Source organism: Hesperophylax consimilis, chromosome 22 (assembly GCF_061612785.1).
Source record: "Hesperophylax consimilis isolate HC1 chromosome 22, BYU_Hcon_1.0, whole genome shotgun sequence".
NCBI lineage: Eukaryota > Metazoa > Arthropoda > Insecta > Trichoptera > Limnephilidae > Hesperophylax > Hesperophylax consimilis.
Genome location: NC_142857.1, coordinates 4,647,874 through 4,719,962, shown reverse-complemented (window position 1 = coordinate 4,719,962; position 72,089 = coordinate 4,647,874). Strand labels below are relative to the sequence as shown.

The following is a 72,089-nucleotide window of genomic DNA, read 5'->3' as shown; positions in this document are numbered from 1 at the left end:
TTCCAGTCTATTTATGTACATAGGGCTATTTATGTGCTGAAAAATTATTTTATACCACATAATTGCTCTTACCGAGAGGATTTTCAGATTTTGATAAAGGTGTGGAACATTATGCCTTTGTTCATATAAACTTTTATGAGCTAATAATTTAACAAGAGAATTTTGAACTGCTTGAACATGATTTATCTTTGTTTTAGAGGAAAATCCCCAAGCTGTAATTCCATACCTTATGATAGATTCAGCTAGTGATAAATAAATTATTCGAAGTGTGCATATTGGAACATAAAATTTTAATTTATATAATCTACTAATAATAGATCTCAGTCGTTCACAGACTTTATTTATCTGTAAATCCCATTTGAAAAAACAATCAATAATAACACCTAAATAAACATATTTTTTAACCAGTTCAATATTTTCACATGTACACAACGCAGGGATACCAACATGTAGGCAATCTGAATTGTGTGTTTTAATTTCGGGTATAATAGTATTTACCTTGGCATTGGGTGATCTAATGTGTATCAATTTAGTTTTTTTTGCATTTATGATTAGGCCAGAGTCGTGAGACCATTTTAAAAGTTCAGTGTAATCTTTTTGTAAAATTTCAATACATAATTGCAAATCACTGCAAGAAAACACCAATGCAGTATCATCCGCGTACACAAAGTGTTTTACATGTTTAAAAATAAATTTAATAAAAGATACATAAATTATATATAAAATAGGACCTAATATGGAACCTTGAGGAACACCTGCTAAGATTTTTCTTTTTTTTACTTAATGTGTTCAAAAGCTTTATTTGCATGCACCTGTTGTTCAAATAATTTTCAAATAGTTTTAGAAGTTCCCCTCTTATTCCTATGATTTCTAGTATTTTCAACAATTTTTTATGGTTAATAGTGTCAAATGCCTTGGAATAATCTATAAATAAGACTAATACATGATGTTTATTATTTAAATTATTATTTATCAAGCTGGCAAACTTTTGAAGTAGCACTTCAGTGCCCTTTTTTTTTGGAATCCATATTGGTTAGTATCAATAATAGAAAAATCTTCCAAATATTTTATTAATTTAATTTGAATGTATTTTTCAAGAATTTTTTCGAGTGATGGCAAAATACTGATTGGTCTATAATTACCCAAAATGGTGTGATCACCTCCTTTATAAATGGGTCTGATAATACTACATTTTAAATCATCTGGAATTTTTGCTTCAAATAAGATTCTGTTTACAAAATGGGTTATAATTCAATATTTCATGATTTTAGATGTTACTTCAGATTTTTTTTACTTAAAAGTATAAAATTATCTTGCCCAATCTACTAAAATAATAATTAAAATTTAAAAAATTAAACATTGGAGAAATACGTTTTTGCGTCGACAGTCTATTTTACATAGAGTAAATTTGTGTTCCAACGTAAATCGTATTTAAAATATGTAATTTATATTTAAGCCCATCAAAATGTTTTTTATGAATAATTTTTATTCAATATGTAATCACATTCTTGGCCCCCTGCTTTATGTGGATTATGTTTTTTTCGCCGATGATCTTAAAATTTTTCGTAAAATTAAGTCTGTTACCGATCGTCTAGTGCAGAGGTTCCCAAAGTGGTCTATATGGACCCCTAGGGGTCAATATCGGCTTGCTGGGGGTCTATGTCAGTGAGAAAAAATTTGGGGGTCCATGAGATTCAAATGGGGGTACATACGAGCGGACCCCCATTTACCTCAAGTCAACATTTAGTAGTTCCGTAAATGACACAATAGACCTAACACAAATATAATAGACTGAGAAATTACTTATTTGATATTTTTATATTTCGTAAAGTTGTTAATTGAGGCATATAAATAGAGTCTACTTTCCTTTTCTCGTCAGAATTTATATATTCAAGCAAAACATTGCACATTGGAAGCCGCGAATTTCTCTAGTTCCCCAACTTGTTTTTGAAAAACGTCCAGGGTAATAATGACATTCAACATTTAAATGCACTTCACACAGACTTCAAAACCAAGATTGAGGACATTTTGACTATGGAAATGTAACGTTGAAGAATCGGATATCATGTGACAAGAAGAACTGACCGGAATAAGCACTGACAAAAGGGGCAGTTCTGTAGGGCTACCTACAGAAAGAAATTCCCGTTGCTTATCCTGCTTCATTTTCATTTGATGTAATACCTCACAAGGGTGCCCCTTTCTGCACAATGTAAAGACAGAGCAACTATACCGCAACCCGGTTGTTGGGCAGGCAAGGGAAGGGAATATTTTTACTTTAAAAATTAATGATTATCATATGGGACGTTAATAGTTTTAGGAAAATTCAACATTCGGCAGGCAGGAGGTCTACGGAAAAAAAAAATTGACAAGTGGTCTACGGGGCATAAAAGTTTGGGAACCTCTGGTCTAGTGCTTCAAAAGGATCTCGATACACTAAATAACTGGTGTACTGTCAATGATATGCACTTAAATGTTACATTTTAAACTTTACTCGAAATAAGGTTATAAAGAATTTTTGAATGTCATTAATAAGATTATTCTTAAGAAAATGTCTTCTATAAGAGATCTAGGAATTACTCTTGATTCTAAATTCATATTTGATTTACATATTAGTGACATTAAGTCCAGATCACTTAAAATGATGGGATTTATTCACAGAATAACTAAATCTTTCAAAGATTCTCAATCAATTCTAACCCTTTACTATGCCTTAATTAGAAGTAAACTTGAATACATATATTTTTTTTATTAATTGCCGGAAACTCGGGCGTTTATTGCAATAACAGATCAATATAACAAATATAAAAGTAACCCGCCTCACTAGAAGATTTCTGTTCTGAGGCGGGTACATTTATTTGCTTACACATACACATACATTTATACAAATAGAAATTATTAAAAACATTAAAGATTTTATAAACAAGATCACTTCAGTGAAGGACTCAAAAATAAAATTAACACTGGAACAGAACATTATATCACTGGAAGAAAAAATTCAACATGAACTAATAAACCTACAAAAAAAGATTATAGAATTACAAGAAACTAATATTAAAAACAATCATCACTACGCACAGAAACTAGAAGAAATTCATAATAATAACAAAAGGACATATGTAAATGTATTAGGTGACAATAAAAACTTCGTGAATACAGGTGCACACATCCCAGAACAGAAGCACGCCATCATAATTACATCTAAAAACACCTTGAAGGCTGAAGATATAAAAATAAAAATTGAAAAAAACATTAATTTAACTAAAATAAAAGTTGGAGTAAATGGAGTAAAAAAAATCGGAGGACAAAAATTACTGATTTCATGTCAAAAAAAAGAAGATGCAGAAAAGTTAACCGAAGAAATTAATAAGGTAGTGTTTAATGTTAAAAAGACTGCAATGCCAATGGACTGAAGAGGAAATAATAGATGGGATTTTACAACAAAATGAAGGATTAACCCTGGAAGACAAAAACAACATCAAGCTTATCAAGGAATTAAAATCAAATACAACGAAGGAAAAGAAAACGACACCATTAAATACATTATTGAAACAACCGGTAAATTAAGAAAAACGCTACTAGAAAAAAACAAAATAAACATCAAATTCCAAAGAATATACATAGAAGACTGTAACCCGCTTACTCAATGCTACCACTGCCTTAAGTTCGGCCACACAGCGCAAAGATGTCTCGCCAGGACGCAGCCCCCCATTTGCCCTCATTGCACAAAGGAGCACATTCTGTCTAAATGTGAAAATAAAGAACAAACTCCAACATGCAACAATTGCTGTGTTCAAAATAAAAGATTTAATATGAATTATTCTACAGAACACAGAGTAGATAGCATGAAATGTCTCTATCGGCAAAAAATGCTTCAACTAGCTAGAGAGCGCATCGACTATGAATAATACGGTAAATTTCATTTCTTTAAACTCTAATCTAAAACTTAAAAAATGAATGATTTTTTATGTAACGCATTAGATTAAAAAAAATATATTGAAGAAAATTTATGTCAATCTATGAAAGATTTTAACTTAATTTGCACTGAAAAAGGATTTACCCTATTTCATATAAATATTAGAAGTTTAGAACGAAACATGGATGAATTAGTTATAACATTAAAAGAATTGATTTTTTTTCCGGGCCTGATTGTCTTAACAGAGACACTCTGCAGGCGAAATCAATTACACTATTCCAGGTAAAGATATTAGAAGAACGAGATGTGCTATGAGCAGTTCATACTGTGTGGAATTGTTTTGCTGAGTGTCGCCGGTTTTGTTCACTAATACTACTGCACACCTTCGCTTACGCTAAGGTATCCGCACTAATACATAGAAGAGATTTCTGTGCGTACACGTCCCGATACCGTTCAAAGTACCCTAATTAGGTAGTACTCCGGCTACGGTCCGGCGGCCAACATAGCATATCTCGTTCTTCTAATATCTTTAATTCCAGGCTACACATACCATGCGACAATAAACAAAATAAACAAAAACTCAGGTATCGGATTATTTATTTCTAACCAGTATAATATTCTCAATATTAAAGAAATAATTAATGTTAGTAATGTTAACACATTAAATATAGAATTTAAAGACGTAAATAAGTATTATAACATTATTGCTATTTATCGTACGCATACATCGATAGTACCTCAATTTATAGATGAATTAAAAAATATTTTGTTAAATTTTAGAAATAAAAATACTATTATTGTTGGAGATATGAATTTAAATATCGCAAACGACTATTCTAGTAAAGATAAAGACACATATCTAAATATGTTAGAAGAACTCAATTATTTATCGTGCATAAATTCTTATACTAGAAATGTTAAAGGTCAACGCCCCTCATGCTTAGATCACATTTTTACAAATATTCCTGATATCCAAAATATAAAATCAGCTGTCATTCATACAACTATCACTGATCATTATTCATGTATTTTTAACTATAAATTAAGCAATCCAACTTTGCCATTATTTAAACAAAATAATTACTCAAAAAAAGTACTTAATATGGATACATTAAAACACCAATTAGAATCAGAAAATTGGAATAAATTATTACAATGTAATGATGTCAATATATGTTGTAAAATGTTTGAAGAATAAATATCTAAATGCATAAATGACTCGACAAATAATAATATAATAACCAAATCCAAAGTTTCGAACTTGAAACCTATAAAACCATGGATTACTCATGGTTTAGTAGTATCTGTACGACATAAGCAAGCTCTTTACAAATTAACTACTCAACAACCAAATAATAAAAAAATTACTAAATCATTTTAAAGCATTTAAAAACAAACTCTCATATATTATAAAAAACACAAAACAAAAGTATTATAAACAAAAGTTGAATCAGGCTGAAAATGATAGTAAAAGAGTGTGGACAGTTATAAATGAAATAATTGACAAGAAAAAAAACAAGAATAACGACATCGCTACTATATTTCATGACAACATGAAAACATGTTGTAAAGAAAATCCCTCAAAAGCTGCAAACATATTTAACACCTTCTTTGCGAATGTAGGTGAAAATCTTGCCAATCTCATTCATACTGACCCAAATATAACATTTCCAGACTGTAGTATTGATACTGACAATAATATAGCAACATTCCAAGTCACCACAGAGAACGAAATAATATCAATTATAAACGGTATCCAAGGAGGTTCTGCCCCGGATTTTGATGGAATAACAGTTAATATTTTAAAAAATATTAAAAATCAAATTTCTAAACCGTTAAAACACATAATAAATGTAAGTTTCCTAAGCGGAGTGTTTCCATCAATCTACAAACAAACTACCATTACTCCAATATTTAAATCTGGTAACCCAGAAGAAGTTAGCAATTACCGACCCATATCAGTAATCTCGAACATTGCAAAAATTTTTGAAAAGATAGTTAAAAAAAGGATAAACCAATTTGTAAAATGTAATAAATTAATTAATGAAAATCAGTTCGGTTTTATGGAAGGTAGAAGCACTCAGGATGCAATTGCAAAATTAACTAGTCTTATTCATAATTCATTAGATAAATCATTAAAATGCATTGGAAATTTCATAGATCTTAAAAAAGCTTTTGATAGCATATCACACGACAAACTTATAAGTAAATTAAGAAACATCGGATTAAGTGGTACAGCTATAGAATGGATAAAAAGCTACCCTTTCAAACGCCTTCAAGTCGTAAAAATCAACGATGTACTTAGTCAACAAAAAACAAGTCACTTCGGCATACCTCAAGGTACAGTCCTGGGACCGTTACTGTTTATCATTTATGTAAATGACATATTCAATCAAAGATTAAATGGAAAAATAATATCTTATGCTGATGACACTGTCATAATAATTGAAGGTACTGATTGGAATAATGTTAATAACTTAGCAAATACTGATATTAATATACTGAAAAATTGGTTCGATAAAAACCTCCTCTCATTAAATACTGAAAAAACAAAATGTATCCCATTCTCTATCAACAAATTTAAATCAATACAAGAATTAAAAATTATAATACATCAACTTAAATGTAACAGAACTAATTGCAATCAAGAATGTTCTATACTTAGTCTAACTTCTGAAATTAAATATCTTGATATATATATAGATCAACATTTTAAATGGAAAAAACAAATTTGTGAACTTGTCAAAAGAATTAGAAAATGTATTTATATATTTATAAGACTTAGAAATATTCTTAGACTAGAAAACCTAAAAAGAGTGTACTATGCAATTGTACAATCTATATTACAATATGGTATTATTGGCTGGGGAGGAACTTATAACAATATATTAAATCCACTTAAAATAGTTCAAAGATTGATAATTAAAGTAATATTGAAAAAACCATCCAAATTTTCTACTGAAATTCTCTTTTCAATATTCAATGTACCCACAATAGACAATATATATAGAAAATATTCAATTCTACAAATTTATAAAGAAATACAGTTAAATAACTTACAATTCAATTCATCAGCAAGATATCAAAAAACTATCAAAATCCCAAAACTTAATACAAAGAACACACAAAATACCCATCTCTATCTAGGTATAACATATTTTTACATCCTTCCATTATATCTAAAAAATATTGAAGATATTCAGGAATTTAAAATAAAATTAAAAAATTACCTAAAACTACTATAAAAGTCCATATCTTACTCTTATTATTATTTCCTTCAAATCTTGAAACTGTATTATTGATAAATCTTGCCTATTTCTTACTTATCCCTTTGGTTTTGCATATATATTATTTACTTACTTACATGATACCATATAATTGAGCTAGGATTCACTCACCAAACACAAGAGCCTCGTCTCTTTATGGTGAGGAAAAGCTATTATTATTTACCTTTATAACACTGTATAATATGTATAATTGTATATTTATTGTAAAAAACATACAAATATTAAATAAAAAAAATATATTTCAAATGTGGAATACATGAACATCTTAGATCATAGAATACTTAGATATGGAATTCGAACTTGGGGACACTCGAGTAATATTAATATTAAATTCATTCAAAATCTACAAACTGCTATAATTAAAAAAAATGTTAAACCTAGCATTTACAAACAAAGAAACAACTTAAAATTACTGTATGGCTCTGAGGGCCTACTCCCAATTAAAGGGCTTCTCTGGTTTATTATAATTATGTATAATGCGGGAGAAAATGCGTACAAAAAGCCATTGGTGCATAGTCACAAAACAAGATTTACTGAAAAAAAAGTCCTAAAAATTCCACTAATATCAAATAAGTATGGTAGCAGAACACTTGACTATTTGATACCTGTGATTTATAACAAATTTAACGAAAACTTTAACTTGAAAAATAATGAGGAACCCTGCCCTAAACTGACAAAAAAGTGGTTAATAAATGAACAAAACGTTTATCTATCCTAAACATTATATTTGGTATGAATATTTAAACTTAAGCTAATGTGTATTATGTTATAACATTAAATGGTAGAACCTACAGACAAGCTGATTGTCACAGCTTTGTGGGACTACCCATATCTTATATTGTATTAAATTTAATTATATTAAATTTAATAAAAATAAAAAATGAAAAAAATAAATAAATAAATAAAAAATAAAAAATACGACGCACGAATAATAAATGAATACTTTAAGATTAAAACTCTTAAAATAAGAAGGCAATTGACTGACCTAATATGATTCCATAAAATTATCCACTGCCATCTTGATACCTCATTATGTCATAGCAATATTGAAATAATGTCCCCAATTCCCATTGTTTAAGACACCAAAGCATTTTTCACCTGAATATTTTCAAAAATAATATTGCCTATTTTAGCCCTCTGACCCAAATGTGTCAACTGTATTATTATTATTATTAGATTGAGTGTGCTGAAGTAGATATTTTCGTCGATAATTTATATGGATTCAGAAAAAAAATTCTGCCATTGTTAAAAAATATGTTGCACTGATTAAATTTTGTATTATTTGCGTCTCTTACTTTTCTGTAATATTTGTGGTTCATATATATTTTTAATTTTGAATTTTTGTTTTTATTTGTTTTATATTTTAATCTTTATTTAGGTATATGAAAATTAATGTGTCCTATGGGTGAGTAGATTTTAGTAATTGTTGTACTATTTGTATATTAACTTAGTTTTTATTACCGGATTGTTCTCATGTAAGTGAGATCGTCTCTAAAAACCCTGTATAAATAAATAAGTAAATATAAATATGTAATCAAAATCTCATTCTGTCAATATAGTTCACTTGCGAGTTTGATAAATATAAAAAGTCAGTAAAAGAGTTTTTTTTTACTAGTCACGAGGAACTTTTCTGTTGTTTCTTTTTATAATTCTGGCATGAATTTAAATTGTTCTTTTAGATTTTAAATATACATCTATTTGATTTTTACATTTGTTTTCGGTAATGAATGAATGCAAATTTTGGAAGCTAAAATTAATCCATTTACCGATATCTGATCAATAATAATATTTGAAAATTTATATAGCGCCGTTTTTGTGCTTTCAAGCTGAAATTCAGCATGTAAACTCATTGTAGATGACATGATGCATTCTATCATGGTAGCAATCACGTACACATGCGGACCTATACAAATTTCTTTGAAATCGGATGACTTTACATCACATAATAAACGAAATAAATATCGGTCGAACCCAATCGATGTTTGGTTCAAATTTTAGCGCAGTTGACTCCAAACAGGGGAGGAAGGTTCAATACTTGGTCAAACTTGACTTTTTTGTTTCTTTAAATTGTCTATTAGTCAGCCAAAGAGATGACGTAACTAGATCGAAAATAGAGGATGTAGTAAAAAAAATTGTTTTCTAGAAGTTGATCATATTGAGGTTTTTATGTGATAACTCACACTAGTTCAGGAGCCAGACATGGCATCCCCAATAGGGGTTTGTTGGCTGATGGTAAGGTATCTTGCACTCTGGAACGTGCTGCAAATATACTGAAGCGAGAGAATAATCCAGATTGTCTCGCTAATTGTAAATAACACGACCTTACTATCTATTTGATAGTGAACTACCTACTCGCAACGCTTAGAGCTACCTACGACAATACGTTGCGAGTTGGTCTGGCACATTACGCCAACTCACTAGAAGGTTCTAGCCTGTTGCCTAGGAATAATAGCAGCGCCAACGAAAGTTCCAGTAGGACCCAGACTGAGCGAGTGTCTCCGGATTACTTGCGATCTCGCCTACCTACTGTTGCCGTCGGCCGTTCTGTATAAATGTTTGTAATGATTATAAGTGGTGCCAAACGAAATTATTTGACCGGCGTACTTAATTTAAATATATACAAAAATATTTTTCGTGGCAACTTTCCGGATTTTCACTATAATACCGAGGAAAATAAAAACATGTATTCTCTTTATCTTTGCTATTCATCAATAATCTTTTTCACAATACATTAATCTATCACCACTATCAATTATTTTCTTTTGTCACCTTTAAAAATAATCGAACATAATTAAATAAAAAGATAAACTAATTTTGGGAGGTGGGTACAAGACTGCCGTTGCGGCAACCATTTGCAAAATGGTTCGCTTCGTTTGGTGGGTTAGCGAGGGTGCCCGAGTTCATGGGGTGAAGTTTGTTCCTGAAATTTCCTGGCGGTTGCGTCTGCCCATCAAGTGTGGCGGGCCGGATCGGGAGTGGACGATTGAGGGAAACCTTATGACCTCTCCAGCCGGGCTCTCTCTAACCACCACCTCGCACCGCAGTGGGAGGGATGGATTCATACACCTGTGAATCCTGGACACACTGACCCCCATAACTTTTCTCCTTTATTTCCTTAAAAGACTCTCCACACAGCATCCCCAATATATAGGCCCTGAGGGAAATTAATTGCACCACATCGTCCTGTGTGGAAAAAAAATGGACACCCCAATAGATCACACAACGACAAAACAATTATAAAAGTAATCAAAAGGTAGGTACTTACCATCATAATAAACATAGAAATTCCAAAACCACTCATTATTATTGAGCTCAAATAATATATTTCTGATTTTTCCGGTCAGTAGGTATAAGCTGTCAATCAATTAGAATTATTTGCATTCATAGAAACAGGTAACGATCATTTCCGTTTAACAGATATTTTTTTAATGTACAAACGGATTTTAGTGTTATCAGTCGTAAATTGTAACTGAAGGTTTTGCAGAATTCGATTCGATTTTAAGTGAAATTTGTAATAAAAATAATAATAATTTGTGTGGCGCCATTTTTGTTAAAAAATAACTCAAGGGCGCTGTATAATTTATATATATATATATAAATTATATATAATTTTATTATTTCAAAACAGATTCAGAAAACAAATTAAATGGTGGTCACGTCAGATAAACACACTTTTATCATGATTTTTAAGCTTGGAGAAGATACGACTTCGAACGTAGAGAGCACTATATTAAACACACCTGAAATTACATGATTTTACATTATTTTTATTTTACCCTTCATTACTAGTGTTTTTCATATATTTATAATTTATGGCATAAATGCCATTTAAATACATGAAAGTTATTGCCAGTCATAGTACAATATGTCAAAAAAATATAATTGTAAGATTTTATTTTATTAACAAGAATAAGGAATACACATCAGTACAATTTTATAAAAATAAATAAAGAACAAACAACAACAAAAATCTGTTATGCAGTGATGTATGATCAGTACAGATAAGGCACATTTAAAACATCAGCTAACATTGCATACGAGTTACCAACGTTGTGTAATAATAATAATAGCTTAGCATTTATATAGCGCAGTTGAGTATCATTTCACTTCAAGTGCGCAATTTATTTACCTTTTAATCTATAACAGAATTGTAGACTGAAACCGTAGCATGATTGTCACAATAAAACATGCTAGATAACTTTCATCTGATGGTAGGAAGGTGAATAAAGATTAATATTTAAAGGCTATCCATTTAATAATTTGCAATCTTATATCAAAATATTAAGTCAACAAAATTACAACGATTTCAATGAATATAATAAAAAACAAAAATGATTGATTCTAAAGAAAAAGGATGGACTCTTCCGGTGCTTTATTGATCTCCAGAAAGTTTTTGACACAGTAGACAGTCAAATATTACTGTCCAAGCTAAAAAAACAGGAATGGCCGAAATGACAATGAACCTTTTGATAACAGAGCGAGAACAACAATTACAGATTGGCATACAAATGAGTAACCTAATGCCATTATACAATGGAGTCCCCCAATAAGTGTAATGGGACCAATTCTATTTGTTGTCTATATATTTATTTATTTATTTATTTATTTATTTATTTATTTATTTATTTATTTACGGACAAATAGTCCATTAACAACATATTAATTACACGAATAAGTTTTATAAACAGAGATGACAGTGAAAGGAGAGCATATATAAATGAGGAGCGAAGACAATAACAATGACAATAATAATATAAAAGTAAGAATGGGAGATAATAATAAGTCAAAGCATGAAGATGGTTCAAAGGGCATTAGAAATTAGACATTGCGTATTGACTGTCGAAAGTCATTTAGGCATATACCACAAAATTCAATGCTTTTACTTGACAGTGAGTTGACAAGTCTCGACATTCTGGACAAAGGAGAATGGTATCCATAATTGGTAGAATGTTGATTGACGAACAGCAATTCATTATTTCGGAGTCTACGGGAAGGGATGTTGAATTGGATAAGTTGCAACAAAGCAGGTGAGTCTGTAATACCATTGATAATCTTGAATATGCAAATCAGATCAGTGTCCCTTCTACGTTTCTCCAAAGAAGATATGTTTATTGTTTGTTCAACTTCATCATATGAGTACTCTCCTCTTTCAAGACCCAACCTCCAAGCGATTCCTCGTAGGAAGCGATGTTGTACGGATTCTATGTGACAGATGTGGACAGCATAGAAAGGAGACCAAATAACACTAGCGTATTCAAGGTGAGGGCGAACTAACGAGCAGTAAAGAGTTTTAAGGGTACTTATATGTTTAAAGTCAGAGGTTATTCTATGAACGAAGCCAAGCCAATAATAACTTGTATAAACACTATACTTACAAATATTAAATAGATAACATTTTTGATGACCTCCACATGAATGCCATAGAAATAATGGTCAATGTCACTAACCAGTTATAGAAAAAGTCACAAAGCATAAAATACCTCCGAGTAGTAAGACGATTGAAAGAGGTTGTAGTAATCACAGTGTTTATTGAGTCAGTGTAATATTGCGATGATTATTCCTCCATGTCGAAGATCGTCACCAGATGTAAGCGCAGAAGACGGTAATGGAGTGGTCGAAGCGATGAAGTCGGTGACTTGACACCGCGTTGGTGGAGACGAGACTTGTAGATGGTGTCCAGCACTGGGGATGACGTTGAGTCTTCCTGGTCCTATGGAATAAATAATATAAAATCGATAGTCTTGTCAACAGGCGGAAAGCTGCGTTGCTGATGATGGCCTATAACTTGTTGAACGGTCACATCAACAATCCAGAAATTTTGAATAAAATTTATTATACGTCCCTGATAACTTCGCAAGAGCGCGTAGACACAAACCATTCATTTTTCCGAGATGTAGGACTAACTTACCATATACTATACTTAACCACCAATACCACTATACTTAAATTCACCAAAATATTTTGTATGTACAATATAGTCGCTTAAATTAAATAAAAAGTTGTCCAAATAATACAAAATTATAACTACTGTCTTGAAAATAAAACAATGGGAAAAATGAAGTAAGCGTTTTCCTACAAATAGACCGAATAAGCCAAGACGAAAAAAATAACTTGAAAAAAAATTGAGTTGTGAAAATGCACGTCCGCAACACGGTATTGCCAAAACTGAAGGACTACCACCAAATTTCCTGGAAATCTAAAACCAAACAAATCAAAATTTTACCAACTCTATTCGACTGCATTGCTAATAATACCAGATATGGATTCATTCTATTCGCTATTGTGTGTGATGGGAGTTACGCGAGTTGTAGCTGATGTTACTGATTTGATAAGCAGATTGCCTTTAGAAATCGCATCTATTATCTTCAGAAAACTTGATGACAAATCCTTGCTATCGGCATCCAAGGTTGACCCTGTGTGGTCTTCAGTTATCAAGGGAGATAAAGTTCTAAGGACCCGACTTCGCAGATATGTGCGTTCGTCAAGGACCTGTGATCCTCTTAATCTTCAGCGTTTCAATACCGAGGAAAATTTGGCCAAGAAAACTTCCAACTCAATGTTTGTTGCTGGCGCTACCTTTGGTTTCAACGCTATGAAAATTTCTCGTACCGAGGCCAGTAGGCCTCTGAAACGAAAAATGATTGACGACTATCCCACCATAATTCAAAAGAAGAAATTGATAAGATTTTAAATTGTTTGTTGTAGCTTGTTTTATGTTAACTAGTTTAATAAAAAAAATATTTTACATAACAATACTCTTTTTTCTTCGACACCATTATAAATATATTATATCTACTTCACAAATTACTAATTTTTATTTTTTTTGAAGTGTCACATCTAAAGACGTTCGTCCCCGAGCTATTCCTTCTAACGAAGCCCTCTGCGAGCTGCTGGAGAAGGGTTGTGTAGCGAGACAATCTGGCTACACACTGGCTATTCTCTCGCTCCACACGAACGTCTTTAGATGTGACATTTTTTTTCCATTATTTCTGGCTTCCACCCTTCAAGGGTGTTCTTGGCCATTATTTAAAATTATTGAGAAATGAAAGGTGAATTTAAATATTAATTTTATTTAAATAGGCAAATTTCAAAATTATAATGAAAATTGGAGTCGAGTTCAGACTTAGAAGAGATGACATGTTGAATGGAGGGGAGACAATTTTAGATAAGGCTTGATAGAAGAGAGGATATTTATTTAGCGAGGGACAACCAAAAAATATGTGATCTAAAGTTCCCACTTCTAAATCAGAGTTGTTACAGTTTTACCAGAGCTTTGAATGGAGGCTATCATCTCTCGAATAAGGCATTCAAAGTGATCACCAGGATGAAGAAGAGGGCTGGATTTAAGTTTTTGGAGGGAACTGAGAGAGTCAGAGAGAACGAGGGAATGTTCAAAATTATTTTTGATTATATATTTGAGAGATTCTATTATTGCAATGCACTCGGCTGAAAATATTGATAATTGATTTGAAATTGAATGAAAGATTGCAACAATAACATTTGGCTGTCATCAGCTGTTTTTTTGCTGTATCTAAATTTTTTTTTTTGTTTTCTAGGAAAAAAGTGTAGTGTGTTGTGCCTTGAGGTTTTTTCTTCCTCTTGATCTTCCAGGAGTCACTTTTCGCTGCTGATTTCCAGATATTTATAAAAAAATTTACTTCTGTCATTTTCCATACTATTGTTGTAGTTGTTTACTGTTGTGAATAATGGAGGAAGATTTCCCTCCTGGACACCCTACAAAGCCCCCAGATCCATCTCCGGACCCCCCAGACGGGGAAAATGTAGAAATTTCTTACAGCGATTCTGTCATTTTGACTTCTACCAAAAAAAAGAAATTTACTCCTTCTTCCCCAATGAAACTTGACTCGCCTTTGACTTCACAGTCCCACCAGCACTTTTTCAACTTCCTCCAACAAACTTTAATTCTCCTCATTCCCGTGGCCCATTCATAGTATACGCCAAAAAAACTGAAAAAGGAAAAACCATCCACCCTCTTGAATTTGGCAAATTTCTATCAAATAGCAAGAATCTTTCAATCAAGCCTGGAGGTGTAAAAGCCGAGGGTCGCTTCCGAATCTCCGTCGAATTCCTCTCAGGGTCAGCTGCCAACAGTTTCATCAAAAATATCTTCATTTCATCTAATTCAAAGTTTAAGGCATATATCCCTACTTTCAATGTCACTCGCAGAGGACTCCTGGTCAGAGGAATCTCGACCGATCTGTCCATCAAAGAAATTCTGTCTTTGCTTTCAACCCCCCAACACATTGGCAATCCCATAAAAGCCAGGAGGCTAAATTACAAGGACTCTTCTGAGGGTATAATTTTCTGGAAGCCCTCCCAATCTGTCGTTATCACTTTTGAAGGTCAATCTCTTCCCTCCCATATATATTTATTCTTCAACTCATTACCAGTTGAAATGTATACTTATCCCACCACTCAGTGTTTCAATTGCTGCCGTTTTGGTCATACCAAAGCTGCATGCAGATCTCAACCCAGATGTTTAAAATGTGGAGAAAACCACGCAGCTGACCAATGTCCTTCTTCCTCCTTACCTTAATGTTTTAACTGCTCAGGCTCACATACAGCTATCAACAATTTTTGGCCAGAATAATCTTGCCAAAAAAATATTCAAATTTCTATAGCCTCTCAGAACTTGTCTTTTCTGCAGGCTTCTAAACTATTCCCGCCTGTCGAAAAATCATTTGCTGAGGCTTTATCCAACAACTCCTCATCCATTGGTAACTCGCATGCAATGTTAGCTGATGTTTTAAATGTGCTTAATCTGTACTGATTATACATCACTGCATAACAGTTTTGAAAAATCACCTCAAGGGCGCTGTACAATTTATTTCCTAGGATCTACATTTGTTATTTAGAAAAGATACCAAAACATACTTACCTGGCAAGTCACTTCCGAAAAACACATTATATTAAAAAGTTTATGCTTATAAAAGATAAAACTGCACGCAGAGGAAACTATATAAAAAAAACACTGGTCATCGCATGACCTTAAGTCTGCTATAGTTTTTATAACTTTCATATATGTAAATGTCTCATACGCCGTTAATTCTGATAAAAGTGTATTTATCTGACGTGACCTGCCATTTAATATGTTTTCTAAATCTGTTTTGAAATAATAAAATCATACATATTTTCAAATATTTATGTTGAGGGATCAGTAGGATTTATAGGCCCTGTTAGAAGTTCTACCGAGCCAAACCCTCTGATATGAAAATATCGGGAGTCGGTGAATTATTTTCCCATTTGATCTCTGGTGAGTTGACGGGTTGTTCTTGTATTGTTTTGTATTTATTTTGCTTACATAATGCACTTGCATAATGTTGATTGACTAGATGATCATTTGTGGAAAAGTGTGTGGAAGGGTTAAGTTTTTCCTATGGGGAAGATTTATACCCGAATATAAAATCGGAAAAGAAAATTGAATTATACAGAGCTCTTGAGTTCATTTTTTAACAAAAACGGCGCTACACAAATTATTGTTACTTTTATTACAAATTTCACAAAAAATCGAATCGAATGCCTCAAACCTTCAGTTACAATTTACGACTGATAACACTAATATCCGTTTGTACATTAAAAAAATTAATGTAAAACGGTAATGATCGTTACCTGTTTATATGATTGTAAATAATTCTAATTGATTGACAGCTTATACCTACTGACCGGAAAAAACAGAAAGGTATTAATTGAGTTCAATAATAATGATTGGTTTTGGAACTTCTTTGTTTATTTTGACCATAAGTACCTACCTATTGATTACTTCAATAATTGTTTTTTTGTTGTGTGATCTATTGGGGTGTCCATTTTGTTTTCTCCACACAGGAGGCTCTAGTGAAAATAATTTCCCTCAGCGCCTATATATTGGGGATGCTGTGTGGAGAGCCTTTTAATGAAATAAAGGAGAAGAAGTTATGTGGGTCAGTGTGTCCAGGATTCACAGACGTATGAATCCATCCCTCAGACTGCAGTGAAAGGCGATGGGTAGAAAGAGTCCAGCTGGAGCGCTCAAAGGGTCTAACACAAACGTACACTCCCGATCCGGCCCGCCACACTTGATGGGCAGAAGCATCCGCCGCCAAGACATTAACAAACTTCACCCCACGAACTCGGCCACCTCCGCTAACTCACCAAATGAAGCGAACCATTTGGAAAATGGTTGCCGCGACGGAAGTCTCGTACCCACCTCCCAAAATTAGTTTTTCTTTTTATTTGATCATGCTCGATTATTTTTTAAGGGTGACCATAGACATTGGAGGGGACCCACCCTTTCCCGACGGCTGTGTGAGGAAACTGATTGTTTAACCTCCTTAGCCGCACACGTCAGGACTCTAATTTTGTAAAAAGAAGCTACATTTATTTTAAAATGAATCTAGACCCTCCAATGTCCCTGCATGCATGATTGTTAGTACGAAATAATGTATGCATACTTACATTAATAGTAACACAAAATAAGAACACATATGAAATGTGTTCGCCTGGTGGTTTGGCATCTAAAATTAAATAATAAATAAGGAGCACAAATTTTATAAGTGGAAGTATGATTGAAACATAAAAATATACAAGCCGCGTATCGAGGGCAGTTTACCCCACTATCACGGGGCGGTCCCGGCAAGAATGAGCGTGGCAAGCGGCCTGGCCACAACGATTCCAAGCACCCGCGTCCCTTAGCCAGTTTTCCGAGAGTACCCTCGAAGAAATGTAAATGGGGGGAGGGGGGGGGAGATACTCCCAAAGACCCTAGGGAATGAAGTGAGCCTCAGGTCACCGGAGGCAGGACGGAAGGGGTGACCATAGACATATGAATATTAGTAGACCTGCCCTAAGTGATTAAAAGCGTATTATCCCCACTCCCCATACCGGTTCCATTGAGCCGGCTGGGCTCGCGTACGGCCTCAAGTGATATTTGAAAACGTGACGTCATCATTCTTGTGCGAACTATGGTCGAGGCATCATCGGTTCATTTTACGAAATAACACGGCAAAATGTTTACTTGTACTATGAAAACTGGTAAAAATAGATGCGAAAAAAGAGAATAAACCCAATTGTCGTATTACATTCCATATATAAGCATTATTTTATTTTATTTTAAGCATATTCACATCGTATAATATGAATCAGTTGTTACTATCACATCGAGAAACGTCTGGACGCGAAACACAAAGCTGGTTGGTTGCTGGGAAGTAAATTATGAACATTTATAAAAGTGTCTTAACTAAATACTCTGAAACTAACTACGACTCTGAATATAGAAGCTGCCTTACTTTGCCGAATTTGGACTTCGCAAATTTGTTCATAACGTGGCGAGTAATTTGCGCTCCCATGTAAAAATGTCTATTCATTCAAAGCAGATTTTACTTTTAAGAAGTAAATGGTGATATTATAATGCGAGATGCCTATTTACTGTCAGATTGATTTATTGACGAATCACAGTCATCTTCACTCCCTTCGTTCTTCAACAGTTGATTTTACCCCTCGCCTTTATCTTCTCGTCTATTAATTCCTATGTCTGTGAGGGTGACAAAAGAAAAGCGTTGGCTGTGATGGTAGATTCATGTATTGTGAAAAAGATTATTAGTGAATAGGACAGATAAAGAGAATACATGTTTTTATTTGCCTCGATATAATAGTTACCATCCGAAAAGTTGCCACGAAAAATATTTTCGTATTTATTTAAAATAAGTACGCCGGTAAAATAATTTCGTTTGGCACCACAAATAATCTATTTTTTCGAGACGAACAATATCTTTACAATATTAACCGTTCTCAAATGACAAACGTGAAACAGAAAATCAGAAAAAGATTCGGTTGCATCCAGGAATTGAACCCAGGACCTCAGCCTTGCAGGGGCTTTACTTTTAGAAAAAGTCAATAGATGTCACACAGTAAATATAAAAGTTGATATGTTTATCCAAGACACTACAATCTAGATTTCATTAAGTTCTTGCAATCATGCATAATGAAGACAACGTTCGTAGTTCTTAGCAAAGTATTTCATTTAAATTTCACTGAAGTTGATAGGGTCTTTAATGGAATTGGTATTTTTATGGAGCCTGCTTTGAAGAACTAACAGCATTAATACTAGGTGCACCGGTGCACATGCGCGTAACTTGGCACGAGCGGAACACACGTTCACATTGGATGTTGGCTTCTTGAGAACGGGTCGCTTTTTCTACTTGTTTTTGGACGTACTGTATACAGGGACGCAGCAACTTAATAGTACACAACTGTAAATATTGAAGGTGCATACATTGATTTATTACTGGTTACACCGATGACATGATCTATTGTTGGTTAAACCAATCTTTGTTTTCCCCTCAGTAAATGGTAATGAGTTCTTTATTATTTACTAATGACTTTATTGCTATGAATTATTTGGGTGCATTATACTGCTTGGGTTTTGTGAAAATACTGAGAAGTGGTGAGTAAATTATTTTCCGTACTTTATTAATTAGTGTTAAATTTGGGTCATTCGTTCGTTTATTGATTTCTAATTGTTCAAGTAAATTTAATCTAATGCAATTTTTTTCTATATGCAATGGTTTAGGACCATTGTTGTTAAGTGGGGTATGATTATTCACCAAGAGATGTTCTGCGAATTTTGAGGATGTGTTTTTATTATTATAACATCGTATATGTTCTTTGAATCTAGTTGAGAATCTAGTTAATAAAACACTTGCAGAACTTAATAATAATATTATCAAATTTAATCTAAATTAAATTTATAAAAAAAATTAAATGGAGTTCTACGAATTAAACACAAAAACAATAAATAAACCATTTACTATACTTAAATTCACCACAATATTTTGCATGAACAATGTTTTATATTGTCACTATAATTAAATAAAAAGTGATTATATTTCTTGTTGTTGAAAATAAAACAATGGGAAAAGAGGAAGCAAGCGATTACCTACAAGTTGACAGAATATGCCAAGAACAAAAAAAATAATTAAAAAAAAAGCTCAAAGAAAATGCAACTCCGCAACACGGTATTACCAAAACCAACGGACTACCACTGAATTTCCTGGAATTCTAAAACCAAAACAATCAATATTTTACAAACTTTACTCGACTGCATTGCTAATAATACCAGATGGATTCATTCTGTTCGCTATTGTGTGTGATGGGAGTTACTCGAGTTGTAGCTGATTTTACTGATTTGATAAGCAGATTGCCTTTAGAAATCGCATTTATTATCTTCAGAAAACTTGATGACAATTCCTTGCTATCGGCATCCAAGGTTGACCCCGTGTGGTCTTCAGTTATCAAGGGAGATAAAGTTCTAAGGACCCGACTTCGCAGATATGTGCGTTCGTCAAGGATCTGTGATCCTCTTAATCTTCGGCGTTTCAATACCGAAGATAATTTGGCCAAAAAAACTTCCAATTCGATGTTTGTTGCGGGCGCTACATTTGGTTTCAACGCTATGAAAACTTTTGGACCCGGGGCCAGTAGGCCGCTAAAACGTAAAATGGTTGATGATTGTTGCATCATTATTCAAAAGAAGAAAATTATGAGATTTTAGTTTGTTGTTGCTTGTACATTATATATGTTAAACTGGTTTAATAAAAAATATATTTATTTTATAACACAACTTTTTTTTCTTTGACACTGTTATGAATTTATTATATCTATTTAAACTTAATTTTTGAACAGAACATAAACATAGAAGAACGCCAAATGATATTTACAATTTACCAATACGTATTTTCAAATTTAAAAAGATAGTGGACCCACGCCCGTTATCTCATTTACGTATCTTCGCTATATTAATTAAATAAAAAATAAAAAAAATGCACTACTTCAAAAAAATAATAACTAACCAATAAAATATTTTAATATCTACTTTATCGCTTCACTTATACGATTTAAACTCATCAGTTCCAATTTGGAAAATTCGTTTAACCCGATTTGACGCATTACGCAGGAATACAATTTCAATTCTCTCACACATACGCTGACTACCGAAATCAGTATATATAATATTTATAAATAATTATATAACTTCATCTAGTCAAAAATTAAAAACACAAATTCTTTTATGTTATTTTGGTGTAGCCATCTAATACTGGATAACTAGAACTTTATGTCCAGGTTAAATCTTAGGAAAAACTAAACCCTTCAACACACTTTTCCACAAATGATCATCTAGTCAAACATAATTACGTAAGTCATCAATTTGATTTGTATCTTTGATTATATGTTTCTTATAATTTTTAGTATTAATGACTTTATCCTGAATGGAAAGCATAAATCCTTTTATTTCTGCGCTCAACTCTCCAATACTCAACCATTTGTTTGACGAAAATTTGTCAACATACGTTTGGTTGAGATAATTGAAGTGTTTTGCGTGTAAAATTTTGGGATTTATAAAAATGTTGGCATTCTCGTCGTATAAATTTAAATTTGTAATGTTTATATTTGCCTTGCAAATTATTTTGTGCATTTCTGATCTATGAGCTTTGCTATAGAAAAAAGTTATTATTAAGCTTAGCCCTGTCGTCAATGTCAATATTATTCATTTTGTTAAAATCAAGAGGCTTAAAAAATTATCCAGGACGGAAGTGAGCTATTTTTTTGATTTCAATAATTAAATATGGGATATTAAATAATTCAAGATTTCAAGGTTTTTTATGTTGCTTACTTAAAAGTATAAAATTATCTTGCCCAATCTACAAAGATAGAAATTAAAATTAAAAAATATAACGTTGGAGAAATACGTTTTTCGGATCGACATTCTATTTAAAAGAGTAAATTTGTGTTCCAATGTTATTCTATTTTACATACAGTAAATTTTTGTTCCAACGTCATTCTATTTTACATACTGTAAATTTGTATTCCAACGTAATTCTATTTTACATACAGTAAATTTGTGTTCCAACGTAATTCTATTTTACTTACAGTAAATATGTGTTCGAACGTAAATCGATGGTATGTTTATTCAATATTGTAGTGATCTGCCCTTTCTTACTTCAACTTTTTCTTCTCTTCTTTCTACGATAAATTTTCTTTAAGTCCCATAGGTAACTTTTCCATAAGGCTTTGGTTATGTATATATCCGGGGTAGGAAGGTCCTCCCTGCCGTCTTTCAATCCCTTGCCTCTCTCTTTATTACACACCCCTTCAAGTGTGTACATCCTAGTTTGTCTACGTGACGTACGACCTTGAACGTACTCATTTCACGTGACGGATCAGTATAAAAAGGCTTCACCGAACGTTGTGTTGGTTTTTTGTTTCTCGGTTTAGAAACCTAGTTATCTATGTATGTGTGGTATCCCTTGGTTCTTTTGAGATAGAGTGAGTTGAATTCATTACCGCTGTGTTTTAAAGCCATCTCATAAACCTGATTTTTCTGAGTCGCCTGCTCTTCAAACTAGCTACGTGAGTCTACCTGTCATAGGATTATGTGAGTATAATAAAGTGTTAGATTTTATATATGTGATATACATAAGATAAATTTATGGTGTTAGTTGTCGGCGCCATCCATGTATATATTTTGGGAGGGGAAGGAGAGGAAAGGGAATGAATTTTTTTTCAAGCTAAGATTGGCTCCTCCTCTTTACCAAACAAAACCGATGGATGATAATTTGAGCAAGGCGATCGATATCTGCGTGTCTGGATATCACAACCGGCCGGGTCTCCCCTTGTTCCAAATCGGCAACCGTCACGCCAGAATAAAGAAAACCAGGTCTCATCACCAATTTCAGAATTGCCCCAACCTCAAACACCTCCAGGAAATCTACTTTACTGAGTGTAGAAGGGGAAAACCATGACATCCCTTGTCACGAATCTAGTCGCGAAAATGTGACACGTAAGGTCCTAAGTTACGTGCCACCTCTAGAAAACGTTGTAACTCCCTCGTCGTCGGGGATTTACATCCCTTCTAGGTCAATAACATAGATAACACACGACAATCTTGTCGACATTTAGCCTGCTTTTTAGCGATAGGTTGTGTGCCTACCCATTCAGCCAATTATCATGTGAGATATATGTAAGGTCTACTCGAGATGCCAAATTTAGGACGAGGACTGTCTGTATTTTAATATTTGGTTCTAGTAATTATTTTATGAGGTTACTAGCATCCTCGTGTATTAGGTATGGGTAACTTCTTCTGAATACCTATCCTCTCAGGTAGGTATAAACGGATAATTGGTTTGATTTTTGCATTTAATTTAAAGAGGCTGCCTACCTCTCGAAAGGTACCTGTTGAGAAAAGTTGTTCGGTTGGTAGTTTTATTTCGGAGATTACCATCTCCCTCTTTTGCCTCTAGATTTGTTTTTGTGCATCCCAATTCGTAACTTAGAAAGTCAAACAATAGATGAAAAGTATTAAATTAGAAAGTCAAATAACAGAAGAAAAGTTTTCATTTTGTTCCGTCTGGTTACATCCGATCGCTTTCAATTCGGGAGGTCATACGCTAGCAAATCTTCCCCCTTTGACTGACTGTACACCGCGCCTCTCGGCCTATATATGAAAAGGTCATTGGCCTGTCTCTCACTCACAGCTGATTGACAATCCGTCTAGGGTATTCCTTTTAATGATAACATTATTTGGGCGGCAGGTGTCGTAAACTTAGTTCCTGTACCTCGGTTGTATCCGTCTTTTAAAAGGGGTCCTCTGGAATTTAATAAATAATATAAAAAAACTCACCCAGTTAGTCACCTCTCATTCTCAGCGTGAAGCTTACCTGGTTACACTATATAGCTAAATCACTTTAATTTTCGACCTCCTCCCTACGCTTATAAAAGGGTAATTAAATATTCCTGTAAATAAAATTGTACCTCCCTAATCTGTCAGGATTCGAACCCACAGTTAATAATCTATTTGATTCTCTGGTTTTCGGTCTCCGTGGATAGAATGCCATCTCGCCAAATCAATAACCTAGCCCGATTAAACACTTCCTGCCTTTATATGTTCACTCTGTTTTAAAACGCAATCATTATTTTTATCATTTCCATGTTTTTAAGACAAGTCACTTAGTTTGAACTACATATTTACGAAATCACGTTTAATTTAACACATTTTATATTATAATCGCGATCGCCCAACCCTTAGCGCCCCTGGGGTGATTTTTCACAAAACGGCGCTCTACAAATTATCCAATTATTATTATTGTCATTATTATTAATTGTATTCTCACTGAGTCGAACCACTTTCACTTCACACAAACACCGGTTCAATAATCTTTCACTTTAATTCAAAAACCAACAAAGCTTTCTAACACCATCTGAATTCACTAATTAACTGTAATCTCACACAACACTTCTGATTTGTATTGAATTCTTGGAGCTGTCGACGTACCCAAGTTCAAGACTCGACTGCCCTCCGATCTCTCCTTTCCCGTGGGAATCTGTTTACTCAAGGCCTATAATCTATCCCATGTTGCTAGTCTAGACAAAAAAAAAATTTTTAGAGCACGTTCGTTTATTATTTATCGTTTATTTTTGTGGATATTCAAAACATCACAATATGTAATCATATCTATCAATATGTAATCAAAATCTCAAATGAATGAGAACAAACCAAAGTTGACATTTTCACTTGCTAACTAACTAACTAACCATCACGCCGTTTCCCCGCAGGGGTAGGCAGAGAGCACGGACCGCCAAACAACTCAGTCTTGGCACACACTTCTTGCCTCATTCACGTATTCACTTGCGAGCTTAATAAATATAAAAAGTCAGTAAAATAATTTTTTTTTTACTAGTCACGAGTAACTTTTCTGTTGTTTTTTTATGTAATTGTGGCATGAATTTAAATTGTTCTTTTTACATACATCTATTTGGGGTTTGTTGGCTGATATATTATCTGGTGTTAATTTATCAACTACAAATCTCAGCGAGAGAGAGATTCTGGGTATGTTGAATTACTTATCAATCCCACAATTAAACACTATCACTAATATAAATAGTCGTCATCTTGATCTAGTGTTTTGCAGTGAGCCCACTGCTACCGTATGTAAATCCTTGGATGAACTATTGCCTGTAGACCTCTACCATCCTCTTGATATAACTATTCCATTTATTAACAACACTTATCCTTATAATTTTTTTAAGCAAATTTTCCTAAAATTTCTGATATCTTAAATTCAAAAGACTGGTCTTTTCTGGAAAACACATATTTTAACAATAATTTCAATACATTTTATTTCATTCTTTATTTATTTATTTAAACGCCCATTGGGCTTTTACATACATTGTTATAAGTGTTATTACATTAACTATGTGACATTGAAAAGTTTACGTACATATATAAATAAAATAGTTATTATATCTGTAGTACATAAATGTTTTACAAATAATACAGAATACCATTATGGAGAACAGTTTTTTTTTTCTTTTTTTACTTAGAAAAATAAATGGATTGAAATTAATCAGCATTTATAGGGACTTAAAATCATATTCGAATTGTTATTTAAATTACAATATTAATTTGTAAAGTTAAAACATATATATTAAAGTTAAAAAGTCATAAAAGAAAAGAGTGAAAAAACAGAAGCTAAAAAATGGGTTTTTTACTATGGAGTGGAGAAGTCATACATTTCAGCAAAGTGTTTATGTAGATTTCGTTTGAGCACTGCTACGGAATCTCTAAATATATCAACAACATTACCAAATTTATTACCAAAATTTTGTATTCGATTTAACGATATGTGCGCATGAAAATTAGATTTGAAATTGTTACAGAAAAAGGTGGAATTTTGTCTCGTATTTTTGGAAGGTACAAATAATTTTATTGTGGCAAGAATTTCAGGGCTGTCGATTCTATAATTAATAATTTTATTTAGTAGAACAAGGTCGGAGATAATTCGCCTATCTGATAGCGTAATCAAATTTAGTTGATGCATGAGTTGGATATAATTTATATTTTGGATTGGAATATTTAGTTTAAAGTTAATAAATCTTAAAAATTTGTGTTGTACCCTTTCAATATTGTTGGAATGTACTTTATAAAACGGGGACCAAATAGGCGAATTATACTCTACTTGACTTCTTACTAAAGATGTGTACAGTGTGTTCAAACATTCTAGTGACTTGAAGTCACATGCGGTTCTACATATAAACCCAAGCATTTTAAGGGCTTTATTTGTGATTTCATTTATATGCGGATTGAATGTTAACTGTTCATCAAATATAACACCCAAGTCCCTGATTTGAGTGACAGCTGTCAATTTTACATTATTAAGCGAATATTCATAAATTGTATGATTTCGTATTTTACAAAAACGAATGACCTGACATTTGGTAAAATTTTGATTTGTTTGGTTTTAGATTTCCAGGAAATTTGGTGGTAGTCCTTCGGTTTTAGCAATACCGTGTTACGGACGTGAATTTTCACAACTCCATTTTATTTTCAAGTTATTCTTTTCGTCCTGGCTTATTCTGTCTATTTGTAGGAAAACGCTTACTTCCTTTTTTCCCATTATTTTATTTATAAGACAGGAGTTTTGACAGTTTTGAAAGGCAGAATTTGGATGAGTATTTATTTAATTTTCATTATCACTGAATTTCCTGGAAATCTAAAACCAAAACAATCAATATTTTACAAACTTTACTCGACTGCATTGCTAATAATACCAGATGGATTCATTCTGTTCGCTATTGTGTGTGATGGGAGTTACTCGAGTTGTAGCTGATGTTACTGATTTGATAAGCAGATTGCCTTTAGAAATCGCATATATTATCTTCAGAAAACTCGATGACAATTCCTTGCTATCGGCATCCAAGGTTGACTCCGTGTGGTCTTCAGTCATGAAGTTCTAAGGACCCGACTTCGCAGATATGTGCGTTCGTCAAGGAGCTGTGATCCTCTTAATCTTCGGCGTTTCAATACCGAAGATAATTTGACCAAGAAAACTTCCAATTCGATGTTTGTTGCTGGCGCTACCTTTGGTTTCAACGCTATGAAAACTTATGGACCCGGGGCCAGTAGGCCGCTGAAATGTAAAATGGTTGATGATTGTTGCATCATTATTCAAAAGAAGAAAATTATGAGATTTTAGTTTGTTGTTGCTTGTACATTATATATGTTTAACTGGTTTAGTAAAAAAAATATTTTATTACACAACTCATTTTTCTTTGACACTGTTATGAATTTATTATTTCTATTTATTACTCAATTTTTGAACAGAACATAAACATAGAAGAACGCCAAATGATATTAACAATTTACCAATTCGTATTATCAAATTTAAATAGATAGTGGACCCACGCCCGTTATCTCATTTACGTATCTTCGCTATATTCATTAAATAAAACAACAAAAAATGCACTATTTCAAAAAAATAATAACTAACTAATAAAATATTTTGGTATCTACTTTATCGCTTCTCTTATACGATTTAAACTCATCAGTTCCAATTTGAAAAATTGAGAGTTCCTTTAACCCGATTTGACGCATTACGCAGGAATACAATTTCAATTCTATCACACATACGCTGACTACCGAAATTAGTATATATAATAATTATATAACTTTATCTAGTCAAAAATTAAAACACATATTCTTTTATGTTATTTTGGTGTAAACATCTAATACCGGATAACTAGAACTTTATGTCCAGGTTAAATCTTAGGAAAAACTAAACCCTTCAACACACTTTTCCACAAATGATCATCTAGTCAAACATCATTATGTTAGTCATCAATTTGATTTTTATCTTTGATTATATGCTTCCTATAATTTTTAATATTAATTACTCTATCCTGAATGGAAAGCATAAATCCTTTTATTTCTGCGCTCAACTCTCCAATAACCATTTGTTTGACGAAAATTTTTCAACATACGTTTGGTTGAGATAATTGAAGCGTTTTGCGTGTAAAATTTTATTCGACCAGGAATCTAATAATTCCTGGTTGGGATTTATAAAAATTTTGGCATTCTCTTCGTATTAATTTAAATTTGTGATGTTCATATCTGCCTTGCAAATTATTTGGTGCATTTCTGATCTATGAGCTTTCCTATAGAAAAAAGTTATTATTAAGCTTAGCCCTGTCGTCAATGTCAATATTATTCATTTTGTTAAAATCAAGAGGCTTAAAAAATTATCCAGGACGGAAGTGAGCTATTTTTTTTTGTTTTCAATAATTAAATATGGGATATAAAACAATTCAATATTTCAAGGTTTTTATGTTACTTACTTAAAAGTATAAAATTATCTTGCCCAATCTACAAAGATAGAAATTAAAATTAAAAAATATAACGTTGGAGAAATACGTTTTTCGGATCGACATTCTATTTAAAAGAGTAAATTTGTGTTCCAATGTTATTCTATTTTACATACAGTAAATTTTTGTTCCAACGTCATTCTATTTTACATACTGTAAATTTGTATTCCAACGTAATTCTATTTTACATACAGTAAATTTGTGTTCCAACGTAATTCTATTTTACTTACAGTAAATATGTGTTCGAACGTAAATCGATGGTATGTTTATTCAATATGTAATCATATCTATCAATATGTAATCAAAATCTCGAATGAATGAGAACAAACAAAAGTTGACATTTTCACTTGCTAACTAACTAACTAACTAACTAACCATCACGCCGTTTTCCCGCAGGGGTAGGCAGAGAGAACGGACCGCCAAACAACTCAGTCTTGGCACACACTTCTTGCCTCATTCACGTTTTCACTTGCGAGCTTAATAAATATAAAAAGTCAGTAAAATAATTTTTTTTTTACTAGTCACGAGAAACTTTTCTGTTGTTTTTTTTATGTAATTGTGGCATGAATTTAAATTGTTCTTTTTACATACATCTATTTGGGGTTTGTTGGCTGATATATTATCTGGTGTTAATTTATCAACTACAAATCTCAGCGAGAGAAAGATTCTGGGTATGTCGAATTACTTATCAATCCCACAATTAAACACTATCACTAATATAAATAGTCGTCTTCTTGATCTAGTGCTTTGCAGTGAGCCCACTGCTACCGTATGTAAATCCTTGGATGAACTATTGCCTGTAGACCTCTACCATCCTCTTGATATAACTATTCCATTTATTAACAACACTTATCCTTATAATTTTTATAAAGCAAATTTTCCTAAAATTTCTGATATCTTAAATTCAAAAGACTGGTCTTTTCTGAAAAACACATATATTAACAATAATTTCAATACATTTTATTTCATTCTTTATGATGCCATTGCAAATTTTGTGCCCATTCGATATAATAAAATTCTAATTTTCCATACTGGTTTAGCCCCGAATTGATCACATTAACATATAAAAAGAAAATTGCTCATATAAATTTCAAGCGATTCAGAATGTCAAGTGATTACAATAAATTTCAATTGTTAAGAAAGGAGTGTTGTAAAATCTCAAAATTGTGCTATAAAAATTATATTGATAAAATTGAAAATGATATTCGTGTAAACATAAAACATTTTTGGAATTACACTAATTCTCAAAAAAATAATAACTTGGGTATTCCTCCTTGTATGAACTTAAATGGGAAAATTGTTTGTAATGATGAAAACATTGTAAACTTATTCGCCGATTATTTTAAGTCTGTATATGAAGAGGATATACCTAGCAACGAAATTCCCAAATTCTCATCAAATCTTAGTCTGGATATAGCTGAAATACGCATAGAAGTTAAGAAATTAATTATATCAAAATGCATGTAAATTTGTTAGATGTTAGAAAAAATGCTGGACCTGATAATATTCCACCGTTGTTAATTAAGGAATGTTTAACGGCCTAACTGTTCCTCTTTTTCTAATTTTTAATCAGTCTCTAGAAACAAGTTGTTTCCCTGATACGTGGAAACACAGTTTCCTTACACCCGTTTTTAAAAAAGGGGACAAAACGGACATAACAAATTATTGAGCGATATGTATCCAATAAGCGATACCCAAACTTTTTGAAAAAATTGTACTCTCTAAAATATCTTCCAACATACAAAAAATTAAAACTTCCTACCAACATGGCTTTTGTTCAAATAAATCTACTTTAACTAATTTACTAATATACGAAAACTTCATATCCAATTCTTAAGCAAACAGATGCCAGGTTGACTCAATATACATTGACTTTAGCAAGGCCTTTGATAAGGTGTGTCACGAAATATTAATTAACAAATTAGCCCCACTTGGAGTTTATGGTAGTTTATTAAATTGGTTTATTAGTTATTTGTCCAAAAGAAGTCTGAGTGTGAAAATAAATGGCACAAATTCTTACACGTTTATAGCCACAAGTGGAGTGCCACAAGGCTCTCATTTAGGGCCCATTTTGTTTATTATATTCATAAATGACATTGTTGATATATTTACTAACATAAAAGTATTACTTTTTGCTGATGATTTGAAACTTTATAAAGAGATTAATAACATAAATGATTGCATTATATTACAAACTAATTTGAGAAATCTTTTTGAATGGTGCTTTATCAACAAACTTGCATTGAACATAAAGAAATGTCAGTTCATTAATTTTTACAGAATAAATAATCCAATATTTTTTCAATATACGAGGCATATCCAGAAAGTAAGTGTACTGAGGCTCTCACGACCGAATGAATTTTATTTTCGATATGTTGGCTACACTTACGTGTAGCCTGACTCTTTCCCTCCGCAACGAAACCTGTTCAAGGTCAGTACGTTGAGAAGTGACAGTAAGTGAGAAGTACATTAAATGATAAAAACTTAAATTGCGTCAGTGAAATTATTGCCCTAGGTATATTGTTCGATAGCAAACTAACTTTTGTGTATCATATTAATAACATTATCAATAAGGCTCTTAAGACTCTTGGATTTGTTTTGAGAGTTTTAAAAGACTTCAATAATTTAGGCACATTTATCATGTTGTACAAAACCCTTGTAAGATGCCAACTAGAGTATAACTCTACGTTATGGTCTCCATTTTACAATATTCATTCCGATAACATTGAAAAGATTCAACATAAGTTCCTGAAGTATATAAACTATGAATAGCATATTCCTGTATAAAACATTGATTATAACTACTTACTACACATAGCACTCTTTTTAGGGTGAATTGCCTAATACAAAAAAAAACTACTTACTAGATAAATTGTCCCTATTAAAACTTTCAGAAAGAAGAATAAACACAGATTTAATAGTGCTACATAAAATACTTCATTACAAAATTGACTTTCCTGAGTTACTCCAATTAATCAGCATCCACATACCCAAAGGATCTTGCCAAAATTTACTACCCTTTTATTTTTACAACACCAGGACACTGTCTTATCAAAATTCCCCGATTCCAAGACTTCACAGTCTCGGAAATAAATATTCTGATCTGGGAGATATATTTCACCTTAAAAATAATCAATATAAATATTGTTTATTTCAATTCTTTTATATATCGAGACACAAATAGACATCTATAATTTCCGCAATACATATATTTTTATTTTGAATATCTATTTATGTGAGAATTCGTATCATTTTTACTAATGTATCTTATTTTATTATATGCCTTTGTTGTGACATTTAATATTTTTTTCTTTTTTCGTTGTATTGTGTTTCCTTTATTGTTTTAATTTTGTAGAATTTATAATAACTGTGATACTCTACTATTAAACTATGTAGTGTGTAAAAGCCCATTAGGGTGTGTAATAATAAATATCTTGCACTCTGGAACGTGCTACAAATATACTATATATTATTATAAATTTGTATTTTTTGAAGTAAAGTAGATATGTTTATAATAGTATCGAAGAAAAAAGAGTTTTGTTATGCATAATATTTTTTTATTAAACCAGTTAACATTAAACAAGCTATCACAAACAATTTAAAATCTTATCAATTTCTTCTTTTGAATTATGGTGGGATAGTCATTAATCATTTTTCGTTTCAGAGGCCTGCTCGCCTCGGGTACAAAAGTTTTCATAGCGTTGAAACCAAAGGTAGCGCCAGCAACAAACATCGATTTAGAAGTTTTCTTAGCGAAATTTTCTTCGGTATTGAAACGCCGAAGATTAAGAGGATCGCAGATCCTCGACGAACGCACATATCTGCGAAGTCCGGTTCTTAGAATTTTATCTCCTTTGATGACTGTATACCACACGGGGTCAACCTTGGATGCCGATAGCAATGAATTGTCATCAAGATTTCTGAAGATAATAGATGCGATTTCTAAAGGCAATCTGCTTATCAAATCAGTAACATCAGCTGCAACTCGAGTAACTCCCATCACACACAATAGCGAACAGAATGAATCCATATCTGGTATTATAAGCAATGCAGTCGAATAGAGTTGGTAAAATTTTGATTTGTTTGGTTTTAGATTTCCAGGAAATTTGGTGGTAGTCCTTCGGTTTTATCACAAACAATTTAAAATCTTATCAATTTCTTCTTTTGAATTATGGTGGGATAGTCATTAATCATGTTTCGTTTCAGAGGCCTGCTGGCCTCGGGTACAAAAGTTTTCATAGCGTTGAAACCAAAGGTAGCGCCAGCAACAAACATCGATTTAGAAGTTTTCTTAGCGAAATTTTCTTCGGTATTGAAACGCCGAAGATTAAGAGGATCGCAGATCCTTGACGAACGCACATATCTGCGAAGTCCGGTTCTTAGAACTTTATCTCCTTTGATGACTGTATACCACACGGGGTCAACCTTGGATGCCGATAGCAATGAATTGTCATCAAGATTTCTGAAGATAATAGATGCGATTTCTAAAGGTAATCTGCTTATCAAATCAGTAACATCAGCTGCAACTCGAGTAACTCCCATCACACACAATAGCGAACAGAATGAATCCATATCTGGTATTATAAGCAATGCAGTCGAATAGAGTTGGTAAAATTTTGATTTGTTTGGTTTTAGATTTCCAGGAAATTTGGTGGTAGTCCTTCGTTTTTAGCAATACCGTGTTACGGACGTGAATTTTCACAACTCCATTTTATTTTCAAGTTATTCTTTTCGTCCTGGCTTATTCTGTCTATTTGTAGGAAAACGGTTACTTCCTTTTTTCCCATTATTTTATTTATAAGACAGGAGTTTTTACAGTTTTGAAAGGCAGAATTTGGATGAGTATTTATTTAATTTTCATTATCACTGAATTTCCTGGAAATCTAAAACCAAAACAATCAATATTTTACAAACTTTACTCGACTGCATTGCTAATAATACCAGATGGATTCATTCTGTTCGCTATTGTGTGTGATGGGAGTTACTCGAGTTGTAGCTGATGTTACTGATTTGATAAGCAGATTGCCTTTAGAAATCGCATATATTATCTTCAGAAAACTCGATGACAATTCCTTGCTATCGGCATCCAAGGTTGACTCCGTGTGGTCTTCAGTCATGAAGGGAGATAAAGTTCTAAGGACCCGACTTCGCAGATATGTGCGTTCGTCAAGGATCTGTGATCCTCTTAATCTTCGGCGTTTCAATACCGAAGATAATTTGGCCAAAAAAACTTCCAATTCGATGTTTGTTGCTGGCGCTACATTTGGTTTCAACGCTATGAAAACTTTTGGACCCGGGGCCAGTAGGCCGCTAAAACGTAAAATGGTTGATGATTGTTGCATCATTATTCAAAAGAAGAAAATTATGAGATTTTAGTTTGTTGTTGCTTGTACATTATATATGTTAAACTGGTTTAATAAAAAATATATTTATTTTATAACACAACTTTTTTTTCTTTGACACTGTTATGAATTTATTATATCTATTTAAACTTAATTTTTGAACAGAACATAAACATAGAAGAACGCCAAATGATATTTACAATTTACCAATACGTATTTTCAAATTTAAAAAGATAGTGGACCCACGCCCGTTATCTCATTTACGTATCTTTGCTATATTAATTAAATAAAACAACAAAAAATGCACTACTTCAAAAAAATAAGTACTAACTAATAAAATATTTTGGTATCTACTTTATCGCTTCTCTTATACGATTTAAACTCATCAGTTCCAATTTGGAAAATTGAGAGTTCCTTTAACCCGATTTGACGCATTACGCAGGAATACAATTTCAATTCTCTCACACATACGCTGACTAGTCAAAAATTGATCTAGTCAAAAATTAAAACACAAATTCTATTATGTTATTTTGGTGTAGCCATCTAATACCGGATAACTAGAACTTTATGTCCAGGTTAAATCTTAGGAAAAACTAAACCCTTCAACACACTTTTCCACAAATGATCATCTAGTCAAACATCATTATGTAAGTCATCAATTTGATTTGTATCTTTGATTATATGTTTCTTATAATTTTTAGTATTAATGACTTTATCCTGAATGGAAAGCATAAATCCTTTTATTTCTGCGCTCAACTCTCCAATACTCAACCATTTTTTGACGAAAATTTGTCAACATACGTTTGGTTGAGATAATTGAAGTGTTTTGCGTGTAAAATTTTGGGATTTATAAAAATGTTGGCATTCTCGTCGTATAAATTTAAATTTGTAATGTTTATATTTGCCTTGTAAATTATTTTGTGCAATTCTGATCTATGAGCTTTGCTATAGAAAAAAGTTATTTTTAAGCTTAGCCCTGTCGTCAATGTCAATATTATTCATTTTGTTAAAATCAAGAGGCTTAAAAAATTATCCAGGACGGAAGTGAGCTATTTTTTTTGATTTCAATAATTAAATATGGGATATTAAAAAATTCAATATTTCAAGGTTTTTTATGTTACTTACTTAAAAGTATAAAATTATCTTGCCCAATCTACAAAGATAGAAATTAAAATAAAAAATATAACATAAGAGAAATACGTTTTTTGGATCGACATTCTATTTTACTGAGTAAATTTGTTTTCCAATGTTATTCTATTTTACACAATGTTATTTTTTTTTCAGAATATTTTAAAAGTGTCTCTTGACAGAGAGCAGTATTCGGGTTTTATCATTAATGCTTCTGATTTCTTCAGGTAGACGATTGAAAAAAGTTCTTCCCTGGTAAGTATAATGATGTTGTGCAAAAGACGTATTTAGTTTTGGGCATAGAAAAACATGTCTAAGTCGCGTTCTGTTTTCATTTAAAAATTGATATTTATCTTTTTTTTTATAATTTGGATTAATGAGTTTTTAACATATAGGTCTACGTAGTTCTATTTTACATAATGTAAATTTGTATTCCAACGTAATTCTATTTTACATACAGTAAATTTGTGTTTGCAATAAATTTCAATTGTTAAGAAAGGAGTGTTGTAAAATCTCAAAATTGTGTTATAAAAATTAAATTGATAAAATTGAAAATGATATTCGTGTAAACATAAAACATTTTTGGAATTACACCTATTCTAAAAAAAATAATAACTTGGGTATTCCTCCTTGTATGAACTTCAATGGGAAAATTGTTTGTAATGATGAAAACATTGTAAACTTATTCGCCGATTATTTTAAGTCTGTATATGAAGAGGATATACCTAGCAACGAAATTTCCAAATTCTCATCAAATCTTAGTCTGGATATATCTGAAATACGCATAGAAATAAATGATATCAAAAAGCATTTAAATTCGTTAGATGTTAGAAAAAATACTGGACCTGATAATATTCCACCGGTGTTAATTAAGGAATGTTTAAACGGCCTAACTGTTCCTCTTTTCCTAATTTTTAATCAGTCTCTAGTAACAGGTTGTTTCCCTGATACATGGAAACACAGTTTTCTTAAACCCGTTTTTAAAAAAGGGGACAAAACGGACATTACAAATTATAGAGCGATATGTATCCAATCAGAGATACCCAAACTTTTTGAAAAAATTGTACTCTCTAAAATATCTTCCAACATACAAAAAATTAAAACTTCCTACCAACATGGCTTTTGTTCAAATAAATCTACTTTAACTAATTTACTAATATACGAAAACTTCATATCCAATTCTTTAGCAAACAGATGCCAGGTTGACTCAATATGCACTAATTTTAGCAAGGCCTTTGATAAGGTGTGTCACAAAATATTTATTAACAAATTAGCCACACTTGGAGTTTATGGTAGTTTATTAAAATGGTTTATTAGTTATTTGTCCAAAAGAAGTCTTAGTGTGAAAATAAATGGCACAAATTCTTACACATTTATAGCCACAAGTGGAGTGCCACAAGGCTCTCATTTAGGGCCCATTTTGTTTATTATATTCATAAATGACATTGTTGATATATTTACTAACATAAAAGTATTACTTTTTGCTGATGATTTGAAACTTTATAAAGAGATTAATAACACAAATGATTGCATTATATTACAAACTAATTTGAGAAATCTTTTTGAATGGTGCTTTATCAACAAACTTGCATTGAACATAAAGAAATGTCAGTTCATTAATTTTTACAGAATAAATAATCCAATATTTTTTCAATATACATTAAATGATAAAAACTTAAATTGCGTCAGTGAAATTTTTGACCTAGGTATATTGTTCGATAGCAAACTAATTTCTGTGTATCATATTAATAACATTATTAATAAAGCTCTTAAGACTCTTGGATTTGTTTTGAGAGTTTCAAAAGACTTCCATAATTTAGGCACATTTATCATGTTGTACAAAACCCTTGTTAGATGTCAACTAGTGCATAACTCTACGTTATGATCTCCCTTTTACAATACTCATTCCGATAACATTGAAAAGATTCAACATAAGTTCCTGAAGTATATAAACGATAAATTGCATATTCCTGTAGAAAACATTGGTTATAACTACTTACTAGATAAATTGTCCCTATTAAAACTTTCAGAAAGAAGAATAAACACAAATTTAATAGTACTACATAAAATACTTCATTACTAAATTGACTGTTCTGAGTTACTCCAATTAATCAGCATCCACATACCCAAAAGATCTGGCCGAAATTTACTACCCTTTTATTTTTATAACACCAGGACACTGTCTTATCAAAATTCCCCGATTCCAAGACTTCACAGTCTCGGAAATAAATACTCTGATCTGGAAGATATATTTCACCTTATATAAATATCAATATAAATATTGTTTATTTCAATTCTTTTATATATCGAGACACAAATAGACATCTATAATTTCCGCAATACATATATTTTTATTTTGAATATCTATTTATGTGAGAATTCGTATCATTTTTACTAATGTATCTTATTTTATTATATGCCTTTGTTGTGACATTTAATATTTTTTTCTTTTTTCGTTGTATTGTGTTTCCTTTATTGTTTTAATTTTGTAGAATTTATAATAACTGTGATACTCTACTATTAAACTTTTGTAGTGTGTAAAAGCCCATTAGGGCGTGCAATAATAAATATCTTGCACTCTGGAACGTGCTGCAAATATACTATATATTATTAAAAATTAGTATTTTTTGAAGTAAAGTAGATATGTTTATAATAGTATCGAAGAAAAAAGAGTTTTGTTATGTATAATATATTTTTTTATTAAACCAGTTAACATTAAACAAGCTACCACAAACAATTTAAAATCTTATCAATTTCTTCTTTTGAATTATGGTGGGATAGTCATCAATCATTTTTCGTTTCAGAGGCCTGCTGGCCTCGGGTCCAAAAGTTTTCATAGCGTTGAAACCAAAGGTAGCGCCAGCAACAAACATCAACTTGGAAGTTTTTTTGGCCAAATGTTCTTCGGTATTGAAACGCCGAAGATTAAGAGGATCGCAGATCCTTGACGAACGCACATATCTGCGAAGTCGGGTCCTTAGAACTTTATCTCCTTTGATGACTGAAGACCACACGGGGTCAACCTTGGATGCCGATAACAAGGAATTGTCATCAAGTTTTCTGAAGATAATAGATGCGATTTCTAAAGGCAATCTGCTTATCAAATCAGTAAGATCAGCTGCAACTCGAGTAACTCCCATCACACACAATAGCGAATAGAATGAATCCATATCTGGAATTATTAGCAATGCAGTCGAATGGAGTTTGTAAAATTTTAATTTGTTTGGTTTTAGATTTCCAGGAAATTTGGTGGTGGTCCTTCGGTTTTGGCAATACCGTGTTGCGGACGTGAATTTTCCCAACTCAATTTTTTTTTTCAAGTTATTCTCTTTGTCTTGGCTTATTCTATCTATTTGTAAGAAAACGCTTACTTCCTTTTTTCCCAATGTTTTATTTTTAAGACAGTAGTTATAATTTTGTATTATTTGGATCAGTTTTTATTTAATTTTAGCGACTATATTGTACATACAAAATATTGTGGTGGATTTAAGTATAGTAAATGGTATTCCATAGTACCAGGAAGAGTCAACGTCATCCCCAGTGCTGGACACCATCTACAAGTCTCGTCTCCACCAATGCGGTGTAGAGTCACTGACTTCATCGCTTCGACCACTCGATAACCATCTTCTTCGCTTACATCTGGTGTTGTTCGACATGGAGGACTAATCATCTCAAGACAACACTGACTCAATAAACACTGTGATTACTACAACCTCTTTCAATCGTCTTACTACTCAGAGTTATTTTGACTTTTTCTATAACTTGGCAGTGACATTGAACATTATTTTTATGGCATTCGTATAGAGGTCATCAAAAATGCTTTAGTATTAGTAAGTATTGTGTTTATACAAGTTATCATTTATATAGACAACAAATAGAATCAGTTCCAGTACACTTCCTTGGGGGACTCCATTGTATAATGGCATTAAGTTACTCATTTGTATGCCAATCTGTAATTGTTGTTCTCGCTCTGTTATATATGTTATCAAAAGGTTCATTGTCATTTCTGCCATTCCTGTTTTAGCTTGAACAGTAATATTTGACTGTCTGAGATCAATAAAGCACCGAAAGAGTCCATCATTTTTAATTTAGTATCAATCAATTGTGAGTTTTTATTACATTCATTGAAATTGTTGAAGTTAAGTGACAGAAGAAATTTTTGTTTTACTTCACATTTTGATATAAAATTGCAAATTATTAAATGGATATCTCTTAAATATTGATATTGATTCACTTGTTCCCACCATTAGATCAAGGTCTCTAGCATGTATTATTGTGACAATCATACTACGGTTTCAGTCTACAATTCTGTTATAGATTAAAAGATTAATACATTGCTCACTTGAAGTGAACTAACCCTCAACTGCAATATAAATTTTATTATTATTATTCCACACTCGTATGCAATGTTAGCTGATGTTATAATGTGCCTAATCTGTTCTGATCATCACTGCATAGCAGTTTTTTGTTGTTGTTTCTTCTTTATTTATGTTTATAACATTGTACTAGTGTGTATTCCTTATTCTCGTTAATAAAATAAAATCTTACAACACTAGTGGTGAAGGGTAAAATAAAAATAATGTAAAATCATGTAATTTCAGGTGTTTTTTAATATGGTGCCTTCTACTTTCGAAGTCGTATCTTCTCGAAGTTTAAAAATCCTGATAAAAGTGTGTTTATCTGACGTGACCTGCCATTTTATATGTTTTCTGAATCTTTTTTGAAATAATAAAATTATACATATAAATTATACAGCGCCCTTTAGTTATTTTTTAACAAAAACGGCGCTACACAAATTATTATTATTTTTATTACAAATTTCACTTAAAATCGAATCGAATGCTTCAAACCTTAACATAACACTAATATCCATTTGTACAATAAAAAATATCTGGTAAACGGTAATGATCGTTACCTGTTTCTGTGAATGTAAATAATTCTAACTGAATGACAGCTTATGCCTACTGACCGGAAAAATCAGAAAGATATTATTTAAGTTCAATAATAATGATTGGTTTTGGAACTTCTTTGTTTATTATGATGGTAAGTACCTACCTATTGATTACTTTTATAATTGTTTTCTTGTTGTGTGATCTATTGGGGAGCCCATTTGATTTTCTCCACACAGGAGGCTCTGGTGAAAATAATATCCCTCAGGGCCTATATATTGTGGATGCTGTGTGGAGAGTCTTTTAAGGAAATAAAGGAGAAAAATTTTTGGGGGTCAGTGAGTCCAAGATTCACAGGTGTATGAATCCATCCCTCCCACTGCATTGCAAGGCAATGGGTTGAGAGAGTCAAGGTGGAGAGGTCAATGGGTCTAACACAAACGTACACTCACGATCCGGCCCGCCACACTTGATCGGCAGACGCATCTGCTGCCAGGACATCGACAAACTTCACCCCATGAACTCGGGCACCTCCGCTAACTCACTAAACGAAGCGAACCATTTGGCGACTGGTTACCGAGACGGCAGTCCCGTACACACCTCTCATAATTGGTTTTTCTTTTAATGTAATCACGTTCAATTATTTTTAAAGGGCGACAAAAGAAAATAATTGATTGTGGTTATAGATTAATGTATTGTAAAAAAGATTGTTGGTGAATAGCAAAGATAAAGAGTATACATGTTTTTATTTTCCTCGGTATAATAGTGAACATCCGGAAAGTTGCCACAAAATATATTTTCGTATATATTTAAATTAAGTACGCTGGTAAAATAATTTCGTTTGGCACCACAAACAATCGTTACAACATTTTTTTCATACGAACAAAATCTTAACAATATTAACGGTTCTCAAATGAAAAACGTGAAACAGAAAATCAGAAAAAGATTCGGTTGCATCCAGGAATTGTCCCAGGTCCTCAGCCTTGCAGGGAATTTACTTTTAGACTTGTAGAATAAGTCAATAGATGTCACACATTAAATAGAAAAGTGGATATGTTTATCCAAGATACTACTATACTAGCAATAACTCGTTGGATGTCTTCAAACAAGCTGAAGCTGAATCCATCTGATACTGAGTTTCTCTGGGCAGCCACAAAGAAAGTCACCATTTCAAACGATTCACCTATTTCTATTTCCGGCAGCGATATCATCTCAAAAACAACAGTCAAACTTCTCTAAAGACTTAATGCATTATGAGATACGGAGTTGAATTAAAGTCGATATAATGTAAATTTTCTAAAATAACAATGTGGTATACAGTAGTGAACCGTAAAAAAAGTCGATATAATGTAGATTTTCTAAAATAACAATGTGGTATACAGTAGTGAACGGTAAAAAAAGTCGATATAATGTAGATTTTCTAAAATAACAATGTGGTATACAGTAGTGAACAGTAAAAAAAGTCGATATAATGTAGATTTTCTAAAATAACAATGTGGTATACAGTAGTGAACGGTAAAAAAAGTCGATATAATGTAGATTTTCTAAAATAACAATGTGGTATACAGTAGTGAACGGTAAAAAAAGTCGATATAATGTAGATTTTCTAAAATAACAATGTGGTATCTGTATACCTTACTATACCACTACTGTAGTGAACGGTAAAAAAAGTCGATATAATGTAGATTTTCTAAAATAACAATGTGGTATACAGTAGTGAACGGTAAAAAAAGTCGATATAATGTAGATTTTCTAAAATAACAATGTGGTATACAGTAGTGAACGGTAAAAAAAGTCGATATAATGTAGATTTTCTAAAATAACAATGTGGTATACAGTAGTGAACGGTAAAAAAAGTCGATATAATGTAGATTTTCTAAAATAACAATGTGGTATACAGTAGTGAACCGTAAAAAAATTCGATATAATGTAGATTTTCTAAAATAACAATGTGGTATACAGTAGTGAACGGTAAAAAAAGTCGATATAATGTAGATTTTCTAAAATAACAATGTGGTATACAGTAGTGAACCGTAAAAAAAATTCGATATAATGTAGATTTTCTAAAATAACAATGTGGTATACAGTAGTGAACGGTAAAAAAAGTCGATATAATGTAGATTTTCTAAAATAACAATGTGGTATACAGTAGTGAACGGTTAAAAAAGGTTGGAGACGCCAGAGGAAGACTTAAACTTAATTATTTACACTGGAATGTGATATAGAATCAAATTATAGTCGATTTCTAGTCGATATTTTGTCGATAATAGTCGATATTTTGTCTATATTTACTCAATATTTAATCGACATTTTTTAGATATTTTGTCGATATTTAGTTTTTTTACATTGTGGATTTCGTGATATTTTACATGAAGTGAATTATAGAAAGGACACAACACAAATTAGGCTTACGTGATGAACGAAGAAAAAGGTGTGAGAACAATGTATGACTTGAAGTGAATGCTTGAAGAAGTCTAGGACGCACCAGGAAGATATGGCACGATCAATTGAAACAAATACTTATTATAATGCCGATTTCCATTCTCTTTTAATATTTTTATTTTAGTGTGAAAATTAAATTTTAATTTCTAATCTTTATTTTTAGTTTAAATTTATCTTTATTTTAATGTTGTTTTTTGTTTAAATGTATAAATTCGTATATTTTAAAATGGGGGCCTCAGCACGGGTAAATAACCCAGTGAGGCCAACATTACTGAATTAAGATATGAAATACTGTAAAATAATGTATCAATAAAAAAAAAATAATATATAAAAATCATCTTAAAAAAGCCATATTACTACCCAACTATAAATGTTTTTCAAGATTTCCCGGTTCACCAACTTACAAAAATTTATGACAAAATTGCACTTCTACAAATACATAAAGATTTCTTTAGTAAAAATAATTTACCACAATTGAATATTAGCAAAAGAATAATATCTGTTGGAGGACTAACCGTGCCACTAGCACGAACCACAACAGCACAGCATCACTATATATTCAAGGGTGTAAAATTATTTAATAAATTACCCCTTGATATACGATCGGAAGAAAACTACGAAAAATATAAAAAAAAAAAAAATTAAAATATTCTTGTAGCACCTCATAACTTTACTTATTGTTTAGAAATATGTTTTTGCCTTTTCAATTCTTTGAATCATCTATTAACTAAGCAATATTTTTATTACTTTTATTGTTATTTTTTTGTTAAATTAAAAATATTTTTAGTTTAATTTAAACAAATGTAAAAATATTTTATTGTCCTCTCCTAAACACAAGCAGCTGCTTTATTAGGAGAGTGATTGAAATATTGTTGTTTATATTGTCATAAAATTGTAACCTTGTTTATATGTTTCAATAAAAAAAATAAAAAATATACATAAATATAATAATAGTATTTCCGCTTTTAAAATGCACCCAGTTGACAGGCACATTGAATGCAAAAACTCATAACTTTATCCCAAACTATTCACAAGCCCAGAGCAACGCCGGGTACAGCTAGTATTATATACAAATCATTACACCGTGCGTAAAAAATCGTATTTTATTTAAATAATAATGCTGATAAACAAACTAAAATAAGCCTTACAAAATGAACACCAAACCAATAATTACAAATAACGTTATTATACGATTGTGAATATTAATTACACTGAATAATAATTGTGTGTACTCACATTTAAAAGATACATTTTCAATCAAGCTCGAAGCTTTTAGCGCCAAATCACGTACACTTGATTCTCAACAACCACCAATTCAACACTAAACACTTTAATCATGGCCAAGTGACGACAAACATTGTGTTATTATTTGAAACGTAATTGTCCGACGATTAGGGGTTGTCCAGTCACTTGGGCGTACAGACTTAGTATACTGGGCAGTGAGTATAAATAGCAAGGACGGGTAAGATGCGCATGTAGTCGGGGGCTCGTCAATACTTAGTCAATCAGTGATAGACTCTAGACTTGTGTATTGGATGTTGAAGAACTGTCTTCAGGCTTCGATATTGTAATGTAAGTTTTATTTTTACATGCATAATATTACCTTGTTTGTTACTAATTCTTAGTGACAGTTTTCTTTATGAAGAAATTACTAACTATCATGCTATTTCCCCACAAAAGTACGTGAGGATGATGGAAGTACAAGACCACATAGCTCATACCGCTGGGACACGTATTTAGTTCTGTATGTTTATAGTTATTTTTTTACATTAAACCCACACGGCAAAATAATTTCCCTCGGGTAGTATGTCATCTTTGAGGATGCTGTGTTAAGGGTTCTTTCTCTTCAATTGTTACTAATTCACTGGAGTTGGACCTATGATTAATATTATAGGGTACTTGCTTACACTGCACAACTTATTTAAAATCTAGTCAAATTATTCGTTTTCCTGTTAAAATTCGGACTAATAAAAAGTTTTTATATCATTTTTTTTATTTTATTTATTCCTAAATATATTTGTATTACCAAGGTATAGTATATTGTCCTCCACGCTAGGAGTTCACCTGTGTTGTGGAGGACTTTTTCAATTATAAAGTTATATAATACTAAAAAAAGTGGAGTTAGTTACACAGAGCAACAATAATAATTAAAATATAAAATCGATTTTTCCATAGTTATAACAAGAACAACAAAAGAAAGTGAAATATAAAAAAATAAAAATTAAATGGATTGTAGCCAGTTCCATATGTGTTTTTTGTATTCTGTAAGATTAGATGTTTTATATTGTGTTGGAAGTGAATTGTATAGTTTTATAGCCTGGAATCTGTAGTGTGTTTGTCCAAAGGATGTGTTGGTTTTTGGTATTAGTAGTTGGTGTGCATGTTTTGTTCTAGTTCTAGTTAATAGCGAATGTTTTATGAGGACAGCGGAACACGTGTTCGAACAAATACTGATACTGTCGTATTCCGTCGTTATAAAATCGTACAGTTTATTTACATTCTCATTAAGCTGAACTCTGAACAAACAAACGAGCCCTTTAAAAATCATAATCATCACAACATGTTTCTAAAGCTGCGTGTAATGGAAACACGGTCATATTATATGGATTATAGCATTATTTCATGGATTTCAAACAACGGACGAAATTTGTTTACTTTTCAAATATTGTTTTAAGGGCTAGTAAATTTATTTTTATTTTAATATACACAAGACATTACTAATCACACAGATTAAGACATTAAATGGTAGGTATCTACCTACATAAGCAAATATTATGCACAGGAATAATAATTTGATAATAATTCGATTTGGTACTTTTATAAAAATTAATACATTATTTTTTTAATGATAAACTAATATTTATAAGTTAACGTTTTTTATGCATAGCACAAAGGATAACAAATTATTATAAGCAATACTTAGCCGCCTGAAATATCTCCCGAGTAAAAATAAATGTCGCCGACGGGAATTGAACCCGCACCTTCTGATGTCCGGCCAGATGCTTTGGACCACTAAGCTACGTCGGCTTATTTCCAACATGCCAAATAATTCAATATGTACTAGTACTTTAATCAACAATTACTGCTTATTATATTTTTTCCAGCTGTAAACAACCTATTTTTGTAGGAAAGGCTTTGTTAGTGCTAAATTTCTCACTAGATGGCGTCGAGACATATAGATAATATCTTCATTTATTGGTGAAATATTTTCGACTTGTTAAATATTATTATTTTTTAATGATAAACTAATTTTTATAAGACAAGGTTTTTTATGCATAGCACAATGGATAACAAATTATCATAAGCAATAATTAGTCGCCTGAAAGATACATAAAAATTGAAAATATCTCCCGAGTAAAAATAAATGCCGCCGACGGGAATTGAACCTGCACCTTCTAATGTCCGGTCAGATGCTCGGGACCCCTCAGCTACGTCGGCTTATTTCCAACACGCCAAATAATTCAATATGTACTAGTACTGCTTATTATTTTTTTTACCTGTAAACAACCAACTTTATTTACAAACATATTTTGTTTTTATTAATTTTTATTAATATTATTGTAAATTATTAAATTTTATTAACTGTTACTTACTTTTTTAAGTGAATACTCACCTTATACCTTACTTTTTTCTATTTATGTTAAGGCGATGCACTGCGTAGTAATGAAAAATCATGTGTTTTTGGTTTGAAAATTTGGTCGCCTAGAAATGTTTCAGATGCTTTAATTAAATACTGCGAGTAGAATACATCTTGGCCTTTGAAATAATCTAGTATTTTTTAGATAAGTCTTTTTATAAGTCCAGAAAAAAATATATAAGGCCTATGAAAACTGCTTTAAAGTTCAAAATCTCCTATTTACGAACCCATTTTCGGTTATGGTTTTATTGTATAATGTGGCAAATTAAGTTATTTATAAAATGATCGGAAAACATTTAAATATTTGTGCCTGAACATCCACAAAATAAAATAAAAGGCACTTTTTGGCCATGTTTTTTTCTTGCATCAAAACAGGTTGATGGTGTTAAGTGGAAATTTAAGCCTTATTGCCATCTACGTAAGGTGTGTTATTGATAGCGGCTTGATTCAAAATATTAAACGACGAAGTGCATCGCCTTAATTTTGTTTTTTCTCCCTTTATAATAAATATAATATTAATCCCCTTTTCTCTTTTCTATATTTTCTCTTCTTTGTGTTTGTTGTACTTACGTGTTTTAAATTGATTCATTTTGTTCCTATGTTATATATTTTTTAATTCTTCTATTATTGATGTTCTGCCAATACAAATATATTGAATTTTGAATCCCATTTATGCAGCTGGGATTTAAAATATTGTTATTTCTTTTATCATTATATAAATTTGATTAATAATAATATTTTGTTGATTTGGATAGCGCCGTTTGCAAGGGCGCTATACAAATATCTAACACATTTCTACAAATGTACAGATGTTACTATGCACTATGTTATGTAATTAATTTATTCTTGTTTTATTTATAAGCTCGAAGGGCGTAAATTAATTAATTAATTAATAAAATCTCATACTACCATCACAGTAAGTCAAAAAATGTTGCTTGTGTCGTGATGGAGGACTTGAACCAGCCAGCCGAGGAAATGAACTCACTCGTGTGGGAACCAGCAATGCCAACTCAGCCACTCACCGGAATGTTATGGGAGAAATTATTTTTTTGCTGGTTTTTAAACTTATTCTGTAGAACTCTAAATCAAGTCATTTGAAATAATGTGAAGTTGTTTACTTCAAATATGATTTAAGATTTTAGATTAACTTTTGTTTACTTCATTTTATTTGTCTGTAGTCCCGGCGTTGCCCGGGTTTTACTCAGAGTTCTTTGAAATCACTTGTACACAGTATTTTTCCCCTTATTTTGAACGTCGAGTGGGCAAAATTTCATCAAGAAGTATGGAAATGCTGCTTTGAGGGTGGGAAAAGGGATTGCGGTGATTATTCGAATTCTCGTGTAAACAGTCACTTTCTTCTTGTTTTGAAGGTCAAGCGTGAAAAATTTCATCAATACCCGCCGCACTCTTTACATATGTATTATTAATATTAATAATAATACCCCAAACTGGGCAAACGCCAGGAACGCCATACATATAAAAACAATAATACAGTGTTGCACATATATTGTAATACAAAAATTATAAATATGTATAGGATAATAGGTAGAAAATCGGAATAATTCCACTTAAGGGTCTTTCTTCAGCCAGACAATAATTTCGTTCAGGAAGCTTTCCGATCTCGTTCTCCCACTTTCTAGCCATACGGTAATTTTCTTTTGAAGAGAGTCTGTTTTAACCTTACTGCTTTGCTGCTTGAACACATATATGTTGACGTAAAAGTATACGAAATTAACAGCTATGTACCAACTGTTCAAAATTATGAAAGAATTAAACAACAACTAAGAAAAACAAGGGACAATAAAGATTGGGTCAAGTGAAAACAAGAGATTCAGGGGCTACAACAATCGATGTAATAATATGGTGGACACATTTGCACAAGAAGTTGAATGACACAATACACTATAATAAACTCTGAATCATGAGACGTGCATCCCCGGTGTATTGGACGCATCTACTATCGAAACCGCCCTAGCAAATACTAAGACTGAGAATCATAACAACATAAGTGAAGAAGGCGTGTAGAAAATTATAAGGCTCGTGGCCCGGCGTATTGGACGGACCTACGGTCGAATTCGCCCCAGCAGCCCCTAGAAAATTGATTTTTCCACGGGATTAATTCTACTTAATTCTGATAAATGTATTAGTAAAATATTTCTAACTGAACACTCGGGAAGTTACTAATTCATCGTCTAGAAAACTAAAATCTGGTGTATAGGTCTGAAAAAAACAATGTTTTGGAACGAATTTGTCGGAATTAATTCAAATGTAGCCACGAAACACGACCATGTTTCTGCGACTTCGGAACACGTTTTCAAAAAATACTAATTTTTTTGGCGTTTCTTCCTTATATGATAACAGAATAAGCCCAGCTCCGTGAACACGTGCTCCGAATTATTGTGAAAGTATTAATAATTTATTTCTTGTGCAATGATATAAGACCGTTGAACACACAATGCCTAGTTGGGAAACCAAAGTATTTCTTCACTTGGCTACAAATCGATTTTTGTAAATAAATTTCACACACTTTATAGGATTTAAAAAAATGAATTTAAATGAGAATTTTTTAATGCAACAAAGATTATCGGAACTGATTATTGTCACCAACTGTCCAATAGATCAATGCAATCGGCAATCAGACACGTAAATGCAAAATACGTAAAGTACGGTTTAGTGTACTTTTTCCTTCAAATTTGATGCCTGTTTGAATGGCCGTGTTGACAAGAAACTAGGCTGTAGAAAATCCAATATATGCATTGAAAAGGAAAACACCTCGAAAATATTTTAATATTCCGAACTAATGCCAATCCTAAGACTCTAAACGCAAAATAGATGTTTGTATGATAAACGATTTATTGCACCAAATACCCTTTAATATTATCAATACGTCCAACTCCAGTAAAATACTTTGTCACTCGTGCGGAGGTCTTAGATGAATTATATCAATGGCTGAGGTCCCCATTTTTCAATTTGATAAAATCAAATAAAAATATAAAATAGCCACAAAAAAAACGTCATGAAATAAAAAAAATAAACATAAGATAATTAATTTAAATATAATAAAATAAACTGAGATTAATTAAAAATAAACTACACCAATAAAAAATAAGCTAATATTATAAGGTATGGGGTGATTTTGCACAAAAACGACGCTATCCAAATATTATTATGGATGTATATAATGAATCATACAGTAACGTATTGTGTAAAATATATATCTGTTTTATCTTTTAACTTACGAATTTTTTGTTCTTAAATCCATCTTTTAATTTTGTAACTGTAATGTTTTGTTGTTTTCATCACGTTTTGTATCGAGTGAAAGATTGTTGAATGCTTTTATTGCCTAGTGTTTCTGGTGTCTTTGTATAAAGTTTGTGTTTTATGTTTTTATACTCTTGTCTAGATGGTCCATCAATGATAATTTGTATTTGTTGAAATGTGTGATTTTGGTGAAAAATGTGGTTCGTAAACATGCCACGGTGTGTGTCAGTCATACCATGTATTTTGAATTTCCATATGACCAATAGCTGAGTTTAATGCACTGTACCATTTACGGATATTATTTTCTGAAGAGATGAGTTTTAAGCGTCGTTCTGAATTATTTCGAGTCTTTAATCATTCTTAAATTGTGTGGTAGTTTGTTCCAGGCTTTGGGCTGGCACTCCCAAAGAAACACGTTCACCGAACTTATGAGCTGGTGTGCGCTTTGGTTACTTCAACCTTCTGATAGCTGATGACATCGCTGATCTAAGAGTTGACTTCGAGAATTGGAACCTTCAGTAATGCACAGTTCTGAGTAAACCTGAACCATAATACAATACATTCGGATAAAATAATTGCAAAAAACAATATGCACCCCAGCACTTGCCCCCTCGACAACAGGATACAGGGGTCAGATAAAGGTTGTCAGATTAATAATACCTACTTTATTGAATCTTTTAGTAATGAGGAGCAAATTACATTCAAGAAAACTTTATTGTTTATTTATTTATTATAGTTCAAAGAATACATAAATATTTCGCTTTCTGACTAACTACATACTTAACAATAATACATAACATTTTTTTGAACTACAACACTCTTTTAAATTAAGTGAATATGCTTAAATTGTCTGACAGTATGATTTTCACTGACTTGGTATTTCTATAAAATTCTTCATATGATAGTCCAGAATTGCTTGCATTGATTCGGATTCCACTACGTAATACTAAAAGTTGACATTTATTTCAGTGTAGAAATTCTGGTATTAACTACCTTATGTATTCCTCATTGCTCAGAATACTTATGGAGGCAATAATTATACCGTCAGTGGACATCTTTAATTTATCACTTAACCAATACAAATGATTGTTACTGAGACAGTTTAGTTATATATAATAAATAATATCTACTGAAACAATATATAATGTTTACTATTCTTACGTAATAGCCCCTAAATAGGGCGTTAATAAATTAATAAATTAACATCTTGTCTTGAAAATGATTCCAGATTAAAGTGCATTATAATTTTGTTCACTTATCTTAAGATTGAACAGTTTTTTTTCCAAATTTGTTGAAGCAGATTGTAAAAAGTTAGAAGTTTTTTTTTTGTAATATTCTTGATGTTAATGAAATAGATCACCCATAGATAGGACGCGTAGTGGTCTATTAGGTTAGATTACCCATAGAAGGCTTTAGCTGTCGAGTAATGGAGAGACCAAGGGGATAATATATAAGGGGGAACTTCAAGGCCGGGGACCATGTTATTCCAACCGCCTGCAAATTAGAATGTCAAAGCCTCTTGTTAATCTATCACATTAAAAGTCCAAGTGTTTTGTTGGAGCCGGAGTTTTATTTAATAAGATAGTTTCTGAGAGCCTAACAGTTATATTATTGTAAACATGCTTCAAATAAAAGTATCTCACAATCTCGGTGGACAGACTTACTAAATCTTAATAACCAAAACCTTCATCATTATTAACCGAAAAAATACACATATTTCTTTTTATAGAATCGAGGGAAGGTAAATCGATAAACTAAAGATAACAACGGTTAATTGAACCAAGACGCAATTTCAAAACTGACACATTTGTAATTGTAGACAAATTTAAGTAATAACAACCTATTTTTATTTTTTGGAATAACTTTTGTGTAAAACCTCCAATTGTAATTTGAGAGTTCTTTTATATTTAATTTTTTTTTCTAAAAAATATAATTTCCCTCAAGTCCTATGTCATCTTTGTGGATGCTGTGTGAAGGGTCTTTTGGAAGTCTACCTGTTGTATGAGGAAGGGAACCCAGAGGCTGGCAAATAATTCCACAGCCAAGCTGTTAAACACAAGAACGAGTCATAGAAGCTACCCATTCTCATAGATCTCATCCCATATAACAAATGTTACGTGTTAGAACGTCAAAATTACCACCTGACGTCTAATATTCGACTATTGACAACTTCAATAACAAAGCTTGACTCGAAAAAACCCTTAAAACACATATAAACACCGCCATTTTCACACAAAAAAATGTTGTTCTAATTTGGTAATATTTTGTTTTGGTTCAATTTTCCGTTACAAAATAGGTTGTGTTTTTCATGTTTATTTTATAGAGTTAAAAGCATCAGGCGCTTGTTGACCTGAGAGCTTCCGTTACAGACCCTGATAGAATTTTATAGGTCACATAAAAAGAAAATAATAATATAAAGTATTTAATTCTAGAACACAATTTGCGTACATGAAAAATGTAGCTTGAACTGACATCAGGAGAAAGAATTTTCTTATGAAAATATTTCATGGTTCAGTCCACATGACGCCCGTACAATACGTTAATAAATACGTGAACATTGATGTGAAGGCCCGAATAAATTATTATAGTTATAATTGATTTCACCATTTGCATTTTGACTCCATATACCGTCTGGCTAATTCGTTCAGGTTTGGGAACAAATAGGTATTATCCGTTGAATCTATTTGTTCGCTTTTAAAAACAGCTTATATGGTCTTATTGAAATCTTTGTGTCTCCCTTGGTGAGAAGTAGGTATGATTGAACGATGTTAGACACCACGCTTTATGTTCAAATCTAGAAGTTAACTACAAAATAAATTAAATATATACCTCTGTGAAACCAAAGGTTTGGACCGCAATTTGAGAAAAATTTATAAAACTTTGCCAATTTTAATTAATTATTTTTATATAAAACGACAAAATAATAAGGTAACTGAAATGTTTGCAATACATTTGTCTAACAAAACGTGTTTTTTTATTATCAGTAATTTTGGTTTAATGTTTAGACGAAAATACATAAGGTGAGCCATTTTCAAACTTTTTTGTGTTTGCAATCAAAATTTGAATATACCAAAAATTATATGTCTACTTCTAAGAATAAAATTTAATAGCGTATTTTATCACCCTTCAAAAACAGTTTTTAGTTTTCGGATATTTCGAAAAATATTCTATTTATTTAGATTTTATTGCAAAGCGGAAACACAAATTATACGACCATCTGCCAGCGCCTTTAAGAAATATAACAATTAATATGCTAGAGGCCTGAGAGGTTAGTTATTTATTTGCTAGTTGCTCACTGCGTTGTCCGTGCGTCTTGATTAAATAAAAATTAAATGGCCAGGAAGTAGGAAACGCTACACGGAATAATGTCCCAAAAAATCAGGATAATGCTTTGGCCGTGAGATTCTAAAATCATTATTTTCTTTCGAATCACTTTCTGACACAATTTCATTAATGTGACTTTATAAACGTTTTGTTATTTTTACACAATTTAATACTTATGCATTATAATTATCTAAAGGTTGGTTTTGGTAGAGGTATATCATAAATATTAATTATATTAAAAAAATACCTTTCAATATAGGTACTTAATACAACATTATAAAATCTCCAAAATAATTAATGATTATTTTTACTGTATTTGCAAATAGTTTGGTCAAAAAAATGATAACCCTCACAATTTAACGATAATAAACACTTATTTTGACAATACAATCAATTATCAAACATTATGCATGATTAGTTGAAGCCTTCATAAAAGGTCTTCATAACATTTCTAAATATACGGTTTATAATTTTATTATTAAACTTAAAATAGATTCGCTTCATGTGGTCATAAACATACATTTAAAAAAAAACTAATTCTTATAAAACAATTAATTTTACTGGGACCTAAGCTATGGATGTCTTTAAAATGGACAATTCTGTATTTTGCAAACTCGACGGAACACATATTGACGACCAACAACTTTCCCGTCAAGACTATTGCCGAGCAAAGGAGCCAGACATTTTTTCGGCAATAGGGAATTTATCTTATTCGTTTACCAGCGCCTTAAAGTACAGTAATGTGCAGCTTTTTGTTTAGATATCCGCCTGTTCGTGGAACTGAATGAGAATCACCAGGTATGTGGTAACAGCTGCCGTTATCTGAAATTAATCAGAAACAAAACTATTAACAAATTAATTTAAAAAAATCTGCTGCTGCATATTCACCTAACCAAACCTAATCTAACGTAATGCCCAATAAAATACATTTAAATAATTAATATGTTGATCAATCAAGAGTTTTAACTGCCCGAAGTCAGTGGAATAATGATATCCACCTTAAGGAAACGCTTTGAAACCCAATGAGAGGAAAACTGGGAAGTCATTTATTCAGAATTGACGACACTAGTGCCATTTACATACGGGATAGCTATTTGACGGTCAGAGTATAAATTATATAAAATTTAAAATAAAAAAAGCAAAGAAATGAAAGAAAGAAAGGACAGAAAGGAAAGAAAATAACTAAAGGAAAGAAAGAAAAGAAAGAAAGGACAGAAAGGATAGAAAGGGACGAAAGGGAAGAAAGGAAAAGAAGGAACTAAAGGATGAAAGGAAAGAAAGGAAAGAAAGGAAAGAAAGGAAAGAAAGGAAAGAAAGGAAAGAAAGGAAAGAAAGGAAAGAAATAAAAGAAAGAAAGAACAGAAAGGAAAGAAAGGAAAAAAGGAAGAAAGGAAAGAAAGTAAACAAAGGAAAGAAAGGAAAGAAATAAAATAAAATAAAAAAATAACGGGAAGTAAGGAATGTAATGAAAGAAAGGGAAGAAAGGAAATAAAGAAAAGAAACAAAACAAAGAATAGAAAAGAAAAGAAAAATGAGAAAAGAGAGAAAAGAAAGAAAAGAAAGAAACGAAAAAAAGAAAGAAAGTTTGAAAAAAACGAAAAGAACTAAAAGAAAGAAATGAAAAAAAAGAGAGAAAGAATAATTATAAGATTATAACATATTTGTAGGCAGAGACTGTAGTATAATTGTCACAATAATACATACTAGGGAACCTTGATTTAATGGTAGGAAAATGCAGATGCTGAAGAGGAAAGGTTGTTAGCATTTTACTATTCACAAATAGTCACTTAAATCCATAAATACCAAAATTCAGCGTTAAAATGTGGTCTTTAATGGATTTAGCCGTGTTTGGTGACCAAATCTGAATAGCCAGGTACTTTCCACCTTTCTCCTTCCATTTCATTCCACTCCTTCAACTTAACAACATTCCCAATTGGGGATGCCATAGTCTCACAGCCAACAGACGGTTGGTAACAGTTAAGTCTTTTGTGCGGTACTAGCATAGAAAAAATATATTGAAACTCAGTATAAACCAAAATTAATATATTTATTTTGTTTATGAAGGGATTTAAGCCCGTTATATCTGAACAAAAAACCAAATAGATTGCTGCTCAAGTCGCGACTATTAAAGTCGAATTAAGTAGGTAATTGCTGTTTACGGCAATGAAATGTTGACAAACAGATGTTGCAGTTTTAGCAGGTTTTTATAAAGAAGATTAGAGAAAATGAATAATTAAATTGCTAGCCTATATCCCTTACCTAGTTAACTCGAAATAAATGTAGTAGCATCGCAGGGTATCTAACATAATCGATCGATAAACGTTTATCGATAATGTCGGTAACTTGTCATCGTTACCGAGTATGACTGTTGGTTACTAACAATCTAACAAAATTTCACAATAAAAGTGTTTTTAATTGTCATTTGTACATTAGCCATTTGCAGTCGTGTTTGGGAACGATGACAAGTTGTCGTCATTATTGATAAATCCTTAATCGATCTACCCTGCTAGATAGCATGGGCATATTACTATGGCGCACAAGTAAGGTAGAATTTAAAAAAAATGCTTTTCAGCCCTCCAAAAGGAATAAAATAAAGCAAAAAAGGATATTTGGGTACTTAATTTACTCTCTGTGACAAATCTATAGAGAAACGTAGAAAACATTGAAAAAATAATGACAAATATTATTATAATACCCATATTTAGTATCTACTTCGTTATTTACGTCGTTGACATAATAAATATTAACCGTCGGGGTAAAAGATAACATTTCACAACAATAACTCATGTAATTAATGTCTGTGTTTGTTTTTCAAACCATTACTTTGTATCCGTTAAAATTCCTGTCCTTGAAAGAGTTTTTTTCATTATTTGATTTTATAAATCCGCATTATTTGTAAGTGATTTTGTTTAACGTTCTCACGAAAGTTGTTTGTTTCTAAACCAAATTGTATATTGTGATAGCTGCACTCAAAATAATTCGTGCTGATCCGACGATAGCTGTTAGTTTTTAATATTGGAAACATTTTTCTTTCAGAGGTGAAAATAGTACCTAATAAATTTTCAGAAGTAACAAACCATTGAAACAACGAACACAGAAAAAAATAATTTATCATTTTTCTAATGAAAATAATTGAAGTTAAGTAATACCATAATAATATATTAGAGATTTGAATTATTTCTGAATGTTTGGCTAAATAACAAATAACAAGCCAGTTTCTGACTTTCGGATTAATTAGATTATTTTCAACGTGTGATTTCGATCCCCTTTTTCACTTGTTAACCAGAATTTGGAAAGCAAATGAAAACTATTTATTGTTTAACCAACACCGCTGCCATTGGTAACCCCAAGAGTTTCGCTACATTTGGAAAATTAGCAGGGGTGCCCGGTTCATGGGGTGAGGTTTGTCTAGGTTTTCTGATAACATGGTCCTGAGGGTGCTAATGTAAAAAAAATAGCCGACGAAATAAATTACATATTTCTTTAGATGCCGAATTCCGTACAGCAATAATAATTATAGATCTTACCCGATGAGAACCCATCAAATATCACCCATAAATAAAATGTTTCCAGGAATTATGTGATTGTATTTAAAAAAACTCCATAACTTTAAATCTCATTTAACTATTTTAAACTGTTCCCAACTATCAAATAAATACTTTAGCAGTTAAAGGAACAAAATCTAAAGTGTATGAAATCAATTGCAACTATTATAATGCATACGAACCTTTCCATTAATGTTCAAGTATTTAGTGACTGAATTGTGTGGATTGTACGGATGAGGCTATTGAAAAAGAATTAAACTTTTACAAATATTTTTGTTCAAATGATTTGAATTGTAAAGATATTTAAGAAATTATTTTAGAACACAACTTTTATTAAATTTTATAATTTTCTTAAATAAACATCCTGCAAAGTTGGTGACCAATGGTATCAGATATTCATTGAGAATGATTGCGTGTTTGATAATAAAAATGAAAAACACCAACATGATTCATAAAAACAGGTGTTTTAGTATGAAAACAACATGAAAACTGTGTCATTTCGCAGATGATATGATAATTTTGAAAAATTGTAGTTCAAATTTAAAGTTAAAGTCTGTCCCGGAAAGACAAGAGATCCTGGGTTCAATTCCTTGTGACCGTTATATTTTTATTTTTCTGTGTCTTATTTTGTTTAGATTTATTAATATCATCTTAATATTATCAATGATTAAAAGTTCAAATATATGAGTAATATCAAATTTTGAGTAAATAAAATATTTTGTTATTTATTAGCTTTCTTTTCCGTGATAAGTGAAATTAATTAAGTAGTACAATTTTTTTCAATTTGGGAGGCGGGTATGGGTACCGCCGCCCCGGGAAACATTTATTGGATAAGCAACACCTCTGCCATAGGTCACTTCAAGTGGTTCGCTACGTTTGGTGACTTAGCAGGGGTGCACGGATTCATCGGGTGAGGTTTGTTCAGGTCTTAGTGGCGGATGCGTTTGCCCACTACATGGTGGGCCAGATTATTTTCCTCCACTTGTCTCAAAACTTCCCGAGCTGCACGGACATCAACAGTGGAAGGGGGCGTGTCAAAAAGATAACCGTCGTGAACGGTGCTGTCGTCAGCGTGGCAATAAATTGGTACACATTCAACGAGATCATTTATGTGTAACAAAAACAGTGTCGGCGACATCACAGATCCTTGTGGCACCCCGCATTGATTTGGTGCGGAGATTCCTTTTCTTCCGAAGAGCCGTCAACCACGGTTTAAATTCTTCTGCCTTTGAGACAGTCCAACTATGCAGGTTTGAATGGATCCCCTACGATGTTAACTTTCCGACAAGTGCCCGCTGCCAGACCCAATCAAAGGTTTTGGAGATATCCAACCCGACTGTTTGAGTTTCTCCGAAACGTTCCAAGTATAGCCCCTAAATATGCGTCACATACCCGAGCAGATTGCCACACGGTCGGTTTCGACGAAATCTATATTGCCGATCGCTAAGGATGTTGAAACTAAATGCAAAAGTTTAAAAAACTACAGGCCGCCTCAGAACAGGAAACCCTGGAGAGGACTGTGAAAGAATTGATTTTATACGTATATTATACTTATATCATGTTTAAACTTTGGCATTGAAACTAATAAAAAATTACATTTATTATTGTTATGTCCCGCTGCATTTACTCCCCAGCGGGATTGATAAGGTCCACAAAGCGACGCCTGAGGTCCTACGCTGTCCCACTGAACTAGATGTTCCCCTCTGACCCACTACCATACGAACGGAGAAGAATTATAAATAATAATTTTATAAATTGTTAAAAACATATTAATGTAAATCATATTTATTTAATTTAATTATTATTTCTAATTAACACAATGAAAGAAGACTGTATGTGAGTGGGTTTGTTTTGTATACAAATCCACAGTTTTATTCCTTTATCGATGAAAATTAACACACTTTGCAAAACAATTTCAACTCGTTCGATTTCGAAAAACTACCTCCGTCCCCTTTTCCCGCCCTTTAAAGCAGAGTTGTAATACTTCTTGATAAAATTTTGTAAAGTTGACATTCAAATTAAGAGAAAAATTACTGTCTTTATATTATTTCTAAAAACTTTGAGTAAAACCCCGGTAACGCCGGGGACTTCAGCAAGCATTATTATAATTATGCAAGCTGTGGCTAAAAGCTTTTCCGAAAAATAAATTGTTATTATATTTATTTTAGAGTATTATGCCGTGTTGCGCGACCTCCTTCTTTAAGCAACTTTTCGTACATCATTACAGTGTCCATCATCAGGGCAGATGTGTCTTGATCATGAGGCAACATACGCTGTAATACCTTCCGAATCGTTGGTCAAAGAAGAAATAAGTAGAGCAACCCTGCATTATACCCCAAAAATAAATCACTCTAATGCTTTTGGCCGTGAAAGTCTCAAATCATATAATGTTCAATACTATTAAATTATGCAATTATATTTTACCTAACTTCGGTTGCCTGTGGTAGGTCAGACTCCTACTACTTCAAAATCTCCTACTACCACCACTGTAAACAGAAAATGTTGCTTGTATCGTGATGGAGGATTTAGCCGGCCGAGGAATTGAGCTCGCGACCCCTGGGCGGGACCCAGACGCAATGCCAACTCGGCCACTGACCAGTCAATTGAAAATGTGAAATCGTTTTTTGTAAATTGACGATTAATCTGTCGTACAGTAATTTAAATGAAATAAAAAAACAACGAGGCATTTAATATTAATTGTTAATTTATTCAATGATCCACAAAGACAAAAATTTCCAACGCATCTTTGGTTAATCAAGTACATAGTAAAAACGTTACTGAAAATGGATGACAACACTAACCAATATTTTATTGTGTTATTATTATAGTCCTCAAACCGTTTTAATGTTCCCACGAAACATGAGAGCAGGGTTATAATTAATTATGATTTAAATCTATTTCAGTTAATGAATGTAGAGAATGGTTCCATAAACGTGTATCAAAGATTGATTTATCTTCTTGGGATCCCTCGTTCATGTCGTCTTGCTTCTGAAACTGTATCAAGATCACAAGGTACGTGGTGACTGCTCCGCTCACCTGTAATAAAGTACACGCTTTTATTACAAGTACTTATAATTAATTCGGTAATTAATAAATATCCAGGTTACTGTTAAAGGTCAATTTTTCATTGTTTAAACACAGCATCAAATTTATTAAAATCTTTGTTTGGAACTTACGCGTTTCATAAGTTAGACGTTAGACAATATTCGTAGAAATAAATACTTATTTAAATATATATCTGATGGAAAACCAATTTAGTTATTTTGTCAAGTTTGCAATTTGAGGCAGAACCATTTCTTGGATAACCAACACCTCTGTGTCCAAGTGGTTCACTACGTTTGGTGATGCCCAGGTTCTTGTAGTGAGGTTTGTACATGGTGACAGATGCGTTTGCCCACCAACTGCGTGGCAGGCTGGTTGTGGGAGACCTTTGACTTCTCCTACAGGACTCTCTTGGAACATCGCCTTGCATCGCGGTGAGATGGATTAATTTATATGTTCGTCACTCCTGGACTCACTACCCTCGGATTCCTACATACCCCTCATGCTTTTTTACTTCCGAGAACATTCTCTTCTTCCTTCCCTTAAAAACCTTCCGCACCCCATCCCTAAGATAATTTAGAATACCCTAATATTTATATTTAAGCTAAAAAAATATGATGCTTCCGAAATACATGTTTAAGAATGTAAATTTTAATTTCGCAATACATGCCTACTCTACGAGAAACTATGGAGATTTTAGACTTCCAAAAACAAATTTGTCGGGAACCCAAAATAATCTCTATTTTAAAAGGTTATGCCTAAATACTATAAAGAATATTTTTAGAAGTATTGTAAAGTGTCCTTAATATTATATAAATAAGTTATTAAAAGTTTTACACTAGATATAAAAATGTCTTTTTTATAACTAAATACAAAAAAGATGACATGGGCAATAAGAAGGATTGTTATCTTCAGGGCCTCTTCTGTGGAGCTAATATACAAAAAACCGTTCTCATGTCAAATTCCCTAAAACTCAGATAAAATAACTTGAGTATATTAGGTTAGGTTTGGTAGTCATATTATAGTCTACTCAATCTGTGATTTATTTTTATTATTTATTTATTTATCATTTCTATATTTTTACGTATAGTTTATGGATGTTAAAATCAGTATCTATCTGTATGGGTTAGTAGGAGTGTTTTGTCAACACCTCACTAGGAGAACCTGCGCTGAAGGTTTCGCGTGTTTTAGGACACAATTCAAACACATCATCGTCCTTGAAATTCTCAAGTATGATACAAGAGGTGGTTCCATCCTTGGTGGCAGTATTGTAAACACATTAGGTTAGTAGTCATTACATCATAATATTACATATTAACATAGACACAATTTAATTTAAAGAAAAGAATACTACGTTAAATTTACTTAAGGATGCAACAGACGAAAGAGATTGAAACAAAACAGAAGTACATTTTAATTAATGCAAGTATTTAAAATGAATATCTACCGATTTTTAACATATTTCTCTTTAAAACCTTAAGTTTTTAAATTCCAAAACAAATTTTGTATTTTTTTAAATAATAACTATACATTTGTAAAGCCGAAACGGTAATTATATGAAATTCGAGAAAATTATTAAAAAAACACGTTTTGTTCGGTTATTTAATATGTTAAAGGCATGAAAAAAAATCACATTGTATCATCGAATTTTCAAGATATTTTTGCTTTATTTCAAAGGAGCCGTGTTTTATTAAATATTTTTACCCTTTTCGCTTATTTATTGTCGTATTTTTAATCTATCTCCCTTTCTAACCATCTTAGAATACTTACAACGAAGCCTTAAAACATAGCAAATAATTATGAAATAATAATCTATTTAGTAGAACTAAAAACATAATGTAGATGCTAATTAAATTGTGTTATGTTTGGTTTGGGGTGGATAGGTTATACTGGTATAATATTTAGTAATTGAGTTAGGAGGTTCAGGTGGTTGAATTTAGCGTTACCGCTTCAGCGTCTCAGGAAATGCCGTGGTTAGATCGCAATTTCATAGAGTTAAATATGATTTAAGATTTTCACGGCCAAAAGTATTTTTATTATTTGTTTTTGGGGTATTATGCCGTGTTGCGCTAACTCCTTCTTTAGCCAACGTTTCGGACAGCATTGCAGTGTCCATCATCAGGGCAGATGTGTTATTTGCGAAACGTTGGCTAAAGAAGGAGTTAGCGCAACACGGCATAATACCCCAAAAACAAATAACAAAAATACATAGAGTTAGTTTATGTGGGGTACACAACAGCAACACTCGGCATTCGTGATCAAGGAGTAAGGATCTCCTCAAATCCCGGCGTGCGCAAGTAAATTTAATTTTATTAATTTGTGTGATTTTACAATTTATTCATTTAAAATAAAATATAATACACTTGCGGCACGTTCCAGAGCGGAAGATACTCTCAGTATCACCCTGGTGTAAGGCCACCATTCAAAATTAAAAGGTTGTTTGAAATGGCTTTACCCGTGTTTGGTGACCAGATCTGAATAGCCAGATACTCCCTCACCCTCCTTTTCCCGATCTCCTTCCTCTCTCCACTAACATACCTCAATTGGGGATGCAATGGTCTCGCTGGCTCCATACGGTTGGGAGCAGTTGGGACTCTTGTGTGGTATTTTAAATTCAAATTTAAAAAACACTACGTAAGTCAAAATATCACATTAGTGTGCTGTTCAAAGTGAAATCACAAGGTAAGCACCAGTGTTCCACGTACGCAACGTATGCGAAGCTAATTTCCCACGCTGACGAACACACTTGTCCTAGGTACGCAACGCACATTTTATGTGTGATAAATGTGTTTATAAAGCCAGTACTATTTTTTAAAAATATCTAAAGCTTTGCGTACCTCGCGAAAGTGTAACCAGTGGCGGCGCGAGCACTATTTCGATGGTGGGGACCGGATTTTTTTACGTGTACTCAAATCTCACTACCCTAAAAATACATACACAATAAAAAAGACAAGTCATGCAGCTAATCAGCTGTCCAAACACGAAATAATAAATACATATCTCTGGATATACATAAATTAATAATATAGAATAATAAAAATAACGCTACGTCTTGCAAGATTATCATCTAACTTAATTTGAACATGCGCAATTCCCACCAGAAACCAGCAAACTGTCCAATTCTAGTGAGGGGATTTTAAAATCTGTCCCCAAGCTCTGTGAGATTTACATACAAGAGCGCGTGCGCAGTTGGGTAGAATATCTAGGGAACATAACCAATCCAAATGCACTAAATACGAATTTCAAGCCAAAAAGCCCGGGACGTTCCCCGAATGCGCTGTGCCCACTGCGCATGGCCAATGTGTAATTGTGTATGTATGCATACATAATTCAGTACACTACAAGAAATGCACGGAGCGGACGTCAGTTCTTCCGCAGGAACTATTCAAATTTCAAGATTGAAAATTTTCTAAACAATTTTTTGCTTATATGTTCAATTTTGGTATAGATACAGTTTCAACTATTTTTCTCTTTAAAGCGATGCCATACGTAGTAATGCAAAATCATGTGTTTTTGGTTTGAAAATTTGGTCGCCTAGAAATGTTTCAGATGCTTTAATTAAATACTGCTAGTAGAATAAATCTTGGCCTTTGAAATAATCGAGTATTTTTTAGATAAGTCTTTTTATAAACCCAGAAAAAAATTATGTAAAGGCCTATGAAAACTGCTTTAAAGTTCAAAATCTCCTGCTTACGAACCCATTTTCGATTATGATTTTATTGTATAATGTGGCGAATTAAGTTATTTATAAAATGATCGAAAAAAAATTAAATATTTATTCCTGGAGATCCACAAAATAAAATAAAAGGCACTTTTTGGCCGTGTTTTTTTCTTGCATAAATCAAAACAGGCGGATGGTGTTAAGCGGGAATTTAAACGTTATCGCCATCTACGTAAGGGTTGTTATTGATAAAGGCTCAATTTAAAATATTACACGACGTAGTGCCATCGCTGGTGGGTTTCGGAAATATCTGGTGGGGACAAACCCCATCATCCCCTTTTGAAGAACCATCACTGATAGACCCTACGTTCACACGTGCTACGCCGATCTGGACAGCGCGCGTAGCCAACGTTGCGTGATTACGTTGCGTGGAACAAGTTAGTGTGTCCCAAAAGCTTCTATTTTTACATAAAATTTCTAGATTGCAAATTGCCAAGATGTCGTACTGCGTTGCGTTCGTGGGACCGACAATGAAACAAACGGCTGTCAATGTTAATTTATTGAAACACAGTTATTTATGATAAGCGTGGTTTATCGTAAATATCATCATTAGCTTCACGTTAGTATCAAAGGACCGCCATTAATGTTCTAAACCTATAACAGGCAGCTGTTACTTTATACAGGTGTTTCCAGGTTAAAGGTCATTTGCGTGTTTTTATTTTAACTGGATACCCCGAAAAATGAATTTGCTAAAAGAAAACCTAAAGGTTACACGCAAAATATACTTGCGATCATAAATTATGATTTTAAATAACTATTTTCTTACCAATTTTTAATGCCTTGCCTGTAATTAGTATTCTAGGTAAATGAGGTTGAACGTATAATATGCTTTCGGCGAGGGACTTGCGATCAAAACACAAAATGATTAAATAATTATTTTCTTCAATGATAACAAAATCACTTTGTGGCGTCATTTTAATTAAATAACACAATACACTTTATTTTCACCACCATTTAGTGAAAATTATCGACATGTTTAAAAAGCGGTGGCGGTTTCTTAGTACGAGCATTTGTGCATTGCACTATATAGTATTTACATAACTTACAATTTGAACTATCTTCTAGTACAAGGCTCCCGCGCAAGAGTAAGCGGACCGTGCATACCCCGATATGCACAGAGCCATGCTTTTACCATACTACTGAGATAGTATCGAGCGTTATCAAGACGGCTTGGTCTAGCCGAAACGGTGACATGAGCGAGACAGATTACACCCTTAACGTCAAATCACGTGTTAAGAGCAGTGCAGATATATAACTCATCTTGTGCACTATCGAAGCGCCTTGACGGCGAGTGAATTTCGCATCACTTTGATCATGAGTAATTCAAAGCGTCTGAAATGGATTCGCTTAGAAATACCAATGTACAATGTTAGCGCTACCACATTCACACATTAGAACTCGTGCGCAGTGAATTCAAACGGTTTCTTAGATTCGGGTCCTAGATGATTTTGGGAACACTGACATAGCAGTATTATTTAATAAATTATTTTACAAATATAACTTAGTAGATAAAATGAATTGCAGTAGGTACCCCAATGCATTCATTTTCTCTACCTAAATTACACAATAGGTACACTTTAAAAGTGAAAAATTTCAGTCACGGGCCGCCTCTGCTTATAGGTCCATTAAACGTTTGACCTTATTACCTAAAACATTCGTTTATGGTTTGTTCATTGTTCAGGATACAAAGTAACTCTGTTTCCTGATGAAGAAACCATTGAATACTGTTTTACAGACGATCATCTGTTCAGGGAAAGGGAAACAAACCAAATTGCGCGGAGCGCGGGAGGCGGTGTGACCTCCCACTTTCGGTGATTTGTCAATAAATGAACTTGATAGTACAGGAAGCCCACATTATAATACCACCATTCGGTCCTTGAAGATAAAATCTGCTAATGAATTAATATTTATTTTTAGTTATTTTATTTTATTATTTTTTAAACTTTTACACTTTTAAATATGTGTTATAATTTACTCACCTCACTTTCGTGTCGCTGCGCCAGCAGATTCGTTTAAGGCGAAGCACCATGAAGTAATAAAATACAGTTTCTAATCTATTTTTGTAAGGCAAGTTAAATATAATTACACTGGCAATGAGAGGGCGGTCCAGTGTGCAGACCCCAAGAGCTGTAAAGTCAGGGGACCTGTGTAGCAACTGTCGAGAGAAGATCTCCAGCCTCCTGAGAACGGCACTACCAGCAGAACCGTGGCCGAGCATCTCGCCAACAATGTCTCCCGTCCTGGCAGCCTGAGTTGGTTTGGTACAAAATAGTAAGTTATTATTTATTCCTAAATTTAGTAATTAATTAATTAATATTTATGTAATATTTTTATGTTTTGTTTTGTTTTGTTTTGTTTTGTTTTGTTTTGTTTTGTTTTGTTTTGTTTTGTTTTGTTTTGTTTTGTTTTGTTTTGTTTTGTTTTGTTTTGTTTTGTTTTGTTTTGTTTTGTTTTGTTTTGTTTTGTTTTGTTTTGTTTTGTTTTGTTTTGTTTTGTTTTGTTTTGTTTTGTTTTGTTTTGTTTTGTTTTGTTTTGTTTTGTTTTGTTTTGTTTTGTTTTGTTTTGTTTTGTTTTGTTTTGTTTTGTTTTGTTTTGTTTTGTTTTGTTTTGTTTTGTTTTGTTTTGTTTTGTTTTGTTTTGTTTTGTTTTGTTTTGTTTTGTTTTGTTTTGTTTTGTTTTGTTTTGTTTTGTTTTGTTTTGTTTTGTTTTGTTTTGTTTTGTTTTGTTTTGTTTTGTTTTGTTTTGTTTTGTTTTGTTTTGTTTTGTTTTGTTTTGTTTTGTTTTTCAGATCATTATTTTTCGATAAATAATGTAAATGTCTCGTCCTTGAAGAGCATAATTTAAACCATAATTTAGAATCCCTTGAGTATAAATTGGATTCCCGCAGTGTTCTGGCATTTGTCAAGACGAATAAAAATACAGAAATTCAATTATACAAAGGTTCTTTTCATCTTCAAAAGTGACCCCTGCTTTTGACGTCATAAATTAATAAAAATGTTACTTCAATAGAAAATCTAGTTAAATAAATTTAAGTTACTTTTAGAAACTCAGACAGTCATTGAAATCCGCGCAGAATTGGTCCTTCTATGGAATAAAAGCAATATAAAAGGGAATATTATAAACCGTGTTTTAAGTATTTGTTAAGTACCAAAAAAAAACGAAGACCCTGAATGAGACTATTAAAAAAATCGTCAAGATTAAGCGCCAGTTGTTTCACAGGATTTGAACAATTCATCAAATACCAAAGTTAACTTTAAAGTTCTCTTCATGTTCCGTTATTGTGCCACTTATGTTAAACAACTGGTCTTCGTTTTACAGGAGATACTGATGCATTCTTCTTTTGTAAATTCATAAGCTACGAAATAGAGAAAAAAAACAAAAACGATTGTTCAAATGTTGACTGACGACAGCCTGAAAATTAATTTATCGAATATGTTTTTGAATATTTACCTCAGCTTTAGTCCGATGGCAGGGCTCCACAAGCAACAACAGCCTGAAACCATGGGCCAAACACCAGAGTCCTTGTAATATTAGATAATGAGGACGATGAGCACCACCTTCGGAAAAAAACGGATAGCATATTTGTGTTACCAACTAAGAGAGAACAACAACTTTCACCAGGACGATGTTGGGAAGAACAGAATACGAGTATGTAACTAACATGTAACAGAATAAACTCTTATATAACTTACCCATCTCCAAAATCAAAAAGTATGGGGTCACTATGAGGTGGAGCAAGGTACTGATGAGGATTATGAGAACAGGCAGACCAAAGCTGGCGTCAACTTCCCTTGCAGCGGCGCAGAGGGTTCCGTGGAGCTCTGACAGCCTCCTTATGCACTCGGCTGGCTCGTGAGAAGTGGCTTTCTTCTCATCTGCAAGAAAGAAATATTCCCCTAACCAATCTCGAACAACAATGTATTCATCCTCAATGGTCATATTCAAAATGCAAACTAAGGAATTCATAAGAGAACCACGGGGAGAAATAGCATGAAAGACTATAAGACCAACAAATGAAGGAGAGGTAAATCGGAGACTCTTATCGCATCTGAAAGCACAACAAAATGAACAAGCAATCCACTGGAGATGGGATAACAAATGGTGCTAATAAAAGAGGTTTGGTGGCTGATTAAAATGCGAAGAGACAGTAGATTTTAATGACTATGCGTGACTAAATAAACTAAAAATGTACTTTTGGTTTTTTCTTTCATATATTCAATAATATAGTTATTAAATTTACAAAAACCTTGGAGTTTATTTATAAACTACTTCTGTTGTGTAATTATTATGTAGAAAATATAATATAAATATATCGTTTGTAAGTGACCTCACCACAGTTTGATAATGCTTTCACTTTCCTTTCATCTCTTCAATATATTGTCTGTTTATGCTACGTTTTGTCTATGGATTTTTATGTCAAAACAACGGGATTGGGTTAAAATATGCAAATCACTGTCATATTATTGTATCCTTACCGCTTACGAAATTCATTTTCATTTGACACCTTAGCCTCTGAGCTAACAAATCGAATCATTGCAATTCATCTGAATTAAAACGCAATAAATCAATCTATTAAAACACAATTGTTTTTAATAACAACATCTCTCATTCATCTCTCTTTGTGCGTATCCCTGCGCAAAGAAACGAAGGACTTCAAGAAAAGCAGCTCGCCTTACAACCGACAGTCCAACAGGAACACATCATATAGGATTTAAAGATAGTTTTGACGATATATAAATACTGATAAATATTAATTTTGTTAGTAAAAAGGATTGTCATTACCTGACACTAGACCCAAAGCATCTACCAAAGCCCCAAGTCTGACGGGGTCAGAGGGTTGTACTTTTATTTTGAAAACAGGCGATGACTTCTTGACGATGGCGGATTTTTCTGAGAAAAAAAATTATATATTTTTTAAATACTGGTAATTTTTTCGGACTATTATAAAATATCGCCACTTTAATTAGTAAATCTCTAATTCAGTCCATTTTGTCATCTTTACAAGAAAAACAAAAATACAAACTTTTTGGCTATCCATTAAAAATAAATATGGCATTCTAATTTCAATTTGTGAAAAAATGCACTTAATTGATTTGATTATAAAATATTTACCGTCAATAAGGGAAAGGTTCCTTCCTGTGGCTGCTAGGACCATGTTCAGCTTTCTAATCCTCAGGTAAATGGCATGGGCTGTATAGGCGAACTGTACCTCCAGCATCAGCACAACGTAGTACAAAAGATAGAAGGCCAGGTAGTTTCGTAAAAGCTCGACTATACAAACATTGGTAAGAATTTCATTAAAAAAATACATGATTTCGATCTGAAAATTATTTATATTGTGTCAGATCAAAAAACCTCTGAAGGAAGATTCAGAGAAGATGGTAATAATTGGATCAAAAATTCCTAGAAATTCTAAACGGATATTAGAAAATAATCAAAACTTACGGTGTGTATTGTTGAGCTTCGCCTGATTGGCATAGAGGGCAAAGTCATCTATCAGAAGACAAGTCCAGAGAAGTAAAATTATCACCACCACAATGCACGAATTGCGTTCTTGCGTGTACAGTAACTCCAGGCCTAGACTGTTGTCCACCTATGAAATATTTATTGATGGTATTAGACAGAGTTCGTCCTTCCCGAGAATTACTATAAAACTAATTATAAATCAGTTGCGGGCGGCTTTTGGTTGGGCATCGCCCAGTGTAAGTGTTGGTGATCATTTATAGCATTTTGCAAAACAAACAACTGTGTATATAGAACCATTCAACCCTTCCATTTAATAAGTATATATATAAATAATATAAGACATTCTGTATATTAAGACCTCGGACAATGAGAGGAACACTCTTCATAAATCTCGTTCATCAATGTTAAGGAATTAATGAAGAATACATTTTATATTTTTAGTAATGAACTAGCTACGCCGGGTACACGCGTTGCTTGAATTTTCTCTAGTTTATATAAATATAATATGCATGTTTTATATATATAAACCTTTCGTAAGAAATTTTCTAAATGATAGCTTAAACCCTATCAAAATCCGTTGGGTAGTTTAGAAGAACTAGGCACACACACAGACAGACGCGGATCGCGATTTTATTTTGGTATTGGCTAACGTTTACCCGGCGTCGATCGGAGCCTTTTTTTTACTTTATATAAATATGATACGCATGTATTATATATATAAAATTCTCTAAATGATGGTGAAATCCCTCTCAAAATGCATTGCTAAGATTAGAATAACTAAGCGTACAAACAGACAGACGCGGATGGTGACTTTGTTTTATACTATTTAGAGATTAAAGATAATAGGGAAGAGATGAAAGAAAAAATATTTTCCCTCCCATATCACCGAAATAAAATACATATAATTCATAAATTAAAAATATATGAATGTGTTACAATATTAACATAATATTACAGAAAACATTATGGGTTCATTTTGAAAATAACAGAGGGCGCCACTTCTGTTTACAACATCCTAAACTGTACAGTCAAATAAGATAATAATACTATAAAATTTCCATCTCGAACTGTCGACAAGCTAGTTTCTATAATACGTCTGGTAGTGCATGCGTGCGCCTGTTTGAACTGTTTTGTTACAAACATGTTGACCTGAAAGATGGAATTGGCGGAAATACATAAAAAAGGTAAAATTAATCTATTGATAGTCAAAATGTCACTTTACCACCTCTTTGTCAATTATGAGTAAGCTTTTGGCAGTGTGAACAGAAGTACATTATGTTCATCAAAGTCTGATTCATAAAAATGCTGCAACTTGGTTCGGATTCTTAAGCAGTCGGCAAGTAGAAAATGGATCCTACAGAATGAACTCCGGAATCTTTCTGAGCATAAAATGATCTTAGGTTTCTGTAGATCCCAAATGCTGAAATGCCGCAACGTGCTGGCTATATTGTCAGAATGCCAGATGTCAGTACGCCAAATAATTCAACTGGTGTCTCAGTAAAAGTGGTCCAGAGGCAGACCACGAAAAAAGTGGATTGACTGCTTGGAAGATGATTTAACTAGGATGGCAAGGCCTGAAACCGGATGAGAATGGCAAGGAACCGAAGCCAGTAGTGAAGAAAGCAAAATCCCACTCTGGGATGAAGCACAGTGATTTAAGAACATATTGGTAAGCTTTTACAAGCAGTGTGGGTGTAAACAAAACTGAAAAGAGGCATTCCAAAACGGTTGCTTTGGGGAACCATGATTTCAGGAACACTCACAGATGTTAGTAGCCTCAGCACATGAAGGGTTCTTCGTGCCCTCTTCGGGGCCCCGTAGACCCCTGTAGCGGAGGTGGCCACTACGGCCAGGATGTCACAGGAACCCACCACTCTGGACGTCATGCTGCGCATACGAATGGACAGCTTAGGGTCCGTGATGAGCTCGCTAGCCAAGCCGAACAGGCTGAGGGACACTGTGGAAGATATACAGATTAGAAGGATTCTCACTCACATACGTCAGGAGCTTCTGCACAACGATGGTTTTCCTTGCCCTCCTGGGTGCCCCGAACACGCCCAAGGCAGAAACTGATACCACGGCCAGAATGTTGCAGCATTCTACCAATTTGTCGGTAATGGTGCGCATGCGGATGGACAGCTTGGGCGGCGTGCTCAGTTCGCTGACAAGACCAAACAGGCTAAAACACACTGAGAAAAGTACAAGGATTAGAAGGGTAAATACTAGCGATGAGTCATTGATGAACGTGTCGCACAATTGGGCCGACTCTTTTGATGTATCATGAGCGTACGACTCCCGGTAATATTGAGCGACGCTCGACGGTACATCTAGATATCATTATTTTTTTGTCCGAATCGCTATATTTATTTATAAGTTCCAACATTTTAATTGTAAGTTTTTCTTTAATATTTTCAATAGCTACAGCTGTTTCGACTTCTGAAGGCATTATCAAACTATCTGATCATAAATGTATGTCTGATAGTCATGAATATATATTCGATTTATATCAAACAGTTTGATGATGCCTTCGAAAGGCAAAATACTTGTCACGCGTAATAATAATTACATAGATGAACTTGTTTATAAATAAACTGATTTTTATAAATTGAATAATTTTTTTAATAAATTGAATTTTTGTCGATATCAAGCGAGAAACGAAACGTATGAAAAAAGGATAGCAATTCAAGGAATATATGCATACGAATGAAATAGCTGTATAGTCAACAGCCCAACCCCGCAAGCCGACAGCGAGCAGCGTAGTAAAATACGACTTACTGTCACTATGTTTGTTTCCATCCTACCCATGTGTTTTTGCATTCTCTGTAATAATAATCATAATATTTGGATGATTTTTATAGCGCCGTTTTTGTGCAAAATCACCTCAAGGGCGCTGTAAGGTATAAAATACATTTCTACTATGTTATTACTAAGTATATATGGAGATAATATACAGTACAATACTTACCTGGTAGGTCACTTGAGATTAACACGTAATTAACATTAACTAATTGTTTATTAACGAAATTTAGATACAGGATTTAGGACATAATTGGATATAACTGGACTATCTCTCAGGAATGGTACATTTAATTTAAGGGTATGAGTATACCTACAAAGGTAAGTTTTTAGTTTAGACCTGAATTCTGTTGGACTTGTTATGGATCTTAGTTCTGGAGGGAGTTTATCCCAAGACTTCGGCCCAGATACTCCGAAAGCGCGATCACCAAACTTAGTATTTGGCTTGTGCTTAGGTTCTATCAGTCTGCCTACAGCTGATGATGTTGTTGATCTAAGAGTTGACTGCCTCAGACCAGGGTATCTCGCTTTATTTTCTTTAGAAACCGATTTCGGGTAGCTAAAAGCCTTAAATATGATTTTTGTGTATTTACGAAAGGAAAAAAACTCCGTCAGATTTGTTTTTGGTCAAGAAAGATTTTTGCACCTCTCAAAAGCACGGGAAGGCATTTTTTTTACCAAAAAGAACCCCGGGCGACGTGCTTGTGGTAGCTGGTGACAGCTTGTCTGACGAACGAACTTTATTTTTGCAAACTCACGATACTGTAATTTATGAACAAAAGCAGAGCGCGTACGATAGAGGGGATTTATGAACAAAACAATGGCTGAAACCGCTGGAGACAGAATGATTTGATGTAGTAAATCTCAATTATGTCCACTGGTCCTAGTTCGATGCAATAACGCGCGTTGTCTCAGTAACCTATCTTCTCTTTTAATTCATCTATGATGATTCGATCATGCATTTTGTCCATATGCCCAAAATCATCATCCACAATCTCGTCCATATTCATCCCCACTCACGCATGATGGAAATAGCCACGCATGTGATGACGCAGATTGTCGGTGACAGGGCTAACAGCCACCTTGCCGGCTTGCCAGACTTGCTGC

At 32.7% G+C, this 72,089-nt stretch overlaps 1 protein-coding gene across 1 annotated transcript; it reads right to left on the bottom strand.

The window, feature by feature from the left end:
- Positions 1 to 12,754: 12,754 nt before the first annotated feature.
- Positions 12,755 to 70,143, bottom strand: LOC149412727 (gustatory receptor for sugar taste 43a-like). Its single transcript, XM_089645400.1, has 10 exons — positions 69,950 to 70,143; positions 68,166 to 68,313; positions 67,833 to 67,991; positions 67,503 to 67,610; positions 66,413 to 66,595; positions 66,171 to 66,277; positions 64,807 to 64,968; positions 58,891 to 58,993; positions 53,149 to 53,234; positions 12,755 to 12,910 (listed from the first exon to the last, which is right to left on the bottom strand). Exons 1-10 carry the CDS (start codon positions 70,079 to 70,081, stop codon positions 12,755 to 12,757), a joined length of 1,344 nt encoding a protein of 447 aa, XP_089501526.1. The 5' UTR covers positions 70,082 to 70,143.
- Between the last annotated feature and the right edge of the window lie 1,946 nt (positions 70,144 to 72,089).

Bases quoted from the DNA above. Each gene is read 5' to 3' on its own strand.
- LOC149412727 (XM_089645400.1), bottom strand. From the start codon at position 70,081: ATGCGCAGCATGACGTCCAGAGTGGTGGGTTCCTGTGACATCCTGGCC. The intron at 67,992-68,165 runs GTAAGTTTTGAT...ATGTTTGTATAG, and splicing joins GAAGCTCAACAATACACACC to TCGAGCTTTTACGAAACTAC. The intron at 66,278-66,412 runs GTAAGTTATATA...TTTTTTCCGAAG, and splicing joins CTTTTTGATTTTGGAGATGG to GTGGTGCTCATCGTCCTCAT.